Genomic DNA, 72,089 nt, shown 5'->3' on the forward strand with positions numbered 1-72,089 from the left:
GATAAATTAATCAAGAAGATTAAGAAGAAGTTTGGCAAGGAAATTGAGGCTGAGGCAAAAGAAGAAGAAGATGACAGTGAGGATGAAGATGAGCAAGAACAAGGGCCAATGGAACTAACTCAAGGTCTTGGAGAAGACAAGGAGGAAGGTGCAAAGGAAGAAGGAGCCAAGGAAGCACCAACTGAAGCTGAGCCAAAGAAGAGAAAGGCAATAGAACAGCCCTCAGCCAAGCCCAGATCAAAGAAAGCTGTCACTCCATCACCTCAAAAGCCAACAACACGAGCATCAACAAGAGCCTCTACTTAAAAGGCTAAAGAGGAAGTTACCAAGAAGAAACAAGTCAAGGAATCACAGGAAGAGCTGAGGAAAAGAAGAAGGTATGTGGCTCAACCTGACACTGATGAAGAAGAGCAAACTAAAAAGGTAAGCAATTCATCAGTCGATATCTTATGTAAAAAGATTGGAAATGGTGACTTGAATAATTTAAATAAAGTTGATTTTAGTAAATTTAATAAAGAAGAACAAAATAAAATAGAAGAAATAGTGTATGGAATGATGGCACAGTTCAAGTACACTCCACTTGAACTAGATGGTCAATTGCCAAAACAATTGTCAAAAATTGTAGAAGACAGATGGCATTTTTGTTTGAAAATGGAGAAGGAGATGATGGAATCAACCCTAGCCAGTGTATTGCCAGATTTAACTAGAGAAAAAGTTAGCAAAGCAGTCAAAAGGCATAATAACAGGTTTACACCCAAATACAGGGCATTCTTCATATCCAAAACAAAATGGAAGAGATTGTTCAAAGAATAATGAAATCATGGAAGAATTTGTACAAAAGGATTGAAGATTTTCTTGAGGAAGAATACAAGGAAGAAGCTATTGTACCAACAGAGGAGAGGAGAAAAAGGAAAGAAGAAGAAGAAAAGAGAAGAGAAGAAGAGAGGAAAGAAGAAGAAGAAAAGAGAAGAGAACAAGAGAGGAAAGAAGAAGAAGAAGAAGAAAAGAGAAGAGAACAAGAGAGGAAAGAAGAAGAAGAAAAGAAAAGAGAAAAAGATGGAGAGGAGGAAGAGACACAAAAACAGGACAAAATGGCAATAGCTGAGCAAGAGCAACAACCAGAACAGAGTGTGCAAGATACACAATTGCCACCTCCTAGCCCTCCACAAGCATCCATCTCACCTGCAGAAATTGTGATGATTACTGATGTTCTTGATACTTCTGGTCAGAATATCAATCCATTAAGTGCAGAAAATCTTAAAAGAATTCTTGACCAATCAACACAACAAGCAATATTGTGTACAGATCCAGTATTGGTCAGTATAGATGAATTGCAAAAACTAGTAGAAAATACAGTCAAAGATAAGGTAAATCCACAAGAACCACCTTCTATCACAACTACTAGTAATCAATTCCAAATACCAACAAGCATAATCGATGCTGCAAGATAGAAGCAAAGTGCAGATGTAGAAAAAGGTACAGAACAAACAGGACGGACTATTACATCTGATCCTACAGCACAAACACAAGATGCACTTCCACAAATTACAATAATTGATCATGATAGACAGAAGGAAGAGAAAACAGTGAAAACCCCTAAAGAACAGGAGGCAATACAAACATTAATAAATTTGCCTACCTTGGGAACTCTTTCACACCAGCCATTGCAAATTTCTATACCATCATCCAGTACTACTAGAGTTTCAAGGGTACTTCACTATGGAGACCCTGAATTAGATGAGGAGATAGTGATACCGAGCTATGACTCAAAATTAATAACCATTGATCAAATCAATGAGGTGCAGGATGCACTGAATAGAAGGAAAAGACAGGAAATACTTAGGAAGGAGTATAAACATAACCAAACACTTTATGAGATAAAGGACATCTTTATGGATGCCTTCAGTTTGCAATCACCGGATGAGTCAAAGCATATCAGCGAGCAATTAACATATATTGTTGACTAGGTGACAAATGAAGACCTAGAAACCAATGCAAAACTTATGGAATGGTCAAAAAGAAAATTTCAAGGGAAAGTGAATGAGAAAATATCAAGACAAATCACACTTTCACAAGTTGAATTGACAAAGCTTATTGATAAAGTGAAGAAGGTACTTGAGAATATATTCTCACTATGCAAAAAGTTGTGTGATTTTTCATACTTCACACAAGAAACAAGCCAAAAGATACTGAGCTTGGAAAGAAATTTAAACATTTCAAGCATGCAACTACCAAGTGATCTAGCTCAAAGTGAGAAGCATTTTACTCAATCGCTTCACACTCACAAAGAAATAGCTGTCTTAACAGCAGATGAGGCTAATATCAAGGCCAAATTAATACAGCTCTAGTCCTCCATTACCCCACATTTAGAGATACTCCGTAAAGAGGAAGTATATGCTGAAAATGTTCTCAAGAAAGACTCAAATCTTTCTACATTAGATGGACTTATTCATCTTGCTGCCGAGACTGCTATCCAGCATAAGTCACTGGAAATTGCCTTGAACAATTGGGATGCAGCTCTCAGAATGATTATGGAGGTAAATAGCACATTTTTGGCTAAATATGGTCTTAACCCTTAAACACTCTTTGACATAAGTGTCAAAAAGGGGGAGATATAGAAGAAGGAGATACAGATTAATAGGGGGAGATATAGATATTATGAAATGAATTAAAAGGGGAGAACAGATACAAAGGAGGAGCTTGATATACAGATAAGGCACAATCAACTCAGGGGGAGTTACAAATTTTTTTGAGGTATATATTGTAAGATTGTAAGTTACAAACTTTGATCAAGTTTTCTTTATAATCTGTACATATCAATCAGATTAGTAAATGTACTTATAAGGTCAGTTAAGTGTTTTTGTCACTCATGTCAAAGGGGGAGATTGTTAACCTCATAATGGTTTTTGAAACTTGAGTGCCAACACAATTAAACATATTCCACATTGGATGCCGAGTACATCATGCATGCCGAGTACATCATGCATGCCGAGTGATCTTCATGTGCCGAGTAGTTATCAGATACCGAGTGAAGATCAGATACCGAGTGAAGATTAGATACTGAGTAAAGATCAGATACCAAGAGAAGATCAGATACCGAGTGAAGATCAGATACCGAGTAGTTATCAGATACCAAGTGAAGATCAGATACTGAGAGAAGATCAGATATCGAGTGAAGATCAGATACCGACTAGTTATCGGATACCGAGTGAAGATCAGATACTGAGTGAAGTATAAGTGTCGAGCAACATAAGGTGCCGAGCTACTTAAGGTGCCGAGCTATCTAGGAAACAACATGTGCCGAGTATTAGCAATACTTCAGGAGCCGAGTAACTTAGTAGATCAGCATAAAAGTTTGAAATTGCACAAACTATGATGCAAACAGTTTTTACAGCTGACATAAGGTAAATCTCGAAGGATTTAATGATGAGATCAAATCTTTTATTTTTCCTATGCAATTTGCATGCAACCAATAAGAAAAATGATGAAGGCATGCAACCAATCAGCAAAAGATAAGTATTGAGCGGAAAATGAAGATTGAATATGGATTGTAGATCCATAACTAACCCTAAACTCTCAAATGTCTTTATAAGGAAGACAAAATTTCATTCTAAAAGAGATGAAAAGGTGTGAGAAGACATACAAGGGTTCACAAGGACTTTTATTTTCAGAAGCGAGGATTATCATATCACAAAAAGAATCCAGATCAAAAAAAGTAGAACAAGTGCCTGCAATCAGCAATCAAGGATTGTAATCAGTCAGGTTTATTGTACCTAATACTTTCTAGTAATTGTATTAGAATGAAAATCCTACGGTGATAGGTTAGCTTAACAACTATTTCGATAAATCCTTTTACTAGGTGATTAAATCCTTTAACAGGGTAACACTTCATGTTAAGTGTTTGAAATCCTCTAACCAGGTCACTATTAACACAGTATAAAGCCTTTAACAGGGTAGACCATCAGAAGTGGTTGAACAATATTGTTGCAGTAATTTTTGTGGGTATCATCCCCACCCCAGTTTTACCTTCTTATTCCTGGAGGGTTTCTGGGTTACCAAAATTCCAGTGTTATGAGTTATTGATGCATGTGTTTAGTTTCAAGTTTATTTGATGTATTTATATGCATGCAGTTTACTTTCAGTTAAAAGTTTTATTGGCTAAAGTATGATACTTATGATTCACCCCCCCCCTCTCATAAGTACTCTTTCCATATTTGAATATTCCAACATCAACAACATGAAATCCTTGTATCAAGGTTGATTTAACAGTCATAGAGAAATCCTTTAATAGGGTGACATTCCAAGTGAGTGTTCTAAAGTCCTTTAGCTAGGCACACTTCTAACAGAGTGTTAAGATCCTTTAACAGGGTAGGATCTAACAATCCTTTGTAAGCCTTTAATATGGTAGGCCTTTCAGAGTTATAGTATGTGCCGAGCATCAGTATTAACAAGTGTCGAGTAACACATAATTGGCCTAGTTGTTTGTGATGGCACAAACAACTATGTAAACCATTTTTGAGCCGACATATGGATAGATCTCAAAGATTCGAAGATAAGATCGAATCCATTTGGATTCCCTATGTGATCAACATGAAACCAATTAGAAAAATGGAGGGAATTGAGCAGGAAAGTTGAATGAATCTCAAAAGTATATTCATACCTAACCCTAAGCCACCAAAGTCTTTTTAAGAGAGACGAAGCCCCATAATTTGTATGAGAGAGAGCATTAGAGAATGCATGTGAGAAGTGGTGATAGTAGTGAAAGGAGTGAATTGATTAGCATATAATCAAGGTGACTTAGAAGAAGGACAAAATTATAGAATTAGTTAACAGAACAAAGGATCAAGGTTACAAAAATTTCATATTAGATCAGAGAGGATCAAGATAAATTGAATTGGGATCTAAAATCAGCAATATCAGATTATAAGTGTATCAGATCAAACATTCTACTATACTTTCTAACAATTGTATCAGTAGGATGAAATCCTTGTATCAAGGTTGATTTAATAGTCATAGAGAAATCCTTTAATAGGGTGACATTCCAAGTGAGTGTTCTAAAGTCCTTTAGCTAGGCACACTTTTAATAGAGTGTTAAGATCATTTAACAGGGTAGGGTCTAACAATCCTTTGTAAGCCTTTAACAGGGCCTTTCACAGGATAGATCATGAGAATGGTCAAAACATGTAACCTTAGGTGAACTTTATTGTTGCAGTAGTGAAGAATTGTAGGTGTCATCCCCACCCCAGTTTTACCTTCTCATTGGAGGGTTTTTGGGTAATCATATCTGGTGTTAAGTGTTTATGTGAATGCATTTACTTTACATGTTATTTCAATATCTTTATACATGCATTGTTTTAAAGTTAAACGTTTTATTGGTTGAAGATTACTACTTCTGATTCACACCCCCCCCTCAGAAGTTACATTTCCCATTTGTATTTCCAACAGTAATTTCTACACTCACATCATCAATATCAATCTCATATCCAAATAGTTTAAGCATGGCTACCCTCAGCTTAACTACTTGAACATATGTGTAATCAGTGTCAACTAGAAAATACACATCATTATAGTATTTTTCAACTAAGGATGTGGGAATCCTTGTTCTTCTCCTCATTTTCTATTTAAATTCATCAAAATGGCCATCTAATACATTCTCAAAATTGTTTCCCAAATTTGTAATATACTCACTTATTTGCCTTGTAGTAGGTTTTCCTTGTTCCCACACAACATTTCCAATAGTAGGAAAATAAATTTGAATATAAAATAAAATATGCATTACCAGTGGTCCAAACTTACACATTGAATTCTTAGCCTTTCTAATTGATTAGAGGTTCTTAACCAGTTGCAACCATTGGAGCTCGAAAAGATCATATTCATGGTCTTTTATCATAGTCTTCCAAACTTGATCTACTGCCATACATGACATACTATTCAGTCAACTTGACTGGTTGAATTTATGTGCAATCACTCTCAGTGTAAATTAAATCAATGGATCATTAATGTTTGAAATTGACTTGTCACGTCCATTCCATTCGGCCTTGGTGTTGGTCTCAATTACATCTTTTCTCTAGCATCACATAGTATTCTTTTTATCAAATGTTGGATATCCTATGATAGAATGAATAATTTTCTACGTGATTATGACTAGCCCATTCTCCAACCACAACTCCATGTCATAAGTTTAGCTCAACACAACCTTGATCCATTTTATTGTGAAATTCCTTAGAAAATATAGTGTACACGTTAACCCTTTCCTCTCTATAATCTTGAACTTATCATTCAATACTCCTTCATCGCACAACTTCTGGTATGCCAAACGAATTTTATAGTCTCTTACTTCACTAATTTTATACATGTAACAATGTTGTACATCATGAAACAAAATAAACCTAGGTGGTATGAATGATAATGTACCCATTAAATCTCCTTTCATAAAAATTTCAAAAATAACATGATATTTAGGTGGAGGACAAGTGTCACTCTTCACCAATTGAACATTGCTTACCTCTTCTCCTTGATTCTTTGCCATTAATGATGATCTAGATACTATTTTTATGTTAAGGTTTTGAAATTTTCTTCATGAACAACTTGGTACAACTGATTATCAACACTCAATCACTCTTCAATAGTAATTTCGCTTTCAATTTCCTTAGAAATCACTTGACAATTTTCTCAAATCACTTGGTCTCTCGAAATCTCAATGCAAGGTGTATAAAATGTCTTCAATTTTTCACTATATACCTTCATTCCTTCAAATTAGGGCTCTCATTAATGTTGTGTATTGTGTTAGGGGGAATCCAACTATCTTGGTTGATATTTCCCCTTTTAACTCGATCTCTATTATATGACTCGATCAATACCTTCTAACTCGACCAACACATAAGCTCAATCAATGTAAGTATTTGGTCCTTATAGTAATGCTTAGTAAATACAAATAGTATTCCTAATGTTCGACACTAATAATGTAAACGATTCCATTACTTGATTATTTTCATAAATATATTCTAATACATCTTATTTTATGCAAATATGAACTTTTGGTGTAATCTATGGTAGGAAATGATGTATGATATGTCGTTTGTGTATTTAGTTCCTTACATACCTTTCTTATTAGTTTGAGGTAGTGTGATCACCTTCTCCATTGAATTGGGTGATCGCAGCTTCACTTTTTCCACTACTTCTAGCTTCTACCTTCTTCTTCCATATTTGATTCATCTCCTTCTTTGTTTGTTCTACATCTACTTTTCCTTTTTCCTTGATGTGTTCATTATTTGGTGTTGGTGCTCGGGTCTTGTAGTTCTTGCTCACATGTCCAGTCTTGTGACAACTAAAACAAACTATGCTTCCATTCAACCATTTCTTGTAATTGCCTCTGAAATGTGTTCTTATGCAATTTTCTGTAATAAGACCATATTCTCCACAATAATGATAACTATAACATGTATTGTAATCCCAATTGTAAGAGTTACCTTTCTTAGGTAAATTTTCTTACATTTTGGTTATCTATTCAGATTTTGTCTATGATCTTTATTCATGTGCTCCATGTCCATATTTTTGATAATTGCAGCAATATCCCTCAAATCTAGATGTAGTAGGTGTATTTCTAACTTTTGATTTGTATTCATGTGCTTGATGACCTTGGTTCTTGCAATTAAAATAATTACCAATAAACTTAGGTTTAGAGTTTTGCTTACCAATCTTGCTTCTACAAATGTTTTTTGTGTGTCCCATTTTGCCACAATGATAGCATGTAGGTTTTCCTTTTGATTTTGTATTTCTTTGCTCTCCATTCCTGGATGGTTCTCCTTCTTTAGTAGATGAATGGTGCTTGATATGTCCTAATCCAGAGGTATCATTGGATGACCTTGGTGATCTCATTAGTTCTTCAAAATATCTTATAGCTTCATTAGGTTTGTTCATCATTTCCAAGAGTTCCTTCTTAGATCTTAACACATTCCTTAGTTGGTCGCTTTGTGGTCTCGTATTTTCTATCTCTATGACTTTTCTATTTATCCTTGATTTGCAAGTAGTAGTTGATTCATCACGTCTGCCTGAGTGGTTGTAAGCTTTTGTACATCAAATGACCTTTCTTAAAGTCTAATATTCATTTGTCTTTTGTCTTCATCTATCATAACTTTATCTTCTTCAGATGTCTTCTTTTATTCAACCACCTCACATAGCCATAATGATAATGTATTTCAATCATTGTTTTGTCACTGATGTCAAGTCTACTACTTGTTGCCAAGACAATTGCTTAGATGATTTGAGTACTATCATTTGTTTGATTGATGAAGAGGATTTGATGAAATGAGATAACAATAGCATCTCGAGGAAAGGGTGAGTTATGATATGGAAAAGGAGTACAAGCAGGGTAAACTTTAAGAAAGTTGCCTCCAAAAAAGGATATAAAATATTGGCGAATCTTTCAATATTTTGAAAAAAAAAATAAATTTCTATTGGCGAATTTCTCAAATTTTTATTCTAAATATGATTAATATTGGTGATTATTTTTTAATCATTTTTTTTTGGTTTAAAATATTGACGAATCTCAATAATAATAGGAAGTTCATTAATCACAATGGAATATTACATATCAAAATCGAACATTTTTTTGCCTTGTGGAATATTACGAGGATTGTTACATATACTTTAAATCAATAGCAAAAACTAAATATTAGTGATATATCCCTAAAGTAACTAATAATTATGATAATTATTGGTCAGTTCAATTTAATTTCTCCAATAATATATTATATTTAGGTGACTCAAATCTAATCATGTAATCAATATTGTGGCAAATATTTGAATTTAAATTTTTCAATAAAATAAATTATTGAGCAATTTTAAATATTCTAGAACTAAATTTTATAAAACTATGGCGATTTAGGTTGTATCAAATCTTAAGTTATTAGCCAAATTACTAGCCAAAAAATTCTAAAATTAGCCAATTTGTGAATATTAGCCACTAAAATATACCTTGAGTACAAGGATAAGTTAAGACAGTGATATTATAGTGTATGATAATCTACTTAAGGATACAAAGAATGGATACACTAATTAAGTTTAGAAGAACAAGTTAAACAAATTATGTCTGCCAAGCTTAACAATCTGCACAATAGGTGTCGAGTAAAGTTAGTATAAGATGAGTGGAAAATTAGTTGGAGTTGAGCAAAGTCAATTTTAGTGTAAGCCAAGTGATACAAAGTAAGCTGACTAAAGTTTAGTTGATGTTGAGCACCATTAAACTTTAGTTTATGCCGAGTGTTTTAATAGTGGATGCTAAGCAATGTAGTATGTGCTAAGCATTAGAAGTAATTTAATGTCGAGTGTTAGCATTATGAGAAGATCGTGAATTCAATGATTTTGAGTTGACAAGTTTGATTTCTTGGATTGTGTGAACCGTGTGGAAGATAATCTTGATGAGCTGGTAGCACAGAATTCATGGCGAGCAATTTTGAGGCGAATTCAAATAAGATTGAAGGATAAGTTTCTAGAAGGGAATAAAATGAAATGATGGGTAGATTCATTGAATCATATCTAATGTAACCTAACCCTTAAATGGGAAAAGGAGGATGAATGACAAAAGATCTTAATTTTTTATTTATAGAGATGGATGGTCAAAAGCAATGGTTGTCATGTGCAAGAACCTAAAGAAGATAAGGAGTTTAGGGTATTGCTTCATTTAGTGACCCAAGGGAAGAGGCTACATTGGCAAGAAAAGCAAGAAGGCTTAAGCATATGGATGCTTGAAGGGTAGACAATCTGTCAGAGGTGAAGTGTGTGAAAGCCAAGCAAAATGGAGGATTGATACAAAGATCTATAATTTGCAAATGAAGTTGTAATTTGCTATCAAATCAAGCCTTACTATTACTTTCTAATCATTGTACTAGTCTAGGGTAAATACTTTAGATTAAGGTTGACCTAACAGTTATTTATAAATCTTTTAATTGAATAACATTCCATGTGAATGATCTAAAATCCTCTAACAAGGCTCATTCCTAATAGGGTGATTGAAATCCTTTAACCAAGTCACATTTAACAGTGTGCATTGTAACCTTTAACAAGGTTGGCCTTTCACAGGGCATCACTTTAGAAGAGTGAGAATGAGTAGCATGCTACTGGTGGTTTTTCTCAAATTGGGTTTCCACATTAAATCATTGTGTCAAATGTGTCATTGAATCTATTATGTTTCATGTTTACATTTATGCAAAATTTATTTGATAGTAACCTACAAGTTTAAGTGATTGTATGACCTAATGGATGCGTGCATGATGAAAATGTTTTATGGATATGATTTCACTAAATTGTGAAAAGTTTTATTTGTACATCTGGACCTTAGATAACTGATTCACCCCCCCCCGTCAATTATTCTAAAGAATTCCAACAGCCTTACTAATTAGATTTTATGTTCTTTCTTCAGTCCTCTAACTCTTCATTTAGAGTGCTATTCTTTTCCAATAAATCTGCAATAGCTACATTAGTTTCACTAGAATTTTCATTGTTAAACAGTCCTTTGGTATCAACTTCTTGATAAAGTGTGTCATTCTACTGAATTGTTGAAAAAAAATTGATACAAGTATGATAAATATGTTCCAATTATTGTTTTGTCACTAATGTCAAACCTGCTACTTGCTAATAAGACAATTGCTTATATGATTTGAGTACTATGATTTATTTGATTGATGAAGAGGATTTGATCAAACAAGGTAACAATTGCACCTAGAGGAAAGGTTAAGTTATGGTATGAAAAGGAGTACAAGGATCAGTTAAGGAAGTGATACTATAGTGCATTGATAATCTACTTAAGCTTGCAAAGGTTGGTTACACTAATCAAGTTTAAAAGAACAAGTTAAACGAAGCTTGTCTGCCAAGCTTAAATATTTTACACAGTAGGTGTCGAGAAGAGTTAGTGCAAGCTAAGCAGAAAATTAATTGGAGTCGAGCAAAATCAATTTCAATGTAAGCCGAGTGATATAGTATAAGTCGAGTAAAGTTTAGTTGATGCCGAGAACCAGTAAACTTTAGTTCATGCCGAGTCATTTGATAAAGGCTACCAAGCAACGCAGTATGTGCTGAGCAATATAAGCTAGTTAATGTCGAGTGTCAGCATTATGAGAAGGATCAAGAATATGATGAATCTGATTTGACAAGTTTGATTTCTTGAATTGTGTGAAACGTGTGGAAGATAAGATTGATGAGCTAGTGGCACAAAATTCAAGATGAACCATTTTGAGGTGAATTAAAAAAGGATTGAAGAAAAAGTTTCTAGAAGGAAATGAAATGAAATAATGGGTAGATTCATTGAATCCTACCTAATCTAACCTAATTCTAAAATGGATGATAGATGATGAACGACAAAAGATCTTAATTCTCTATTTGTAGAGATGGCTTGTCAGAAGCAAAGGTTGTCATGTGCAAGAACCTAAGGAAGACAAGGAGTCTAGGGTATTGCTTCATTTACTGACCTAAAAGAAGAGGTTGCATTGGAAAGTAAAGCAAGAAGGCTTAAGAGTATGGATGCTTGAAGGGTGAACAAGTTATTAGAGCTGAAGTATGTGAAAGCCAATCAGAATGGAGGATTGAAATAGAGATCTATAATCTACAGGTGTCTCGTAAGTTGTTATCAGATCAAGCCTTACTGGTTACTTTCTAATTATTATATTACTCTAGGGTAAAAATCAAGATCACTAAAAATTTTAACCTTCAAAATAACTTGACTACATTTACCACATAATCTATCTCATAGCTAGATTATGCATAACATAACTTAAAACTTCAGGTTCTGAAATAGTTCTAACTATGTATCACATCCATCAACATGAATATGTAAACACATAAAACAAGAGATTTTGGTTACCCATAAACCCTCCAAGGTGAATGTAAAACTAGGGTGGGGATGAAACCCATAAATCTTCACTACTGTAGTAACAAAGTTTTCCTATTAGGGCTACAAATTTGATCACTTATGTTGATCTACCCTATGAGGGGTCTACCCTATTAATTGTTTTAAAATATTGTTAGGTCTACCTTGATCACAGGTTTTGAAACTTACAATGAAGTAAGTACTCTGTTAAGAGATTTACCCTGATTCACTTTCTAAAAATGATTTAGTAACTAATCCTTCAATCTACACTATCAATGTTGATTCCAAATCTTCTCTTTTATTTCTCTAATTTGATCTTCTATCTGATATATCTTTACTCTTCTCTTCACTGCTTCACTCGATCACTATACTCTATCACTTTACAATTTCACTTGTAACTTCCAAAACCTAACTCCTTTGCATAAACATTTACAACTTTATATCCTAACAAAAATAGGGTTTGAATCTACCCTTATAAAGACATTTGTAGAGTCTTCTACATCAATGATCTGGCTGTTTCATTTTTAGCCACTTCATATGATTGGTTGTCCCTCCTTCATAGGAATCAATGATCCATGTCAAGATGCGTAACAACCTTTTCAACAAACTCTATGATCATTAAATGTTATTTACATGTTAGCTCAAAATGTTTTACCTCAAAGTTTATGCCATTTTAGACATTCTTGTTCACACTGTGTTACTCAACACATACTATCTTTGATTCTCGATCATAATTCTTCTTCTTGGTGATACTTAGGCTCAACTAACTTGGCACCTTCTATATGAATCAACATCCATTTTCTCTATTCTATTGGAATTTACTAAACTTGACTTGCATAGGAATACTTGATGACCAAAGACTTGTTCGGCTCCTATAAAGCTCAACATATACAATATTATTTACAAGTCTTTACAAATGCATGACTCGACTTGTATAGAGTAACTCGATCGTAGTGACGATCAACCAACTTTGCCTTATATATGACTAAGTGTTTGACACTAATAGACAACAAAACTAGAGATATCAATAGTTAGGAGTCTATTACACCTGTATAGTGTATATGTCCTTGTTAGAGGACCAGGCCTTGTTAGAATCCTCAAATCTATTAGGATTTTGTATTATAATACAAAAGTATGAAAGAAGAGCTCATTGCTCAAACAAGGAATAATATATTTACAATGTTATAAAAAAGATAGATACAAATATATTTTGCACAGTGTTGATATCTCCAATATCTGATCCATCCTTGTAGGTATGTCTTAAAAAATGATCATGTAATTGTACTTCTCTGTACTAGAGTTAAATTCATAACAATACTGTTCATAGATAGTGCACATTCAAACATTATAACATTACATTACAATGCCACACTTTGCTAAATAAAAAGTTATTTCTTTATACCAAAATATTTCATCCTATTGGCTTTGTTGCTTGATACTTTTCTAACTCTTTTGAATTAACTTTTTCCACGTGTGGCTTAACATCTAGGATGTCATTTCAAAATTGTTAAGTCATTGTTTTGGTAAACCAAAATAATACCTTAACCAAAACGGCTTTAATTTGCTCTTACTATGTTATGTTTTTTTAGTCATGTAATTGTTTCTAAGTCTTAGCTCGCAAAACTTCATAATATATTTTTCCCTCTTCATACAAGGTATATTTTTCCATAAATAAAAAGCCTAACACATCTCCTTATCCAAATTTTTAACAATAGCCCAATTTGGCATTGATGGAAATATGTGGAAAAATTGGCTAATTTACAAAATTGCAAAACTTCAAAGTTGTAAAATAATTCTCATGGCCAACAAAAAGATTCAAAAGTGTGGATTATCTTTATTCATTACCATATTCTACATATATTACTCCGCCTTAATTTATATTCTAACTTATATCTCCCTTTACATCAATACATTAACATTTTCCATACAAGTACTCTCTCTCCCCCTTTGACATCAATGACAAAGGGGAGTAAACAGAAAGATACACACACACACACACACATATGTATCTATGTATGTATATGTGTATATGTGTATATATATGTGTGTGTATATGTATGCATATCTATATGTATATATGTATATGTATATATACATATACATACACACACATATCAAAATTATTCTTCTATCTTGATGTCTTCAAGATGAGTCATTGGGATAAAAGAGTGATGCAATCTACACAATATTTCCTCAGGCTAGTGAATTCCTTGTCCCATGCATATTTTAGTACATCATTTACGTTTAGCAAGGCACACAATCCATAAGGTGCTACCTCTGCTACTTTAAGATCTCAAAAAGAAATTTTTGTATATCATTCTTTTGCTTTTAGATAGATATCCAACTGTTCCTTCAGAATATCAATCTTCAATGTGAAATGTTCCCTTAGTAATGAAAATCCTTTTAGAATTATTTCTTTCTCCAGCTCAAAAATGATCATTTCATCATTTACCTTACTGTTCTTTTATTAAACATCTAGGATATTTGCCTTAGGGTCTCTGAGCTCATTAACAACTTTCTCCAACTCATTAGATGTTTCTTTATTTCTCTCAGAGATCTCTTTGGGTACTTGTGTACAAGAGAACACATTGCATACAGGTCCTTTCCTTCTAATTGTGCACTTCTTAATTCTTTGATCTGTATGTCTAATGTAGTAAGATCATTTCTGATATTACCACAAACTATGATAAACAAGTTGCATCATGCTTTGTATTTGATTTTAGATTTTCTACCTCTTCAAGTATAGAGAAGTGATTATGAAATGCCTCTATGACCTTCTCGATCCTCTTCTCAATGTTTTTCTCATTTATTTGTATTGATCAAGGCAAAGTTCTCTACAATTTCTCAATGGAAAGCTCTAATAGTTTTTGTGCATTCTTGCTTAACTTTCCTGATTCTTTAGCAATCTTTCCAATTGAGAATGTTGATAACTTGATATACTTTTATATGTATGTGCTTCCCCCAAAAATATTCACTATGTCCTATGGATAATATTAGAAAAGTTCTTCAAAAGGAGATTTTGAAGTACTTATGGGTGCAACTCTGTTGTCCTAGGAGGGGTTTGCAATACTATTATCTTTTTTCCTTATTGGCTTCATTTTCCTATTGAGGTCTCTATTCAATTGATGTTTGAGATGGATGTATATCCATCTGATTCTATCTCTTTTGCTCATCTTCTTTCTTCTTTACTTCCATTTTTTTCTGGGGTGTTGAACTAGTGTGCACACTTCCAACAGTTGGTGCTAGTACTGGCAAACTTACTTGTGCAATTCTCATATCCATGTCTTCCTCATTGTCAGAGTAAATTACAACATAGTCACTTATTAAATTTCCAATATCAAATTCTTGTTTATTTGCAAATGAGTTATCAAAGTACTAGCAAAGAGTTCCTCACTGGTGTCAAAAGTTACTATTTCTCCCCCTATGATCATGTTGTGGTACATCATTAACTTTAGCACCCATAACTGGGATATTTTGTGGTTGATCCATTGATGTAGCAAGTTCATTCATTACTTCCACAATTGCTTCCTCTATTTCTTTTGTTACCTCCTCATATAGGCCTCCCATAATTTGTATAGCTCTTGTATGCTTTCTCAATAGGGGCTCTAATATTTTCTTAGTTAAAATGTCCCTTCCTCTGACTTTATATGATATTTCAAGCCTCTAATCAGATTTTTAAAATCAAACAACCAATATTTCAAAGATCCCACAATTTCTCAATAAACCCCAAATTGGGTATGCCCGAAATAGTGCCAAAAACTTCACAGCTTCACATATTATTAATAGATCCGAAAACTCACAAATTTGCACTGTTCAGCACAAGGGCAAACTCTACATGAGCTTGCACATGGAATGGCTTCAAAATCCCATCCTTAGCCTTCCTGGAAACCTGAAAACTCCCGTCCTTGGGTCTCCTTCTCCACAGGTTTGGCAGCCTTTGAAGAACAACAAAGCAATAAGCGAAAATCAAGTTCTGGAATCAGCCCAAAATGCCTCCAAATCCCTTAAAAGAAGGCATAACCCTAACTCATGTCCAAGAGGGGTTAATAAAACATATTTTAATAATAATTTTTATTTATTAGTCCATTGGTTTCCAAAGATTAGCCCCTTTTGCCGAAACTTCACCTTTTTTAGCCTGCCTGCCTTAGCAAAGATTATTATTTTTAATTATTTGAAAAGGGGACATGACAAGTCCTCCCCTCCCAAATATTGCTTGTCCTCAAGAAATGAAGGTTGGAATTCTCAAGAATGTGTGCTACTTCCCAAGTTGCATCCTCCAATGGTAATCCTTTCCATTTGACCAAATGCTCTATGATGCTCCTATTTCTCAATCTTTTCTCTCTTGTATCCAAAATCTCTTCTGGTATCAAAACTAATTTTCCTTCATCATCAAGAGGTGGTAATTCTATAGATACTATGGTTTGCTGGCCTAGAACCTTCTTCAGGCAAGATGCATGGAAAATATTATGTATTTTGTTGTTTGGTGGGAGCTCCAATTCATAAGCTACCTCTCCTACCTTCTTGATGATTTTATAAGGCCCATAGAACCTTGGCTTGAGTTTCTCTGCCCCACTCCTCTTCAAGGTGCTTTGCTTATATGGCTGCAACCTAACAAATACCAAATCTCCCATGTCAAAAGATCTTTCAGTCCTTTTCCTATGAGCATACAACTTCTGTTGGTTCTGTGCATGTTGTAGATTATCCTTGAGGGACCTTATTATGTCTCGGCTTTGCTTGATGAAATCACTTGCTGCAGGTACTCTGCTATCTGAAAGTACTAGATCAACAAAGGAAAGGGCATCATAACCATAAAGAGCATGAAAAGGAGGCATACCAATAGACATGTGATGAGATGTATTGTAACAATACTCCCCCAAGTGCAACCATTTCACCCCTGCATGTTGTTGATTTGAAACATAGTTCCTCAAATATCCCTCTATCCATTTATTAACTATCTCTGTTTGTCCATCTATTTAAGGGTGATACCTAGTACTGGGAGTGAGTTTAGTTCTTGCCAAATGAAAGAGCTCCTTCCAAAAAGAGCTGAGGAATCTACTGTCCCAGTCACTGACAATGTTTCTAGGCAAGCCATGTAATCTAAAAATTTCCTTGAAGAACAATTCGGCTACTTGTGATGCCTTGAAATCAGATGTGATAGGAAAGAAATGTGCATACTTAGTTAGTCTATCTACCACCACATATATGCAATACTTAACTTGAACCTTGGGCAACCCAGTGATGAAGTCCATGGAAATACTTTCCCATTTTTGTTCAGGAATAGGAAGTGGCTGCAACAACCCTACAGGAAAATTTTGCTCACTCTTGCTTTGTTGGCATACCATACATTCCTTAATGTGTTTAAGGACATCCTCCTTCATACCCTTCCATGAAAACAACTCTTGAATTTTCCTGTATGACTTGAAGTATCCCTGATGACCAGCCAAAGGTGTGTCATGAAAGGCCCTCAATATCCTCTCCTTAGTTTTTGATCCTGACACTAAGAAGATCCTGTTCTTGTAATAAATCAATTCATCAAAAACCTTGTACCTGTTATCATCCACTAACTTATCCAAAATCTTGGTGGCAAAGGAATCTTTAGCATACTCTAAAATTATGGAGACTTTCCAATCATCAGAGATAGATGTTAAGGAACACAAAGTGGGCTTTCTTGAGAGAGCATCAACAACCACATTATTCTTTCCTTTCATGTATTCAATATCAAAATCATAATCTTTCAATTTTCTTACCCATTTTTGTTGACGATCATTCAAATCCCTTTGGTTCAAGAAGAACCTGAGGCTATTATGGTCTGTCTTTACAATGAATCTCCCACATACCAAATATTGTCTAAACTTATGAAGTGCATGCATGATTGCCAACATTTCCTTATCATAGATGGAGTAACCTTTCTCTAATTGATTTAATTTTCTACTCTCAAATGCTATTGGATGTCCCATTTGAGCTAGGACATCCCCTATACCTTCTCCAGAAGCATCACATTCAACAACAAAAGGTGAAGAGAAATCTGGAATTGCAAGCACAGGGCATGAACTCATTACCTCCTTAAGCTTATCAAATGTTTTTTGTGCCTCTTCTGTCCAAACAAAAGCTCCTTTCTTTGTCAAATCAGTCAAGGGGGCAGCAAGTTGAGAAAATCCCTTGGCAAATCTCCTATAGTAGCTACACAACCCAAAGAAACCTCTCAATTGTGTAAGATTAGTGGGTGGAGGCCAATCCAAAATTGCCTGAATTTTTTGTTGATCAACCTGTAATCCTTTAGAACTTATAATATGTCCCAAATATGGGATCTCTGTCAAACCAAACTCACATTTAGATAGCTTAGCATAGAAGGATTTCTGCTCCAAGATTCCCAAAACAGTGTCTATGTGCTTTAGATGCTCTTCCCATGTTTTACTGTAAATTAAGATATCATCAAAAAATACCAAAACAAATTTTCGAAGATGCTGGCTGAATACCTTATTCATACAAGATTGGAATGTTGCAGGTGCATTAGTGAGGCCAAATGGCATAACAAGAAATTCAAAGTGCCCATGGTGACATCTGAAAGTAGTCTTTTCCACATCTTCACTCCTCATTTGGATTTGATGGTACCCTGATCTTAAGTCAATTTTTGAGAAGTATACAACACCGTGTAACTCATCAATGAGTTCATCTATGCGTGGTATGGGATACCTATTTTTTATGGTCTTCTTGTTTAGAACCCTGTAGTCTATACATATTCTCATTGTACCATCCTTTTTCTTGACAAGTACCACAGATGATGCAAATGGACTAGAGCTAGGCCTTATGAATCCCATGTCCAGGAGTTCTTTAATAGTTTTTTCAATTTCTTCCTCTTATAACCTCTTGGATGGCGGTATGGGGTTGTTATAACTGGTTTGGCACCCTGTTCTAACTCTATAACATGCTCAAAACCTCTATCTGGTGGTAATCCTGGAGGCAAGTCATTGAAAACTATACTATGCTTATCAAGAATATTTTGAATTTCAAAATGGAAATTACCTTGATTCGTTGGAGAGCTTGTTGGATGGATTATGACTCCTGTTGCCCATGCTACTTGTCCTCTTCGAAAAGTCCTCTCCATCCTCTTTGCAGAGATTGCCTTAGGTGCTCCATTCGGTAAGCCTCTCAATAAGACTTCTTTCCCATTGGAATGAAATTTAAACTCCATAGTTTGATAGTTCATGTAATAGCCTCCAATAGAGTGCAACCATTGAACACCCAATACACGATCTGTCTCCCCAATGCCAACCACATAGAAGTCATCACATAACTCATAATCTCCTAAGGTCATCTTGAGTTGTTTCACCACCCGTGTGCAAGGCATAGTGAATCCATCAGCTACAGTAACATTGAATCCCTCAAAATCTTCTGCTTTAAGCCCTCTTTTCATGACAAATCCCTCATCAATAAAATTGTGAGTTGCCCCACTATCAAAAAGAACTGTCAACCTTTTTCCTGCTAGTACCCCTCAAATTCGAAAGGGATGGTATCTTGGGACTCCTGATAATGTTGCTAAAGTGCCATCCTTGCTGATTTCTTTTTCTTTCTCTTCTTCTTCCTTCTCCTTAGTGTCATGAAATTCCTCATGCTCATCTGAATTAGATTCTAAAGCAACTTCAATATAGTGCACTTGACCTTTCCCCAAACATTTGTGTCTTGGAACCCATGGTTCTCTACAAGTGAAACAAAGCTTTTTCCTTCGTAGTTCACTCCTAGTCTCTTCATCTACCTTCTTTTTTGTGAAAATTCCCCTTATGTTGCCCAAGATTTGGGGGTTTTTGATTAGTGACTGGTTTCATAGGCACACAAGTTTCAAGTTGCAAGCTTCTTTTGATAGCTTCCTGTAAGGTTGAGGGTGAGAAAGCCTTAACCAAACCCTTAACAGAATCTTCCAAACCATCAAGAAAAAGATAAAAAATCCTCTTTTCACTCATATCAGGTACCATAATAGCCACTTTTTGAAACTCTTCTATGTACTCATTAACTGATTTGGTTTGCTTCAACTTTGACAATTCTTTAAAGTACTCTTCATCATCCTTGAGGTCAAATCTATCTATCACTCTTTGACTGAAATCATCAAATGTAGTTACCTGATCATGACCTTGAGTAGTCATTCCATGATACCACCAATCATAGGCTGCATCTTCCAAGTGTAGACTTGCAAATTGAACAGCATCACTCTCCTTCATGGGGTTAAGTGTGAAGAAGGTCTATAATTTTTGTAGCTATGCTCTAGCTGAAATTTTATTTGTTCCATCAAAAGTAGGTGCTGTAAACTTGCTTATTTTATTTTTGAGCTCTCTTCCACTTATGTCATGCTCCCTCCTGTACTCTTTGTTTGGCATTAAAGTGTTCATCATATCCACATATTCTCTAAAAGGAACTAAACTACGAAAGTCATCATCTAAGCCATTGTAAGTAGCTCTTAATGCAATCAAGTTACCTGTAACCTCTTCCACAGGATTAAGGGCTGGATTTGGTCCCGATGGCTCATCTAAAGGAAGGAAAATAGTTTTTGTTGATTTAGAGGGTGTGGGTTTCAGATTTCTTGGCTCCTCTGAAGTGCTCCCTTTCTCATTAATAGATGCAACTCCTTGCAATTTTTCTGTCAATATCCGCAAAGCCTCTCTAGTTTTTGCCAAACTATCCACTGTTTGCTTTTGAGTATTTTGGATGTCTTGGAAAAATTTCTTTGCCATCTCATCTTGATCAACCATACTTTTTCCTTCCTTGGATTTTGTACTTTTACTTTTAACTGGAGGTTTGATCAAATTTTTTTAATTCTTTTCTCACTGCAAATATCTCTTTTCTCTTTCACTTGGTTGCATGCAAACTTCTACAAACCCTCAGGCTGGCAAGATCATAGCTCTAATACCACTAAAATGTCCCTTCCTCTAATTTTATATGATATTTCAAGCCTCTAATCAGATTTTTAAAATCAAACAACCAATATTTCAAAGATCCCCCAATTTCTCAATAAACCCCAAATTGGGTATGCCCGAAATAGTGCCAACAACTTCACAGCTTCACATATTATTAATATATCCGAAAATCCACAAATTTGCATTGTTCAGCACAAGGAAAAACTTTGCATGAGCTTGCACATGGAATGGATTCAAACTCCCATCCTTAGCCTTCCTGGAAACCTGCAAACTCTCGTCCTTGGGTCTCCTCCACAGGTTTAGCAGCCTCTGAAGAACAACAAAGCAATAAGCGAAAATCAAGTTCTAGAATCAGCCCAAAATGCCTCCAAATCCCTTAAAAGAGGGCATAACCCTAACTCACATCCAAGAGGGGTTAATAAAACATATTTTAATAATAATTTTTATTTATTAGTCCATTGGTTTCCAAAGATTAGCCCCTTTTGCCGAAACTTCACCTTTTTGAGCCTGCTTGCCTTAGCAAAGATTATTATTTTTAATTATTTGAAAAGGGGACATGACATTAGTATCTTTGAGTTGAATTGTATTTTCAAAAATACAAAGTTTTTTATAGACATTCACTCTTATCTTCTCTTCCTCTTCATTTTCTATCTTTTTCTTGACCTTGAACTCTCATACAATTCATTTAGCATGTTTACATGAACATGCATGAAATGTTGCTTAAAATCTATAATTTATCTAATCATTACACTTTCTTCTTATCTTTTCTATAAATGATCATACAAATCATAATATTTATTTAATTATGTTAAATTTTCATCCTTGATAATCATTTGATTCATCTTTCCTATCTTTGGCTTCCAGCTCTTCTTCTTTTGAATTTGTTGTGGCTTTTCCTATGTTATATTATATGGTTTATCTTATGGAGGTGAGACCTCACTTCTCATCTTCTTTGTAGGTACCTCTTCCTTTTCCTATTCTTATATCTTCTTTCCAACATAAGTCATTAATACTCTAGGTATCTTCTTAGGTTCAGGCCCGCTTGCAATTTCCTTGATCCTCTTTGACCTTTTAGAAGTTTGTTCCTCCTCTTTGTCTTGCTTTACAAGTGCTAATGTGACTGATGGAGTTGTCCTTGTTGACCTCCTTATGGCTAGTACAAGTTTTCATTGTTCACTAACTAATGTAACTTCTCCTTCTTCTTCTTCAACTACAAGTTGGTCTTTAGTAGCTAAATGTGTTGCAAGTGTGGCTAGTAATGGTGGAATAACTATAGATAGTAGTAAACTTGTAGAAGGTGATACTGGAAATGGCTGAACTAATGAAATGTTTCTTTTCCCACTTACTCTCGTCTTTTTTTGTTGTTTGTTTAACTTCAACATACTCTTCCTTAGTCATGTGAGTGTCCTTAAGCATTTTCTTTACTATACTCTCAACTTTCTTCTTTGTTGCTTTATACATTTGTAGCTGTTGTGTTTCTTCCTATCTCTCTTTTGATGTTACCCATCTATCACTATTGTCATCAATATCATAGTCCAAAATCTCTTTTGCATATCCTTCTATCATGACTTATGTTACTTCATATCCTAGTGGCTCTACAAACATAACTCTTGGTTCAACAACTTCCATGCATGTTTTGTCTGTCTCCATCATGAAGCATGTCTTCCTTATTTTTTTCTACAAATGATTTAAGTATCCTCATTCTCCTCTTCATCTCAGACTGAAAGTATTTCGTAATTCTTTTTATGTTGCTAGTCATGTACTCTTCTAATGTTTTTTATGTACTAACTCCATGGTACAGTTGTCATATTTCCATTATGATTAAGGCATGTTGGTAAATATTTTCAAAACATGAAAGATAGATAGGTGATTAGTGACTCAAATTTGAAAGTAGTATACTTGTTCATCTTTATCCTTTCCAAGTTGTCAACTAGTTGTTGTCTCAAAATCTCACAAAGGTTTACTTCTTTTCTCTCCACGCACATCTTGTAAGCTGCATTAATTAATCCAACTGATACTTCATCGTCTCTAGAACTAGAATTAATTTTATATGCCAATTTTTTTTTTATAAACCTCACATCATCTTGTCTAATCTTGGTCATCAACATTCCTCTTCCATTCCAATATTTTTGTATGTTTTTCTGTACAATCTTTTTCACATTCTTTTCATTGACTAGTATTATGTATTTGTTGCTCAAACTTGTCATTTTATGAATTAGGTTAGTCATAATTTTGATAGGTTCACTTCCAATCTAGAAATTATTGTTATGTATATGGCTTAGGATAATCCTTTTCCACTCTTCATTATCAAATTCATGGTGAAATATAAACTATGCAACATTGAGTTGCCCTAGGCGCTCAAAACCTTCATTAAGAGACATATCTTGTTTATAAACTTTATCAAATTCACTCATTATGTCAGAGTCTCCTATGGTTTTTAACTTGCAGTGAATGTAAGATCTAACATCTTCCATAATTAACACTCTGTCTGAAATTTGAAAAAATGCCCTAATAGGGTCATCTTCCAAATTTTCTATATGGTTTGTTTTGAATATATACCTTGTTTTCTCCATAATGAAATGAAATTATAAACAATCCATTCTTTAACTTAAATTAATTTTGGAAATCAACCTCAATGATGGATTAAATACATTGAAATTGTGAAATTAGGGCTTGATAGATATTTGCTTGAATTCACTTCCAAGTTGCTCCAAATCATCTTTAAATCGCTCTCACAAGTTTCTCCTAGCTCCAAATGATCAAATGGTGCGTAAATTGATTGATCTTAACACTTAAATCCTAGAAAAATTTTATCCTCATTAATTGTTCATGTACACATAACTCAAAATGTCGATACTACATCTAGTAGGATAAATTTCTTTCTCATGCTCACATATAACCTAAGTTCTTTATGTGCTCTTAACTATAGCTTTTAAATACTATCTAATGGTATCTCTAGCTATTGTTGTCTATTAATGTCAAACATTTAGTCATTTACTAGGCAGAGTTAGATAGTCATAATTGTGACCAAGCTACTCTATATAGATCAAGTCATGTATATAAACTTGTACATATCGAGCTCTATAGGAGCCATCAAATATTTTCTATATAGGCCGAATTCAACACCTACCGAGCAGTTCAAGCATATAAGTGCTTATTTACATAGTAAGTGCTAAGCACAATATATACTGAGCATCAACAAAATACCAAGTATCAAAGGCAGTAAGTGCTAAGAAATGCAGAGTTTACATACAAGTTAGAAATGATACAAACTTTGAGTTAAAACATTTTCAAGTCAACATTGAAGGAAGTTTAATATTTGTAGAGGTTTTTATACAAACTTTTATGCATTTATGATGTGGATCATAGATCCCTACAATGTGTGATCAACGACTTAGATGAAGAGGCAAAATATGGAAGCATCTGGAAACCTCTTTATGGAACTCTTTAAATAGAGAAGATTTTAACCTAGATAAGGTGGTGATGAGAAGAAAGATGCAAATAGTGTAATAGACAATGAGTAATATGTGAATGGTGAAGTGAAGGATCAAGATAAGATCAGAAGTCAAGTAGAAGTGTTATGTTATCTCTAGCAGAACAAGTGACCTAATCAATGTGGTGAAAAGGAAAGAAAAGCTTTATCAGATCAAAAGAGAGGATTAGTTTGCAAAGAGAAGACTTGAAATTAGCTTACAAAGCAAACTGAGAGTAAGGTATTGAGTTAGTTCTAGTCAACTTTAATCAAGGTAAATCTCTTAACAAAGTGGTCTTAGTAGATCTTTGTAAATCTCCTAATAGAGTTCTTACTTTATTATAAGTGTTAAATCCTCTAACAAGGTGAGATCTAATAGATTCAAAAGCTTCTAATAGTTTAGACCTTTCACAGGTTAGATCATATATTATAGTCAAACATTATAACCCTAATAGGTTAACTTTATTACTGCAGTAGTGAAGATTTGTGGGTGTCATCCCCACACCAGTTTTACCTTCAGCTTGGAGGATTTTTGGGTAACAAATATTGTGTTATGTTTTTATTTTCATGCATGTGATAGATTAGATCTACATGTTATATCAAGTTTATTTTTACAAGTTTTACATGCATAAGATAATTGGTGAATGTGTGGATGGCTTGTAGAAAAGTTTAAGTGTTTAAGATTTTGATTCACAACCCCCCCCCCCCCCCAACCTTCCTTTGAGTATCTTCTTGTCCTATTTATACTTCCATCTATCAATAATCAGTATCAGAGCATTGATTCTCTTGGAGAAGCTTAATCACTTGGAGATTAGATCTTGGAGATGGAGGCTTATAAATTGGACAAGTTTATTGACAATTGGGTCATTGACATCCAACTCATACTTCAAAAAATTGAGAAAGCAAGACAATATCTAAAGAAATCCCTAAAAAGGAGAAAGGAATTGGCTATCCAAGATAAACAATTTTCCAATGAAGAAGTTGAGACTAAAGGACTGTTTGAACCAATAAACCCAAACGACAAAGCATCTACAGATCTATTTAAAAAGATCAAACTCCTAAATGAAGAAACAAGAGGACTGAAAAGGGAACATGAAATCCAATTAGTAAGACTATGTGAAGTGACTGAGCAAAAGAAGAAAGTTGAAGAAGACAAGGTTATGGCTGAGGAAGACAAAAGGGTAATGGCTATTAGACTTGAAGAAAGGATATCATATGTGTAAAAGCTCACAAATACTTAACTGGACATGATGAATTAACTGATGCTTGCAAATTAGGAATTAAATCAAAAGAATGTGGAAATAAGAATTCTCATATCACAGAAGGACATAATGAAGAATGAACCGAAAAATGAGAAAGAATTTATGAAAAGATTTAATAAACCAAAGGAAGCAATGAAATACTTTGAAGAACTTATGAAGTCATCTGGCAATACTGATGGCTCAGGACATTCATGCATTGAGCAAGGAGAATCATCTAGGAATTGATAATTAAGGAATGCAGAGTCAAAGGGAAAACCAACATGCTATCATTGTGGAAAACTTGGTCATACTACAAACATCTACTGAAGTAAACATGGTATGCAAAATCCTAAACCCAAATTCAATGGTTATTATTTTTGCTAAAATAAACAAGGACATCAAATACATGAGTGTAGGTCAAGAATGAGGAAGGCACCTACCACAACTAGATTTGAAGGATATTGTTATAACTGTTAGAAGTATAGGCATAGATCATATGAATGCATATCATAGGCAAAACCCTACTAGATGAATCAAAGGTAGAATTATGCACCTAACAATGCATGTTCCAAGTGTCACAAGTTTGACATTTAAGCAAGAATTGCAAGACTCAAGTACCATCAACAAATTACATCAAAGACTGATGCAAGAGCAATCTAGGGTAATTGGCTATCCTACATGATTAAAGGATTTTTGTCGAGTTGAGAGGACCTATTTGGGTCTTGGGTAATTATTTTTGATGTGTTTAATAAGAATTGTAAGCTTTCAAAGGCATTTGGTATTTAATTTTTGTTGGAGGTCGACTTGTGGCTCTTCAAGTAATTAATGTAAGGGATACACTAGTACATTTGGTTTCATTTTTTGACCTTTATTGGTCGAATTTTTGACCCAAATTTCGACCAAATTTCAACCAAATTTGACCAACCCATTGGTCGATATTTTTCCTGTTGAAATTTTGACCAACTCACTGGTTGGTCAAAATTTTGACCAATCTATTGGTCGAAAACCTTCCAAAGCCATTGTTTAAGTTCAATCAGAAATTGGTCAAAATTTTGACCAATGAAGGTCAAAATTTCGATCAACAAAGGTAGAAAAAAATTTGGGCGTTGATGGAAATTTCGACCAATGAAGGTGGAAATTTTGACCAACAAAGGTAGAAAAAATTTAGGCGTTGGTGGAAATTTTGACCAATGAAGGTGGAAATTTTGACCAACAAAGGTAGAAAAAAAATTTAAGCGTTGGTGGAAATTTCCACCAACAAAGGTAGAAAAAAACCTAGGCGTTGGTGGAAATTTTGACCAATGAAGGTGGAAATTTCCACCAACAGCTAGGTGTAAATTTTTTTCAGGCATTCTATAAAACAGTTCACATGCCTTGCCTAGGATATGACATTTTGCATGCATCCTACACTCTCTCATCTGGCTGATGGTGGATTACGCAGAGTGATCTAAAACCATGATTCTAAAAAACACACACAATCAAATACAAAATGAACTTGCACTACAAATGGATTGTGGAAATCTGATATTGTTAATTTTGCATGCATGTCTACCAGGACAAATATATGTTTAAGTTGTGATTGTCCTGGTAGACATGCATGCAATTTTACCAATATCAGATTTCCACAATCCATTTGTAGTGCAAGTTCATTTTGGATTTGATTGTGTGTTTTTTAGCATCATGGTTTCAGATCACTCTGCGTAATCCACCATCAACCGGATGAGAGAGAGTGCAGGATGCATGCAAAATGTCATATCATATGTAAGGCATATAAACTATTTTATAGAATGCCTGAAAAACACTGACAGTAACTAACATGAAGAATATATAATTAGTTATATGATTGAGACAAATCATGTACATTGTATGAAGGCAGTCCATGGCTGACAAGGCCCACCAAAAGATTAAAAATATGATAAAAGGAATTATTTTCATATTTTGAACATATGGGGTACACATAACATGACTTATTATTGCACAATTCAACTAAGTTCAGTTAATTTCCACAGGGATTGTCCCCATTTAATGGTGAACGTTTTGCCACATTTCAAGCCTTTTGATTATATAAAGAAATGGATAGCATGAAAAGTTTAAGTAATGTCAAGCCATTTATTTACTTGATATATAATGTGAATAGAACTATTATGTTTCTCAACAACAACCACCAAATAAAATTATCATCATGTACCCAAAAAGGGATGGATGGAATGTTGAAACCGACCTCCAACTAACTACTATCACCATCCCTCTATATTATAAGTTATAATGGTGCTCTAGCTTTGCTCTATTCCATCATGCACTTACATATCATACACTTTACCATAGTCCATATCAACAAGGTCAGAGAGATCAGTTTCATTTGACTGGTATGTGGAAGACCTTGATTTTGAGAAGTTGTGTGATTCACGTGGAGTGGAAGGTGTTTTGGCCCCTTGGAAGGAAGTTTCATTTCTTTTACTGGCTTCTTTATTTTTACTTGGAGAAGCATATTGCTTTGAATTGTCCCCATGGCTCCTTGCAGATGATGCCAAGAGTGTCCTTGATGTTTTCTTCTACCATAACATAATGTTCACAAAGTGTTAGAATTGTCTCTAGATGAAAAGAAACTATAGAGGCTTAATTGATATGTGATCTTAGTTAATGTAGAAGATAGATTATGAAACATCATCTGAAATGTTGATACAAAAGTCTTCCTAAAACAAAAATGTAAACCATATCAATCCTAAAAATGATTTATATCATTAATCAATGTAAAAGAGAGTAGAAAGAAATCATAACTGATACCTGAAATGTGAACATTGTAGGCATTTGATCCTTTGAAATGAACATGTTCTCCTGATGAAGGCTTAAACAAGTCTGGATCCCTGCAAAAACACATGACATGTAATTGAATGGATAAAAATTTATGGTACAAGCATTTGAAATACTTAGACTGGATACTACAACTCAAGTTCTAATAGGTAGACATGCATGCAAAATGTGGAATCCTAGACAAATAGTTCAACTGAATCCTCCTCCTGGAGGAAGGCTTCAACAAATACATAGTTCAATTGAATGGTCTATAGATACCATCAGGATCAACATTTTGAACAATCCATCAGGATCCTATAATGTATTGCCCACTATTCCTAGATGATTTGTAGTCATATGTGTCATGTTTGTTATCATTTGAGGACAATGAACAATAGAGGTGGAAAACATCTATTAGCAATTGGAGAATAGAAGTTGGATGAGGATATTAAGATCTGTCGAACCTATTTTTAGTTAAACACATACGAAAAACTAAATGTCTTATAATTCAAAGAAAGCCAATAATAAATGAACGTAATGTGTTTAAGGAATACAAATCAACACTTATAGACTGGCTGATAATTAATGCCCACTACGTGCACTAGTTCAAATGGCCATAACGCTTGTTTCACAGGGACACTAACGTCCAAAACAAAAACCTGAAAATTTATAAGTAATAAAATCACTGTATAGTAAAAGCAAACATGAAGGCAGGGGAGATGACAGTGTGCTCCTCAAATATTCACATGTAAATCAAACACTAATCATAATCATGCATATACCTTTCCTGAGTCGGGAAGTAGCTCATAGGCAGTGTGTGATGATAAGAAGTCTATGATTCGGTGCCTTGAAACTTCTACCTCTCCTTGTGAAATCCTTTGGACTTGCTCCTGTAGAGCATCATCTGACAATGTGACCTATTTGGGATCGCAATAATGAATCATGCACTACAAAATCAATACCAATTTCATACGCACAGTTACCAATCTCACCAACTGATTAGATTTTGGCAGTTATCAGGGTTAATATTGAAGGACATCAGCTTAGTATTGAGGAAGTGGGCAGATGAAAATGAAAAATAAATTTATAAATTTCTTCCTCCGTTTAACTTAGATTCTGATCATGATGAATAGATTTCCTATGGCTCTAGCAACGTAAACTCATTAATTCAGGGTGTCTAAGACACTTTTTTGACACAATACCACATGGAATAAGCTGAACAATTGAAAATGTACATAAATTTTACTTCCAACAATACATTCACCGGTATAAAAAAAAAAATAGTAGGAACTTGAAGCTTGTGTAGGTATTCTACCCACAATATGTTACAACCATTATCTAACTTCATTGTCTGGGCATAACCTTCAAAACAATCAAATTTGGTGTTCATTTCAAAACTCAACTGCAAGCCCTCAACAAAGAAAATGCATTACGTATCTTTTTCAACTTACATGTCGAAAGGCACGATCTACTTCCATTTGGGATTCCATTCCTGGTGATTCTAGAGTTACTACCACTGTTGGAAGCTCTGGAGCTATAACGTATAAGAAATTATTGACAGTCCCAAAAGTGGGAGTCATTACAGGGTGTTGATTATCATCCCTGTAGTCCCAGTCAACAATAAACTTGTACTCCAAAATAGGAGTAAACATAATACTATAAGCAGGATGGTTCAAATAAGACACCTATGGAAAGCTATTTTAAATATGCCGCATGAGTCCAAAATATATTTAAATTAAAAACAAGAAGAAAACACTGGTGTGCTTCAAATCATGTTTGTATAGCCTACACAAATATACAAGTATCAGAACTCATAATTGGACGCATCAAATCAAAATTATTCCTCTCCAGGTCAGTCTCATGAACTCTTCTCATGGGCTTCCAAACACTCCATCAGCAATAAGAAGGAATTCCCCAAACATATTTTACGCATTGACTTGAATGCAACTTAACAAAATATGAATTTAATAATTTATGTTAATTTTGATTACAGCTCATTAACAACACACAATCTTATGTGAATTTTCCAAAATGTTATAGTTTTAAATTTATCATGATTATTTCTCAAGCTTTAATATTTGAAGTGCATTTGCTGGCTCGCGCTTATGAATATTTGTTCTCTGCCCATATATTTTTTGATTGAATAAAATTATTTATATTCATCTGGAAAAAGGATAGCCTGATACCATTTTACTTCACCTGGTCTCTTCCAGTTTTCCTGATAACTAACATGAATTCTGTTGAAACCATAGTTGGACATTCGCCAATCACACAATATTTCTGATTTTGTTTCAGTTTTTTGTTTTCACATCAGCATGTTGTTTATCAAGCTTAATTAATATGTAATCAGTGTGTAACATTGATACAATACTGATTAACAGTAAACTTTATCACTCGCAGAACTCATAGAGTGTAAGGTGGTCTACAAGTGTCATTTTAAAACATTCGATGTTCATTCCATTTTCATGAATGCATGTTTGCCCATATATATCCATCTCTTTTGAGGCATTTTGTTAAACATTATATGCATATATTTACAAGTACATATATAAATACACATATGCATACACAGATCAAGAAGTACATATGTACATACATACGTATATATGCATGCATACATATACATATATGCTTACATACATGCATTATACGTGTGTGTACATACTACATACATATAGTAACTCCAAAAAAAATGTCACTGAAAACATGGCAAGTGGTACACAAACTCTGTCATGCTATCAACAAAGCGAGAAAATAATGGCTAGACTTTGGACTCACATAAGTTTATAACCCTACGAAAGCATAATTATTTTTAAAATGAGGTGAACCAAAGCCTATCTCTCTAGAGCTGCTGCTCAAATCTATTTCCAATAAATGAGAAGTAGATCTAAAAATATTGGGGTTCTAGAGCTACTAGATTCTTGAGCTCGAGAGACAATTTTTGCAGCCTCTGAATGAAAATATGGATGTCAGTTAAAATTTGTTTTCAGGCCAGAGGTTAAGATTGTTACACACTGACAGAAAGTTGTTTACCCCAGTATGAGAAATATAATAAGGTGTTAGTTACTGTTAAAAGATTGTTAAAAAAGGTGATGCCATTTTTGGTTTCTTGTCATGCTGGATGGTATTAAGAAACGTGATAGTAGTAGCAGTAATATTAAATATTGTGCAATATATATTCCAATATTATGAAAGCTAATCATATTATGAAGCTAATCATATGAAATCTTGAGATGAATTTATTAGGATGCAGGCGCAGGTTGATGTACTATTGTTAGTTTTACTTGTTCTGGTTGGCAATAATTATATTTTATGTATTTCCATGTGAATTGCTCTACATTTACAGTCTTTCGAGCTACTTCTATGTACACAGTATAATTATAAAAGCACATTCTAAATTCATTTGCCACAGTTTTACTCAGGCACATGCAATATTTGGACTTGGATAGAAAAATGGACTATTATGGTATTGATTTTTTCGTCATCATTCAGAGGCAACACGTGTTGTGGCATATATTATCTTGTAGTCTATTTTCATATCATATTTCTCGCCTTTTTGGTGTTTTGTTGAATTAGAGTTGCCATGTTTCTTAGATGCGTCTATGTTTTAATACTACATATGTTCTGTGCTGATGACATTTATTGTTTCAAAATTTAAACAGATTAGCTTTTGCATGGAATAACAACTACAGACTACCATGGCTAGTTAAGTGCAGGATGTGGGGAAAGCAAAAGTTGACCGTATCAATATGGACTAAGATGCAATTGTGGATAAGACCAGTAAAATCTTCTTTAACTACCAAAATCCAACCTGTTAGCAGTTGATTCTTACTAAACCTATTAGACATAGGTAAGTGAGTAATATGAATATCATCTATTATTACCTTACATATTGATGTTGTTTTCTCTCAAAATCGTTCAAAGTTAAGTTTTTATTGTTCTACATTACAATACTATTTGATGTTTGTTAACATTGACACCGTCTACAAATTACTTTAGAGAACATCTTGAACTTTGCTAAATATAACTTTCTGTTGTTCCAGAAACCTGTCTTGAGGTCTTCATTTTTCAGGATCAATATCATGTCTCCCTGTTGTATTTTTCTCCATTCCCATCTGTAGTTATGCTTGATAACTTGATTTCTTACTGTTTTGTAAATAAACTGTGATTGCTTATTCTCGAGTAAATTCAAATAAATTGTGCTTTTCGTCTTCTTTCTTCCTTGTTATCTGTTATAATTATCTCCTATCTTCAGTTTCTTTTGGCTTGCGTGGTAACATGAGCAGGGTATTCCATAGTTCAATGACTAGTTAATTGGACATTATTGATTGGTGGCTTGATTGATGTTTAGGTGATGCCCTTACAACAGGCAGGTATTTTTTGAATTTTGACATTCTAGTTGGTTCTTTCACCTAATTTTTCTAATTAATTTTGAAATTGCACATTAAGTAGTTTTCTTTTGACACAACAATTCATGTATTTCTTCATGTTTTTGAGTTCTTGTTGAATTGTGTTTGCGGGATGATAACAAGATTTTCATTCACAAAGTTGTCAAACATTAAGAAAATAAATAACTGTTACTTTTCAAGTACATAAGTAGCTCAAAACAGGTTCTTGTGTGGTCTGCTTTGAAAATCAGATTATCTAAATACATTCATAATACCTTCTAGGTATGGGACTTTATATATGATGGTTAAATTATAATCCAGCCTTCCCACTTAATGACATATTTCCTAGAATAAATTTTTACGCTAAGTGGCAATAGTTGCTAGGAAATCTGTTCTCTCATTGGCCTACCTATAGCAATGGTTCACTGAAAAGAAATGAGCGAATCCATATAAGGCCAAACTTGTCTTGAAATTTTTTCTATCTTACAGCTCTTAGAGTTCTGATTTTTAATTTCATTAAGCATAGCATGGATCTCCTTTGAGGTGAAAGTTAATTCCATTTTTGATAACAAGCTTGATAGCCAATTATAAAGTCTGTGTTTAAGGCTTCATTGCTTCTGCCCTAAAAAAGTTTCTTAGAAGCAGAAAACACAAGGTATCCACACAATCATTAATAATACATTTGGCTCCAGAGTTGAACTAAATTGCTTCCAAAATCAAGTTTTAAAATATTATGGAGGAATCCATTTGGAAATTGCTCTTTTTAACATGTTGAATCAACACCCATGTCCCCATATGCAGGTGGAAGGTTCAGTAGAGACCAGGTCTCGTTCATATATTGATCCAATGAGGAGATTTTTTTTTGGAAACTGGTTTCTAATACTAGCCATTTACCGTTATAGAAACAGCAAAGCCTAGATGGTTAATAGACTTTATCAACATATGACATTAAACAAATCTTAATAAAAAATTCTTTATCACGTTTTATTCCTGGCAATCACAAACTTGAAGCTAACTCTTATTCAGATTAGTGAAGATTGTTTGTTAGAGTAATAGGCCAGTTAAGCTTTGCACAGAGCCAGTTGTAACACTTAAGTGCAAAGGTAAATCTTGACAACAAAGCAATTGGTAACTTTTTCATCAGCTTGGCCAAGGCTGCATCTCGACAGGTTAGCTATACCTACCTTCTTTAGTGGATATTTAGCTAAGATTTTTCTATGTTGTGCTTTCCAAGCAAAAGCTACAACCTCAAAAGGAAAGCTTTGTGTCTCCATGACATGGTGGGGGTATCCTGATTGTTCTGAGGTTTATCAGATTGCCCAATTTGGTTGAGCAAGCCCCAGATTTTTACCTGTCTCATCTGTTATTGTTCCATACTCCAACGACCACTAGTTTTTCTACCTCGAGATTGTTAAGGAAAACTCGAGCTATTCCAAACTACTATTTTTGATGGCAAGCAGGGATTTTTGAAGGGCTTTGATCCCTTGTACAAAGAGAGAAGGGAAAAGCATTAAACTCAGCACATTCAATCAACAGCTAACAAAAGGTACATAACAGCCAACAAGACAACAAGAAACAAGGCAAACAAACCCAAAGTCAGGGTGGTTTGATTAAATTGTTACAAGGAGCTTTGATTCAGTCGCTCATTGGGCTGCTTTGCTAAGTATTTAAGAGAACCACAAAGCATAATACACATTCCAAATAAAATAAGATTTTATAGATCTCATGACATCAATACTACTGCTGGTATTCCATTTATAATGAAAAGCAAGGGAAGCTGATATACCTTGGCAAAAGGGATTATAGATTTATTTTTTAAAAGTGCAAAAATTGTAACATATATATTCAACAATAAAAGCAACAACATAATATTCCAAAATGTTACATGAGTATACTTAGTTATTGTTATGAATAGGGGACTACTAGATGTACCAATCTATCATAGGAAATCTAGAAACACAAGAAATATTTGCATAGCACATATCTACAGTTGTAATAGATCAAAAATACATCTCTAGAATTTGGAATTGGATTACACCTACAAAAAACATGCCTATACAAGTCAACATAATGCCTACAGTAGAGATCCAATCCAAGGCATATGAAAGGAAAAACACATACAAGAGGTAAATAATTGGATAGAAGATAACTAATGTGAAATTTAGATTTTACGACTAAATTATAAAAATAGGAAGAGAATTATTGAATTGAAAAAAGTTGAAGCAAGTAACAAGCCAAACTTTATATTTGTGACTTAGTTCACTGAAAAATTGTATCTAAATCCATCCCTTGAAATCAATTCATGTAAAGGTTTGCTTACGTGTTGAACTGTGATTGACTGTGTATACAAAGCTTCATAGAAATCTTGTTCTCTTGCATCAAATGCATGCCTGTAGTGAAAAGAATGTGACACAGCAAATAATGAGAATCTACCTTGTCTAACCCCTCTAAAGAAAACAAAAATAACAAATATGACTACTATAATAAAGCAATCTAAAGCCATAGGTGAAGAAATACTGATTGTTCTAGCTGGAAGGGCAAGATCTGCTGCCCGTTCAATTTGTGTACGCCTTAGAACTATGTTATTCAATACTTTGTACTTGAGCAAAATCAGTGCTTTGTGCCCGTCATGAGTGTATCCCCATTTCTTTATTGGATTTGCAACAAACTGTAACATGAAATATAACATAAAATAAAATGTTCAAACAGGAGGAATTTGTAGGAATATCCCAGTCCAGGCAAGGAAAAATATAAACCCGAATCCTTGTTTTCCCCTACATAAGGAAAAAGGGCAACCAATGATATTATACCTTGTTCCACTAGCAAAAGTGTTGTGGGGCTAAATGACCACAATCATCGCACTTCTGCCCATCCTTCCCAAACCTGTAAAAAATTAAAAATTTAATTCACCAGTAGAGTTAATCATCACTTTAAGTGTTCAATATCACAGCATTTAGCTTTACATCTATCTAGATTCTACAGTAATAGTTCCAACATTTCTAATTGTTAACATTTGTTTCCTTATCCCAAGCATCAAAATAGCATGATTCGAAACTATTTTCATTGCAAGACTCAAAAGAACAACCATTCATCAAAAAAGTAGAGAAAATATCTGAAGAATAACATAAAGTACACCAAAAGGCTATACAAGGTTTCACATACGCTGAAAAGAACTAAATATGACATAATTTCTCTTAAACAAGTAACTTGTATAGTAAATTGAAAGAAGCTTTGAGAAAACACCTAACCAAACCATTCAAATTATTTCCCAATGCAGTTTCTCTGGCAAACATTAAACATTGTTTCATGAGATCAATAAAAAAATGTCAAATGCATTTGAGGTACAAAACATGATCAACAAACCAAAGGATTGATGAGGATATGTTGATGTGATAATTTACACTAAGCTCTTTTCTTTATGCTTATCCAAATAATTTTTATAATAGGCAGCTAAAATACATATGTGCTTCCTTAATTGAAAGCATCAGGTATCACCTCAGCTACTTCAAGTGCACCACTCACCTTTGTTGTCAAGTTAGCGCTTTCCCTACATTGTTACACCTCTTATTTTCATTAACTCATCTCCTCTTGGGCACCAATCACAATGAAAATTTTGTGCAAGAGGCTATATAATTGTGCTTTCTTAATACTTATTGACAATTAGCAATGAGAGAACCGATTTCTCAGTTTGTATATATAAATAGAAAATTAATAAATAGCTTGATTACCAAAACTCTAGGTAAAGCAAGCATTTTTCATGTCACTTGTTTTCTCATTCACTTTAATTTTCAATTTCATGACATCTCCACAGGAGAGATTACCCACCAAGCCTGCGCCTACATCTGGATTGTTTTTTGTTGAAAGAGATCATGTTTCATGGACTGTTATAAAGATTGACCACTCTCTTGTGGTATGCTTGAACACCAATAGCCAAAGGTCCTTCACTCAATGCCCCTTCACCATTACTTCCACGGAGAACCCTCCCCACATTTCCAAAAATACTGCTCAACATGATTAAATAATGTGCAATATTGAGTCCATACAATCACAAGCATATAAATAACTTTTTAGTTCAATTACACCCAGCAAAGATATAATGACTAATGAGCAGTCCCATCTTAACTTAAAAGTATTTAAAAAACAATAATTTCAAAATATAAGTTAGAAAATCCACAGACCAACCTGACAAGAAAAAAGGTTATCTTCTCTATAGAGGGAACTCCTTCAATGGCTCCCTCAGATATGGGTGCATCCTAGTCTGGAGCAGTTGATGTAGCAACTATACCAAACTGGTGATTTTCCATGTAAAGAAAGAATTCTTTGCAGATAAATTCACTGCTAGAAGTAAGAGGAATGGAATATAGATGAGAAAAGCAACTCTCAAAATTCTTTGCCTTTTGGGGGAGATCATTACATTCACAATCCTCACCCTTGTAACAATAACTTAGCCAACGATGTCTCTATACTATCAATTCCTGATAACTCATGCTAAAAATAATAAAACAAAAAAATAATTTTGGGCTGTCTACTATCGAATCCCAGATTTTGCAGCAGAATGTAATGTTTTAATATCCTTGTTTAACTACACTTCAAAACTTTCAAAGTGACTGATGAAAATCCATGCTTAAACCTTTAAATAGAGTATTTACTAATTATAATGAGAAAAAGAAAGAGATTAGGATTACTGTGGTCCCTGATGAGCTGAGGAAGAACCAAATTCATCACACCCTAGTGGCTGGCGAAATCCCATCTTCGCTAGTGGTAGTGTTCTTGCATTCTCCATCTCCAACTCTAACCACAATAATTTCAGTCAAAAATTCATTCTCCACGAAACTCATAAGCTTCTCGAGGAACCTCAAACTCCTTTGGATGATAGATTTCTTGATATCCATAACCTCACGATTCCATACTGTCAAGATGGGAATCGATCATAAATGCTCTGCACAAAAATCAACACTTTGAAATCTAAAATCCACATATCCATCTGCAAGTGTGAGAAAAAGAACTCATTTCCATTCACTGTCATTTGAACATTAATGGCCTTCATTCACATGCTAAGAGCCCCAAAATCTAGTCAATCACATTCACCAATTCTTGTGCTTGTGTAGCTCTCGAACAGGTGTTAATTCCTAGGGCAATGCTCCTTGCACTACTATTTCTCATTCCTCGTAATTGTTCATCATTGTAGTGAAGATCATAGATGATCCCAACAGTCTTGCCACTTAAAAATAGTCCATTTAGAACCATTCAACTTTATTCCTAAAACCATTATTGTTCATTGCTTGGATGTTAAATTGTTTGTTTATGGTTTTAGCACTGCAACTGCTGATTGAGGAAGCCAAGTAGAAGCTTATTCACTTCTTGAGGGAATTGTTCTTGAAAAAAGTGGCTTCCCTCCAACAAGAATTTGATCTCCAGATTTGGGACGTCGGACTTGAACATCTCACTAATAATGCAATACTCCATTCCTGGAAATTTTAGGATATAGTCTTTGGTACCCATTACCACAAAACTGGGACATTTAATAGTATAATCAGTAATCTCCTCTAGTTTGCCCCAGTTCCTGCATATAAAACTTACCCATATAATTTCCATGATAGATGATAGAGGATCCTTACTAGGTGATCCAAAATGCTGGAATATTTTAATTAAAAGCTACTTTCTAGGCATACCTGGAAATTCCACCATATGTAAGCTACAGAGGGAGAGAAAATCCTAATTTCTCATAAAGGCTTGTGTATGTTTTAAGGTCATCTTCAGTAAACCAAGATAGCAAAGGATTTACAGGATCATATAGGTCCATTATCTCTTTACCCTTTTCTGCCACTGGCAGTTCACTTCCAGAGAAAAGGGTATATATATTCCTTACCACTGCTTTTATATCAAAATGCCCAAAATTTTCCAAACCTCTTCCAGGCTCCTAGATGAGAATAAAAGGCCCATTACAAAGCAATATGCCAACATTCATTTCATTTAATATTGAGTAACACGGAAAGAAAAATAGAGAGAAACCTGCCAATGTCTCATATAAAAGTCTTGAGGAAAAGAATCCAAGTGAATGGCTTTTGTGCCAGGCCTAATATAAGGTACACCCAATGTTATAATGCCTCTCACTAGATCAGGGTAAAGAAGGTCAAAGTAATATGCAACCCCTGCTCCAAAATCCTTACCCACAACAAATACCTGCAAATTCATGGAATAGATATTGTGAAGATGAGATGAAGATTCAATTAGCTCAAGAGGGTATATTGTAAATCAAATGAAAATAGAGTTTTGGCTACATACTTTTTGAATTCCTAAAACATTCATTAGGTTTGCCAGGTCTTCCACCAGATCCACAAAATTGGTATTCTCTATTTGGGAAGGCTGATCAAAAAGTCCATTGCCTCTGAAATCAAGAGAAATTGCATGAAACCCTGCATCTGCTAAGGAAATCATCTGATGATGCCATGAATACCAGATTTCAGGAAATCCATGAAGCAACAACACATCTGGACCTGTATTCAAACATTATCAATGTCTCTCTGACTGAGGCAGAGTTCATGAAACCCTAAACAATTGAAACCCCAAATGTGGAAGAACTCTTAAATGGAAAATGAAAAATACCTGATCCAATCTCTGCAACATGTAATTTGAGCTCTCCAATAGTAACAAACTTGTGTTGTATTTTCTCCATGGAAGCCAAAATCCACAAATTTTCTACCTTCTAATAAGAAATGTAACTTGATACTTGGCAGATGATCAACATGAGATCTCCAAAACCCATGTTGATTAGCATATTTGAGATGGTTTTAATATAGAATTTTGAACTACGGAGAAGATGTCAGGCTAGTGTTGGAAAATTGTCGTGTAGAGAAATGAGCTCATCAGCAAGACACTCAACAATTGTTTTAATATTTTAGAATGCACTTTCTCGGGCACCAGTCGTAAGAAGATAGATTGCCTGATTAACACATCTCAGGGGAGATATATCAACTGCTTGTTGTCTTACAACATCGGCAGAACCAATCTGAGTTGCATCTTCTCTTGGACCATTGTTGATGATTACATCAACAATGACCTGAATTGGGTTCTGTTCAGTAAGCAGATGAATGATTTCCATGGCATGCTTTACTATCCGCATAGCCATCAACTTCTTTCCATTATTGTGCCCATGCATCATCAGTGAATTTCTCAACCGCTCAACAATGGGGCATTATTCCTTTCAAAATCTTTTAACTGAATATCGTCCAGTAGTGTGTGGAACAAATGTTGCATGCTTTCGTGCTGAAACAACTATATAATCTTGTAGAGAAAAGTCACTAACCTCCACATCTTTGAAAGTCCAACGATTGAATAGCTTAACATCAGGCTGTGCTAAGGTCGCCTCCATAGCTGTGGCTCCACCTCTCTCTCCCTCTACTCATCTCTCTCTCCGTGTAGATGAAAAAAAAGTAGTTGACTATGCTCCGTGTTAAACATAACAAGCCAAAACCCTTTTTCATGTTAATCTTGTGTTGGTCAAAATTTTGACCAACACGGGCATGGATTATTTAAAAAAAATATTTTTCTTTTCATATTCCGACCAATTTAAAACATTTTAATAGATGGTCAAAAATTTTGGTCTAAAAATGGGGTCAAATGTACTAGTGATATTTAATTTGTAGCTTACTGGGCCAACTTGGGGCTTAGTTGGGTATAAATATGGGGTCTTGTGGAGTCTTTAATCATTATTCATTCATTTAGAAGAGGAGTGAGTGTGGAGAGTAGCTAGAGAGTGAGTTTTTCCTAAGTATGTGGATAGAGCGTTGAATGTAAGGTAGTTTACAAAAGGATTATGATTATTCATCCATTTTGGAGAAGAGGTGGTGGTAGAGGAGAATTTTTTTGAGAAGGGCTAGTAGTTGAGGCTTGGGAAACAAGGAGATTGCTTGGTGGGCTTATGAGTACCAGTTGGGATTTCCTTGGAGGTTTCTACTAGACTGTGGATCTAGACTAGCTAGGATTTGGATTGGATCTTGAGGGATCTTGTAGAACTATTACTTGCTTTGTATTTGGCTGTAACCGAGAAGGCCTTACGGCCTAGCACATTGCATGTAATCAGTTATATCTATGAATAAATTATTGTGAGTTGGCTTCAAATCTTGCATTTTTGTTTATCTTCCATCGTGTGGTTATTTGCTGGGGGCTAGGAAACCTCCTTTGGGGATTCTCCTACCTTGCACTACATCAAATGGTATCGGAGTAAAGGTTGTTCCTGAGCATGTAGATAGATCACCAAAGTTGAGTTAGTTTGCACTAGGACCTTGGGAGGACATGCAAATGGATCTATGGTTGCGAAAATGGAAGGTTGATCTTTTTCAGGAAGATTGATCTATTGGTGATTTTTTTCAAAGGGTTTGTGAAGATCTTCAAAGATGGCTCCAAGAGGATTGGACCCTAGAGTGATTTCAAATCTCCATGATATAGTGGAGAGGAAGATTAATGAAACAATAGCTAAGGTGGATGGTGTTATGGATGTTGCTTTTTCTAAAAGAGTTGAGAAATAAAAGAAGGAAGTTGTATGCTACTAGAGTTGGAGTCTATCAAATTGAAAGAGAGTTGTCTGGCCAACTAGAAGACTTGTTTGAGAGAGAAGATGGCATCGCAAGGTCAAGGTGGAAGTCTTTGGTTTTGTTGATTAGTTTGTGGAGCTTGATATAGAACTTGTAGAGCAATTGGAGGCTATTGTTGAGGATATTCCTAATCTTGTTGATACTAAGATGGAGATTGGTTTTCATGATAAATTGGTTGAGTCTGACATGGAGATTGCAGAGCAGTTGGTTGTGGATGACCTAGTTGCTATTGGTGGTGACTTGTATGTTGCAAAGAATCTTGTTGTGAGCAATGAGGTCATTGGTGTTGAGAGTTTGGCATATGTTGTTGAGGGGTTACATATTGCTACTAATATGGAGGTTGTTGTTGTTGGTGTGGATTCACTAGTTGTTGATGTGGATGGGGATCTGTTGATGAAGCATTATGTTCAGTTTGTTCCTAGAAGTGCACATGTTGATTGGATGGTTGAGATTCTAGTGTTTGAAAAAGTGATGTAGATGTGGATGATTTGCATGTTAGTTTTCTTGTCCCTATTGGAGTAGAAGCCTTTTGTGAAGATTAAGATGATTGTGGATTTTTCATCAAGCATCAAAGTGTGGGACACACTTTTCTTTTCCCACCTAGAGAGTGTGATGTAGGAGTATCTTGGGGTAGTTGGGTATCCTGCATGATTAAGGGATTTTAGTGGACCTATTTGGGTCTTAGGTAATTAATATTGATGTATTTAATAAGTATCGTAAGTCATTAAAGGCATTTGGTATTTAATTTCTATTGGAGGTTGACTTGTGGCTCTTTGAGTAACTAATATAAGGGATATTTAATTTGTAGCTTACTGGGCCAACTCATGACTTAGTTGGGTATAAATAAGGGGTCTTGTTGAGTCTTTAGTCATTATTCATTCATTTATAAGAGGAGTGAGTGTGGAGAGTAGCTGGAGAGAAAGTTTTTCCTAAGTCTATGGATAGAGCACTGAATGTGAGGTAGTTTACAATAGGATTGTGATTATTCATCCATCTTGGAGAAGAGGTGGTGGTAGAGGAGCAAATTTTTGAGAAGGGATAGTAGCTAAGGCTTGGAAAACAAGGAGATTGCTTGGTGGGCTTGTGAGTACTAGTTTGGATTTCCTTGCAGGTTTCTACTAGAGTGTGGATTTGGACTAGCTAGGGTTTGGATTGGATCTTGAGGGATCTTGCAGAACTATTGTTGACTTTGTGTTTGGCCATAACCAATAAGGCCTTACAGCTCGACATATTGCATGTAATTAGTTATATCTATGAATAAATTATTGTGACTTGACTTCAAATCTTGCATTGTTGTTTATCTTCCATTGTGTGTTTATTTGCTGGGGGCTAGGACATCTCCTTTAGGGATTATCCTACCTTGCACTGCATCAAAGACAAAGGTAAAGGTAAAGTGGACATTGAACAAGTAAAGAAGGAGATGAATCAAACATGGAAAAAGAAAGAAAAAGATGGAAATAGTGGAGCAAATAGAGTTGAGGTCACCCAATACAATGGAGAAGGTGATCATGTCATCTCAAACTAAGCAAGAAAGTATGTATGGAACTATATACTTATTTGATATATCATATATTAGTTCCTTACATGAAATGTGCCAAAGTTCATATTTGCGTATATAAAGATGCATAAGAATATATTTGTGAAAGGATTAGTACAACAAAACCTTTTATACAGTTAGTGTTGAACATCAATAAAATTGTCTATGACTGAGGATTGCAACATGGATCGAGTACTTTAGAAGTAAACTGGTGTATGGGTTGAGTTAGATGGAATAGACCGAATTGTATAGTAAAGACCTAGTTCAAAGGCACCAATGGAACTCGAGATAGCTGGCTTCCACCTACCAAAGAAAGCAACATTAAAGGATACCCTAAATCAACCAAAAGAAGGTATATATCAAAATTTGAAGAAATTATTTCACACCTTGCATATATATTTCAAGAGCATAGAGAAATTTGGTGATTTGAGTGACTAAGCAAAATATTTTAAGGCAATTTGGAGCAAATCTAAGACGAGAAAGAAATTGAGTGAAGATCTAAGTTGTTCCAAGTAATTCAGAGGAAAGGAAAGTTTTTGAACCCTAGCAAAGAGGAAATGACATCTTCATCCACCATTGGAATGAGCCAAGAGGTTAGTAAAATTCAATTGGTGAAGAGTGATACTTGTTCTCCACCAAAGTTTCATGTTATTCTAGAAATTGCAATGAAAGGAGATTCAATGGGTGCATTATCCTTAATACAACCCAAGGTTATTATGATTCAAGATGTCAGGAGCTATTATATGTCTAAGATTGGAAAAGTAGGAGATTATGAAATTCGGGAAGCATATGAAAAAATATGCAATGAGGGAATCTTGAAGGATGAATTCAAAGTTGTTGAAAGGAAATGTTGTGATGTGGAGCCTAATCAAAATAAGAGGTTTATTTGGCAATTTTCTCCTCATATTATTTCTATGAGAGTACAAGACGGGGTCTTGGGGGAGCACACTAATACAGGGTGGGGTCAAGGGGCAACGCTTTCGTGGGGGTGTTTAGGGTAGTACCCCCAAAGCCAAAAATGCCCTTATATTGTAAAAGGCATCGATTTCTATTTTTCCTATTGGATGACTTATTCTAGCCCTAATTTTGTAAGCCAAATAGCTTGTATAAAAAAGGCTTGGGGTTAGGGATTTCATAATATAATGGTGATATTGTAGCTTCTTGTGGTGGTATTGAGCTGTAAGGGATTACGAATTGTAATCACTGGATAATAATAATTTTGGACTTGTTGTTGGTGGACATAGCTTAGGGATTAGGTAAACCTTATTAAATCTTGGTGTTTTGTGTTCTCTTATGTGCAATCTATTATTTTTTGATATTGGTTATATTTGCATGTAATTATTATTTCTGTCTAAAGTTAATCCTAACAAGTGGTATCAGAGCTAGACGGTCATCATTTTTTTAGCTCAGTCTATCATTTTTATTTTTTTTAGCCAAACCGTTGTCATTTTTTTTAGTGATCCTTTACAAGCAGGTCTCATGGTTGAGTGGGAGTAATGACAGATGAGGTAAGCTAAAGGTGGAGAAGTTTAATGGGTAGAACTTTCAGTTATGGAAGATGCAAATGGAGGACTATCTTTATCAGAAGGACTTGTGGAAGTTGTTGGAAGGAAAATCCAACAAACAGGGAACTTGTTTGAAACAATAGTCCACCAAGATAACTAGAGGGGGGTTGAATTAGTTATCCAACAATTAAAACATTTATCTTTTAAAAAAAAATTTAACCATTCAACCAAAGTAAACAACAACCATAATAAGATACACATAAACAATTACACCAGATATGTTGACTAGGGAAACCCTTGATCAGAGGGAAAACTCCGGTGGGAATGATGCCCATAAGATGATATATTGATATATAAGTTCCTTATTAGAGGATGGACCCTGTTAGGATTTTGTTATAACATTCAGTACATATGAGTCCCTATTAGGAGACTTTGAATCCCTGTTAGGAGATTCCAACCCTATTAGGAGTTGTGCCAACCTTGTTAGGAGTTGTAGTGCAATGTATTTAAGAAGAGCCCATTGACCAAACATGTAATTTAAACTACAAGAAGAGCTCACTACTCAAACATGTAATTTACTATTATGTTCTTTTTTCTTTTGTTCTATCAACCAAACCAAACACTGTCAAACCTTGTAAACTAGGTCACAAACCTCAGATCTAAATATCAAACATCGAATCACTCAACAAAACCTCGACAATGAATTTAAGAAAAGAATGAAGATGAGAATGAAAATATCTAAAAAATTGGTAACTATGTATTCTAATGATATATGTTTTCTTGTAGATACAAATAATACATTTGTACAAGCAGTAAAGCTGAGGAAGGCTTGGTTACAAGGTTTTGATTATGAAATTGATAGTGACTTAGTGAATGCAAACATTGTTGCATTATTAAAAGAAGAAATAAACACATAGGCTAAATCTTTTGGAAGATATGAGGAAGCTAAGGCCATCATAAGTGTCAATATTAAGATAGCTTCTAGGGAGAAGAAAAGGACCTAGAAGAAAAACTAGGTACCCTATGCAAAGACAAGGAACCACTACAAATCACACAAGGTCTTGAAGATAAAGAATAGGGTAGTGGTGATAAGGAAGAAGAAGCAGGAGACAAGGGTAAATCCCTATTTGTTTCCACACCACCTAGCCAAAAGGCTAGAAGAACTTAAAAGAAGCTAGTGGTGACACCCCTCTCTCCACCACCAAATAAGCCAAGGACTAGGGCAATTGCTTGTATTGAGCAGATTGAAAAAAGAAGTAGCAGAGACTATTAAGCTAGTGTATCTAAACCAAAGAGAAGGAGATTGGTAAAAGAACCACCCACAAGGAAAACTAAATCTATTGATGAGATATGTGTAGATCTCAGAAGATCTTGAGGATTATTCAATTTTAGATTTGTAAAATATGAAACATTGGATAATACTGATATAACTAAATTTGAGGAGGCTATGATAGATATGATTGCTAATCATAAGCTATCTCAAAATGAAGTTGAGAAGAAGATACCCATAGATTTGTATGATAGACTTGAAACAGTAGGTAGAAGTTAAAGAGAAAAAGATAAGATCTGACATTCTAGTAAAGGTTATGCCTAATCTATTACAAGATCACAAGGAAACATTTTTGAGAACTACATGAATAGATTTGTTCCTAAATATAGAATGTTATTGATATTACAAAATAAATTTGAAGTTATATCAAACAAGATGATTTTTTTTGGAAAAGCATTTTGGGTTGTCTACCAAGGGAGCATATACGTATAAATAAATTGAGACTATGACCATCGAAGATGATTACAGTAGTGGAGAAAGTTTAGATGTGTTGAGTCCACAAGGCAACATGTCACTAGTACATGCCAACACCCCTGATACTCTAGAGGCTGAGAAATCAAGGCTCACAATTAAAGAGGTAGAGACAGAGGTAAAGGATGGAAGTGTAGATATTCAACCAGTATCAACACCTCATATTGAGGTAAATAAAGAGGTGAGTAGAGCTTGACTGAGTGCAACCATTATTTTCTCAAGCACTGATGCACCAACATGACTGAGTGGTGACACCCCCTCACCAACTCCCAGATCAGTGCTGAGAAACAACACTCCTTCACCATGTAAAGGTAAGTCAATAAAAGACACCTCACCAGATATTGGAGTTAGTCTAGATAAAGTAATTGAAATACCACAATTAGATTTGGCAAACCTTACATTGGAGAAGACAATTTTGTTACAAGAAATTTTGCCAAAAAAGAAGAATAAAAAAGAGCTAAGAAGGGAGCACAAAAAAAAGAAGGTGTTATATGGTTTAAAAAACATTTTTTTTGAAGCTTTTGATATTTAAAATTTTTATGGCGAAGCCCCAATAATTACCCAGCTTGTAAATATTATTGAATAAGAAAATTCTGGTGATATAGAATCCAATGAGAAGCTCATGAATTGGTCAACAAGAAGATTTGAGAATAAGATTCAGATTCACACCCCCCCCCCCCCACTCTCTCAGTATCTTGTTGTCCTATTTATACTTCCATCAATCAACACTATCTCCATGCTTTCCTAAGTGAACAAAACTTTATGTTACCATTCAAGGGTTTGGTGAAATTTCAAGCACATTATCCCTTGTTTCTCTAATGAGTTGTTTTCCTCAATTGGTAGAGGTTTCTCTACTATAGCCACTAATTTCAAATTATTCTCTAATGTTTCTTTAGTCTTCTCTACCCATACTTGAGTACTCGTAGGTGTTCTTTCTCTAACAAATACTTTATCAAGACTTTCAGCTTGTTTTTCTTTTACATTCTCATTCCTTCTTACATTGTTGTTCACATTCCTTACAAATTTCATATTTTGTGATCTCATATTAGGTGTTCTCATGCTATTCATTATACAAAACCTTGTTGTATGTCCAAAATGGTTTCAAATTTGACATGCTTTAACATTTTTTTCCATATCTAGGTCCAAATTGATTAGTCTATACTCTACAATCCCTAGCACTATGACCAAAATTGTTGTGCTTATAACACATAATTCTATTTCTTATGACATTTTTTGTTCCCAAAGGTCTATTAGCTATAGAGTTAATACTTCCATTCATTCCATTATTATTATATATAGGTTTCCTACATTAATTAGATTTATGTCCATAAGCAAAGCAATTATAATAATAACAAGAAAAGGGTTTAGTCTACTTACTTTTAGAATCCTTCTTCATGTATCTAAGTTGATTACATGAAAAGCATCTTCCATTTAATTGTTTCTTTACTTCTTTAGATTATTCATGTTGATTAGGTACTTCTTTGTTTAGATCTTATTGTTAGTTCACTAGATCTTGTTCCTCAATAACTTTAGATCCTTTAGATGATTCTCCTTCAACATATCCAATCTATTTTTATTTTTATTTGTCTCTAACAGGTCTTTGTTCCATAATCCTCTCATCAAGCTTCTTAGTGCTTTAATATAAATTCTCAAGATGTTGATTTGTTTGTGTAAGTTCTCATTTTACAATAGTGTTGTACTTCTCAAGTTTTGGATACTATAACTTTGTAGTCTCAAGTTTATATGTTACCTTGGTAAGTTTGGATTTCAATTCTGCATTCTTGTATCTCAAATTTGATTGAATTTTGTTTTCATCTTCCATCATGATCATCTTTAAATTTGTGATCTCAAGTTTATGATTAAGAATTTCATAATCCTTCTCAAGCTTAGAAATTGCTTCATTATCCTTGATATGATTATGTGATTCTTTCTTCTTGGATTTAGATGATTAACTTCACTCCTTTAGTTTCTTGTTGAATTATCATGTATCTCTAAGTTTGATCTTTAGTTTATTTCTATCCCTTGTAAATGTAGATCAAGTTCCTCAAGATTCTTTTTCAACTGATCTATATCCATAGAGATCTTACTCAAGCTATTAGGCCTACTCTTAGTAACTGCGCTCTGATACTGATTGTTAGAAATAGTGAATACTAAGAAGGGGGGGATTAGTGTTCCACAAAATTTTGCCCAAATATGTGTTAGGATTAAACCACATACAAAAATAACAATTACAAACAAATATAAACAATATCAAAAAATATTGAATCGTATAGAAGAGAACACAAAACACCAAGATTTAAAATGGTTCACCCAAACCTTGGGCTACGTCCACCAAACAACAAGTTCAATATTATTATGATCTATTAATTACAACTTGATTACAATCCCTAATCCCTTATAGTTCAATATCGCCGCAAGAAGAAATTTTTGCATCAAACCTTATGAAAATCCCTAACCCTAAGCTCTTTTATACAAGTATTTTTATAAATTTAGGGTTATAATTAATCACAACATGTCGGCCCAAAGATGTCAAACCCCAAAGAATTATGAAGTATGTATAATACTTCCCTGATCAGTCACCACAAACTAATAATCTCCCATTTAAGGATTGATCAGGCTCCACACTAAACAACAATCTCCCACTTGAAGATTGATCCTGTAGCTATGTCGCTACTCCATCAGGTGCCCACTCGATCAATCCACCCTAGACTCTATTGTTCTTTTATTATGTTTAGTCTAGAAGACCGATAGAAGCTAAAGAGGAGTTTAGTTTCTCCCTTGTCACTACCTTTGTAAACACATCCACTAGATTGTCATCTATTTGTATCTTGTCTAGCTTTAACTTTCTATCATCCAAAACTAATCAAATGAAATGGTACCACAACAGTATGTGTTTTGTCTTTGAATGTAGAGCATAATTCTTTGCAAGATGAATGACACTATGATTATCTGTAAACAAATAATCATCCCTCTATGGATGTCCCAATTCTTCCATGAAGAACTAAAGCCATATCATCTCCTTGGCTACCTTTGTAGTAGCAACATACTCTACCTCTATAGTGGATAAAGCATTAACCTTCTACAATCAAGAAACCCAGCTCATTGCTGCCCCATCAACAATAAACACATAACCTATAGTATTCTGCCTAGTATCAATATCCCCTACCAAATTTGATTCAACATACCCTTGTAAATCAGTAGTAGAGCCCCAAAAATGTAGACACTTACTGGACGTTCCTCTCAAATATATCAGAATCCATTTAACTACATTCCAATGCTCAAGCCCTGGATGACTTATATACCTACTAATGACTCCCATTGCATGTGCAATATCTAGCCATGTACAAACCATAACATACATCAAGCTTCCTATAGTTGAAGCATAAGGTACCTTGGACATCTTATCCTCCTCTTCTTGTGTCTTAGGACACATCTCCTTAGTCAACTTCAAATGACCAAGTAAAGGTGTGCTGACAACTTTAGCATTCTCCATAGAGAAACATTGCAACACCTTCACAATATAATCATCCTAAGATAATGTTAGTTTCATGTTCTTCCTATCTTTGAAAATCTTCATACCAAGGATTTATTTTGCTGCCACTCAATCCTTCATAGCAAATGCATGTGCTAACTGACTTTTCAACCCCTTAATGTGATCCATGTTAGACCCAACTACAAGCATATCATCAACATATAAATATAAAACAGTGTAGTTGTCATCATCCAACCACTTAAAATAAACACAATGATCTAAATGACACCTACTATATCCATGCTTATGCATAAAACTATCAACTTTTAGATATCATTTTTGAAGTGCTTGCTTCAAGCCATATAAACTTTTCTTCAATCTGCACACTAAGTTTTCCTTTTTTTGACCTCAAATCATTGTGTCTGTGCTTATATATCTCTTCATCCAAATAACCATGAAGGAAGGTTGTTTTAAAATTAAGTTGCTCCAAATGCAAATCTTTAGTAGCCACAATACTTAAAATAGTATGGATATAAGTCATTTTTACAATAGGAGAGAATATCTCATCAAAATCAATGCCCTTTTTCTGTGCAAATCCTTTTACGACTAACCTAACTTTAAATTTTTCTTACCTCCATCCTCTTCTTTCAACTTGTAAAGCCATTTATTATGTAAAGCTTCTTTACCTATAGGAAACTTGCATAAGTCCCATTAATGATTTTTTAGCAAGGAGTCCATTTCCTCTTTCATTGCAAACTCCCATTGAATCTTTATATCCACCTACACAGCTTTATCATAACATTTTGGTTCACTAGAATCTGTTAGTAAAATATAGTGCGAAGAGGGAGAAAATCTTTTTCAAGGTCTACTTAGCCTTGTTGATCGTCTGGCATTCACTAGGGTGTGGTGTTTTTTGTTGTAGTTGTTGTAGTTGTTGTGGAGCATGAGGAGTTGCTAGGACATTTTCTTTTCAAGTATCATCCAACACTACATAATCATTTTCTTTCTTCTCATGTTTCTACAATAGATATTTGTACAACACTTTCTCATTGTATATGACATCCCTACTTCTTACAATTTTATAAATTTCAGTATGAATAATACATTCAGCAACCATGATATGATTTACACAAGGAAACAAGGATTAATCATTAACAACAATAAAAATAAGGAAAATCCAAGAAAATTCAAGAAGATCAAGAAACTTAGTATTTAATTGCAGAAGTAGAGTAATCAGAGAATATAGAGAAACAACAAGCTGAGCAACTACTAGACACTAGGGGCAACAACATAGAAGAAAAAGAAAACTTCCTTTTATTTGAAAGGGAAGGAGCAAGAAATGGGGAGGTCAAGAATATTGAAGAGGATTTTGGATCACCACAACACTAGAATATAGATAATGGGAAACAAATTAGAAATATAGACAAAAAGTCAATCAAAAAGTTTTCTAAATTTTGGCAGATGCCATCACCTGAATTTGAATCCCCTCTTCCCTTTGGCAGTAATCATAAGGATAAGAGCAGGGAATAGAGCATAGTAGAAAGGCCGCTGACACAAGATTTTTAGGAATTTCTACATAGGGAACTAATAGGGGATGAAGGATTGGAAAGACTAAACCTTACCAAGTCTAAAGCATGCAATCTAGACTCTCTAACTGAGGAATTATTCCAAGTTTTCAGCTTTGAGAATATAGATAGGAGTAGTGATGCTCAGAAAGAGAATCTGATCTAGAGAGTCTTAAAATTAGGAGGAGATAACTATACCTATGAAGACTTAAAAAGAGTTTTATTAAAAATAGAAATTGATGATAAAAGCAGGGAAGCAACACAGATATCCAAAGACATACCTATGATAGTGAAAGGTGAGGATTTTGAGGGGAATGATATAAGGAAGCTACCATCCTTAGAGGATAAATCTTCTAAAAATCAGTTAAACATAGTAGAACAATTATTACAAGAATTTGAAAGTGAAGATATGCAAGGGAAAGTAGGTAGCCAGTTTGATATCACTCCAAATGCACAAAAGAATATTGAACAATTGGGTATCTAGATGAATTAGGAAGGAATAAACTCTCCTAAGTATGGCAAGGTAAAATCTAAAAGAGGAAGAAAATCCTTCAAAGAACTCAGAGAAGCAGATAGATAGGCCAAAGAGTAGCAAAAGATCAGTCAGTTATTTAACGTTGGGAAGGGGAAGGTCCTTCCCAAGGAAGCATGAAGATCACTACTTGGAACGCTAGGGGTTTGAATGCTCCTAGCAAAAAAAATTACTAAAAAAAAATTTAAATCTATTTGAATCCAAAATCATTCTATTACAAGAAACAAAGCTAAATAAGGTAGAAGGAACCAAGCTAGAAAATAAACTAGGTAGTTGGAACATGATTCTGCAAGAATCTAAAGGAGCATTCAGGGGTTTAGGCTTCATATGGAACCCTAGGAAAGTATCCCTAGATATTTTAAACTCAAATGATAATTGGATCAACAGTAAAGTCAAAAGCTGTAAAACCAATATTTAGTTTATCTTAGTAAATATATATGGGCCAATATATAATTCAGATAAAAAATTGACTTGGGAAAAAATTAGTATACTTATCAATAATCATAAAAATAATCTCATCCTATTAGGTGGAGACTTTGATACTATATTAAACTTAAATGAAAAATTTGGAGGCATCCAACATATCTCTCAATCAACTAAATATTTTAAAATCTAGTGTGATCTTAATAATCAGATCGACGTCTTGTTTAATAATGGGAATTACACATGGAATAATAAAAGGAAGGATTTTGCCTTTATAGCTGAGAAACTAGATAGGTTTTTCCTTAAAGGAGTCTTGGGTGAAATTGATACTAATATTCAATCTTCTATTCTCCCAATTGTTGGGTCTAATCACTTCCCAGTCAGAGTTGAATTCTCTAAACCATGTAAACTAGTAAGGAATCCTTTGAAGTGCAAAAAATGTGGTTTTTAGACTCAATTTTTTTAGAATGTATTAAAGAGTGGTGGTCTCAAGGTAATTTTAAAGGGTCTAGAATGTTTATTTTTGTTTCAAAAATGAAAATGCTTAAAGAAAAAATCCTCAAATGGAATAAGAAACACTTCAATAATATATTCAAAGAAAAAATGGAAATAGAGGAAAGATTAGAGGAACAAAATCTAGAAGTAATTAAGACGGGTATGAATAATGATAGCTATCTTTTAGAAAAAGAACAATTGGCTAAACAAGAGAATACACTATCTAAAGAAGAAGTCTTTTGGAGGCAAAAGTCAAGAGAGAAATGGCTAGATGAGGGAGACTAGAATATGTTTTTTTTTCACAACTCCACCCTCCAAAATAAAGCCAAAAGCAAAATAACTAAAATTAAAGACCATTTGGGTAATACCACTAAAAAATTGGATAAAATATCTAAGATTTTTTAGTCATTTTCAAAATACATTAAATAGCTACAATGTTTCAAATAGGGTAGCTCAATCTAATATGCGTGAATTGATTCCCAAAATAGTCTCAGTAGAAGGTAATAAAATTCTAAATAAACCTATCACCTTGGAAGAAGTTAGATTGGTGTTATTCAGTATGAACCCTGACAAGTCTCTAGATCTAGATGGATTCTAGACCTTTTTTACCAGAAGTGTTGGGACATTATAGGTATTGACCTATAGAAAGCGATTAAAGCATCAAGAAATGGTGGTTCATTGTTATCCGAAATCAACTATACCTTTCTCTCTCTGATTCCTAAAAAGGAGGACCCATAAAATCCAGGGGATTTTAGACCCATAGAGTTGTGTAACACTATTTATAAAATCTTATCTAAAATTTTAGCAAATAGACTTAAGCCAATTCTCCCTAAGATTATATCTAAAGAACAAACAAGTTTTTTTTTCACGTAGATCAATTATTGATGGAATACTTATTATTTAAGAAACTATACATTCTACCTACAAGAATAAGAAGGCAAGTATGTTCATGAAATTAGATATCCAAAAGGCATATGACATGGTTGATTGGAGGCTCCTATGCAAAACCTTAGAAGCTTTTGGTTTTTCCCATCAATGGATCAACCTCATATTTCAGTGCTTCTCTACAATGAAAATTTCAGTTCTCATTAATAGGTCCCTCGAAGGCTTTTTCAAAACATCTAGAGGTATTAGATAGGGAGACCCCTTATCCCCGTTTCTTTATATCATAATGGTTAAAGCTTTTGGGAGCGCTCTCACTGAGGCTCAAAATAATAAGAAAATTAAATGTATAATTTTAACAAACAACATCCCTAATATTACTCACCAATAATACACAAATGCTACTATTATGCTTAGTGAAAGTACAGCTAAAGAGGTGCTAAACTTTAGGGCTATCATCCAACAATATATGGCAACATCGGGTCAAAAAGTGAATGCATCCAAATCTAAGATCTTTTTTGTCAATACTAAATCGGAGATGGAAAAGCAAATCTGCCATATCATGGGGTACAAGAAAGGGATATTTCCTTGCAAATACCTTGGTATTGAGATAGAGAAAGGTACTAAGTCTAGCAAGGCATGACAGAATATTTTGGATAGATTGGAGGCTTGGATTGGTAGTTGGAAAGATAAATGGCTCACAAAAGTTGGCAAAATCACTAAGATAAGTTTAGTGTTGTTTGCTATTCCAACTTATCCACTGTCCTATCTTCCCCTTCCCAAGTATATTAGTCAAAAGCTCGAGGAAAAACTCAGAAAATTCCTCTAGAATGATTGTGAGGATTCAAAAAAATTGGCTCTCATAAGATGGGACAACATTTGCAAACCTAAGGACTCTGGAGGATTAGGAATTAAAAACTTATTTTGGCAAAATGAAGCTTTAGGGGCCAAATTAATTTGGTGTCTCTTTGTTGAAAGAGAGAGAAAATGGGCTAAAATTATGTATAACAAGTATCTTAATGCAGAGGATCCTCTCTCAATTTTTAGAATGAAGACCCTCCCCAAAGGATCAAAGAGTTGGAATTTTATGGTTGGATGTTGTTCTCTCGTCAGCAAATATCTAACTTGGGATATTGGCAAGGGTAATGAAGCCTTATTTTGGGAAGATTCATGGGATGGGCTCCCCCCAATAGATAGCATGGAGATTCTATGGGATCTCAAAGAGAAATTAGTCAAACTATGGGGCAACAAGGTTAACAACTACAAAACCAAGATATTTATGAATGGAAGTACCAGATGGGTTTGGAAACCTTTTGAATGACATAGAAGTGGAACCAACAAAAAAAAAAGGCTTACGAAAAGATTATTTAGAATAGGAAAATTAAGCAGCTTGAAAGGAACGACAAGCATATTTGGGTTGCATCTAACGATGGCAAGTATAGTGTGAAAAATAGATATAAAGCTCTTATTCATTCTCAAAGATGGGACGAAGTGGAAATTTCACTTAAGCCATGCTCGGAGCCCTCCTATCTGCCTAAGGCAAGTTTCTTTCTATGGTTGGGATTTCAAAATAGGATTCAGACAATCGTCAGATTTTGTAAATTAGGGTTTGAAGGCCCTTCTAGATGTGTGTTATGCAAACAAAATAGTGAGGACACTAATCACATCTTATATAGATGTCCCTATTCTCAATTTTGTTGGGATTGGCTCATAAATATGTTAGGCTGGCACTCCCCCATGCCTAAATCTCTAACTAATCTCCTCAAAGGCTGGTCCACATATCTCTACAAAGGTATCTATTGCAAACTTTGGAACATTTGTCCATCTATCCTCATGTGGGAAGTTTGGAAAGAATGGAATAGGCAAATATTTTGTGACCAAGATTTGAAACTAAAAGAGCTTGTTAAAAAAATAGAAGCAAGTATAGTCAAGACTTTAAACTCTCACCTTAGGAACTCTAAGAAAGAAGAAGGATCATTCTCTAGTTGGCATGGATACATTAAGAAGAAATGGACTAACCATGGACCCCCCCCCTCGCCAAAGGGATGGGCTAAGCTAAACTTTGACGAAGTAGCTAGAGGCAACCCAGGTGTAGCAGGTATCGATTGCATTATTACTGATGAATCAAGTAATTAGATTGCTAAAAAAGCCAAATCCATCAATCCAACAACTAATAAATTGGTGGAGCTTGAAGCATTGAAGAAGGTCTTCAGCTTTGCCTAAATTTAGGTTTACCTAACATCATCATTGAAGGTGACTCTCAAATTATATTAAATGCAATACAAAAAAGAGCAATGCCTAACTAGGTTCTAAACTCAAAGCTAGAAGAAGTCCTCAATTTTCTAGACTAGTTTGTAGATACCCAGATCTGTCATATCTTTTAGGAAGGTAATTGGAAGGCAGATCAGTTGGTAAATGAGGGGGCTGATGGTGGAAATGTTTTGGTTCTTAATGATCATTCATCATATATAGAGCTCTGGACCTTTCAACTCATATCATTTATTTATTAGCTTCTAAAATCAATTCTATAAAGTTTTGTATATCACCTAGTTCTGTGTTATCCACAACCTTAGGAAGTATAGGTGTTTTAGTCTCTATTTTAAGTAATTCTGCACTATGATAGAATGCACTTCTAGATCAGTATGTTACATATCCTATAAAATTTATTCCATTATTGTTGGATGTCATATAGTATATCTTTAGCGTAAAATAATCGATTATGATTCTATTGGAATGCATATCAGTAATTCGAAAGTGGAATATACATAAGATTATATTGGAAAGCTTTATAAGTGAGTGGTCTTTTATCTCCTACATAATCATTAGTGGTTCTATTCCCACTACACTAAGTTGGTTCATCCTTTCTTTCCAATAATGGAGTCTCTTTTTCTAGCATCATGAAAGTTTCAAGGTGATGTTGAGGTGATGATTTAGATGATGTAGGCATTTGTTTTGGTCCTTCTAGAGCCTTCACAAGTTATGTCTTTCCCTTTTATATTCGTTTTAGGACCCGTCTCTATCATTTTGTGCCTTTCCTTTTAGCTATGGAAACTTTTATCTGCATTTTTCATGCTTCGAAGACTTGTACCATGGCTTTTTGAGGCAATGTGAAGCCAGAAAGGTGGAATCATGTGCTTAGACCAATAGATGAGATGACAAGAATTGTAGTTAATAGAGCCATAGGTGAGGGTTATTTCAAATATGATTTCACTTGGAGGACTAATAATGATATTATAGGATCTTTTATTGGGTGCATGGCTAGAGCTAGAATAGACAAATGGGACATGGTGAGACTCTGCCTGAATTTATTCAATTCTATTTAGTGCGAAGGCCTAGAAGAAGCTATCATGAGCCTAGACAAGAAGCTCAGAGTACCCCTCCCTAAAATGTATATGGATCGTCCCCTAGGGAGCTTTGATCTAGCTATTGTACCAAGGCGACCTGCATTAGTTATTTGTGATCTTGTAGCCTTTAACCAAGTGTGGCCAAAGATGAAATCAACAATATAGTTCCTCCTTAGATGGAGAGGGATAGTGGTGGACAATAGGAAGGAATGGCTTAGCAGATATCTTGGTTTTTTCAACTCCTACATTCATTTGGGGGTGAAACTGGGAAATTTGGATGCTCTGGAGTTTTGTACCCCTAACATTGAAAGGTCAAGTAAGGAAAAGAATTCTCTTGAATTCCCTCCTCACTTCCAGTTGGAAAATCCCAATGATATTGTTGAGGTCGTCATGGTTTTTTGGAAATAGCAAGGTGTGTTAGGTTCTTAGCTCGTGCCCTCTAGTAGTACGATGGGGGTTTTCCCCTATTTTGCCCTTGGTCTAGTGCCCTAGCTCATGTTTTTTTCTACCTCTCTGTATCCTAGGCAAGCTATGAGGGAAAGTGTCATGTGAATGACCATCTACAGTATTAGTATGGAACTCAAATTATAGATCTTAAAGGGGAGTTTTGTATAATGTGCAGATGGTAGCAATCCTCTTATGTCAGTTAACTCATAGGTTGGTTAGCAAAGTAGTTTTTCTATATTTCATCTCTGAGTCCTCCTTTTGTATATATGTAATCTTATGACATCATTTAATATAAAAAAGGTTTATATTAGTATAAAGTATGATTTGTTCTCAACTTTCTTTTTATGGTTGTTTTGGTTCTTTCAATCTTCTTAAAGACACATTTGCACAAGATACTATCTGGGTTTGTGATTGGTAGCGACCACATAATTGAATGGTGTTTGTTTAGAGATTGATTCTAATCGAAATAAGTAGACAGGGTAATTTTTCAGATCCTTACAAGGGTAGACCAACTTGGTTAAAATGAAATTATGATACTATTCCATTATTAATAATTACTCTAAGGCTAAAGGCATAAAAATAATTTCCTTAATCATATTAATTATCAATGATAAGCTTGTAGCTCTACACTTATTCTTAAGTTATTTAATCGTATATCTTGAGTGTGGATACAAATTAAGCCTCCAGATTACCATAGAAAGTAATTAGGTTACTATAACAGAGCAATCGTAAGTAGTTCAAATCTTCTACCTATGGTGTAATTTGGCTCTAGTTAACCTTTTGCATAAGCATAGATTTAATATGATGATGTTGTTCAATATACTTTTAATGAAATTTGGTAAGCTCCATCCTATTGTAAAGCCCATTGTTTACCTCTGATCTAGGCTTAGATAATATAATTAATCTTATCTTTTATGGTGTTTTCCAGCATTATATCCTTCGAGGATAGCTTAAGCATTTGCAAATCTGTCTCTTAGGATGTCTATTTTGTGTTTGGTTTATGAATCTCCATAATTTTGCTAGAACTTGTTTATCTTAGCAACAGACTTTAAAGAGCAACCATTCTCAAAAAGGACTAGCAAAGGATCATTCTTAGAGTGTCAAATCTTTGGACTATCTATCCATGTCTGATAATTTAAATGCAAGTTATAATTGTAATTTAAAGCTAGAATTCAGAAGAAGTGATGTTTCTCGCCTTTGTATTGAGCAAGAAAGTTGTGTAATTGATAACTGGGGAATACCCCTTTTAAAGATGTAATAAAATAGGACTAAGGTCTCGAGCTAGAGTAGAGGTTTTCTTCTCCATTCTTTCCTACCAGTGCTCGTTTGAATGAAGTAACTTTGTTGTAATTTTTTATTTAATATAATATAATCAAGGCTTCAACCATTTACCGATCAAAAAATAAATAAATTGTGTATATATATATATATATACATATATTAATACATAATGCTATCAATACTCTAATAGAGGAATTACGACGAACTAAACAAATTTTCCATTAAAAATTTTCATTCCCTTTCAAAACCCTTCCAGGCTTAATTTTCAATTTTAAAAACTACTGAAAGAGGACTCTACTGATCTCTTAATCTTCCTGTATATAGATGAAATCAACATACATACTAGTAATTTCAAAATGAAAGATAAAAGATTCGTCACAATGAAGATTTGAATAAACAATACATAGTCATGAAGAAGACATGATTAATTAAATAACGTAGTTGATTGAGTGATCAAAACACAAGAATCTACATGCTTCTGATGCTAAATTCGCAACCACCCAAAAGATTGTGAGAGAAAACCTTTTTCTCAAAACCTTCTCTCTAAAAATTCCTTCTCCAAAATTACCGATCCCTCAAAAATGAACCCTCAAATGCTGATAAGGAGTTCTCTCCTAAATTCGGGGCACTCATTGTGGGATCACCCTAGAGGACTCCTTGCTCACAACTCTTAACTCTTTATTAACTTTTCTTTTATGTTTTTATGCATGCTTTATGCAATTAAAATATCTTTATTAAATTTACTTGACTTCTCTTTTTAATTAATTTATTAAATTATAATCTCATGCACTTTATCCAATCTTAAAACTCTTTAATAAATTAATATCTTTTCCATTCTTTAATTTATTTTTGAAGCATTAATAGATAAAATATTTATTAACTTAAGTAATAATAATATTTAGCATTTATTTAAAAATGATCTCCTAAATATATTATTATTAAATTAAATAAATATTATTATGCTTTAAAATTAAACTTATAATTTTATCTTTAAATTTAATTCTTTTTATTTAATTAATTTCCCAATTAATTAAATATAATTAAATATCATAATAAGTTTCCATTAAATTAAATTATTAATTTAATCTTTTAATTTGAGCTAATTAATAGAAAAAATTACCAAAGACCTATTGGATGAAATACAAAAACCTATCATAGAAAACCACATACAAGATCAAACTAAAGGGTAATCACGAATTTATGTCATATGACATATTCAGAAGGTAATCAACTCAGATACTTGTCCTAATTTTCTAGGACAAATGGGTTTAAAGGTTAGGATTTGGACTTAAGAATTTATCTCCCCTCTCTTACCATTGAGATAATGTAATAGGTTATGCTCGTCCTGGCAATTCAGGGAAGTCGATACCCGATACCTACAATCTACATAAAATCCATGCATGTACAAACACATATATACTAAGCTAAAAAGGCAATGGCAGGAAGTGGTGCATCGTGTAGATCCTGACTAGTAGGTGACTACGACTCCCATCCTTAACCACATCGAAAATGTCATACATAAAGAAAATATACATGCACACCATACACATGCAGTATGGGGTAAGTATCCATAAGAAAAGACATATGATAATCCATCTAACTAATCATCATCAATAACTGAAATCACTGTAATAATTATCATGCATACATGAAGTATATAATACAGAGTAGTCTCATCATAAAATCAATTGAATATGAAACAATATATGATAATATAAAAAATAATGCTACTAATCATCAAGCATAAAACTGGCCTAAAAGAGTTTAGCAATAATAATTAAATGCAAACTAGGGGCAGGCACTACACAAGTTTTCAATCTCATTCTTCATTTTGCTCTTTATGCTCTTCGGTTAGTCCAATGTAGGGTACCCAGTTACCTTGCAAATGATTGCCTTGTTAATCTTGATTGGCTCACCTTCTAACCATATTTTCATATCATAAACTTGGTTAAGCGTGACCTTGATCCATTCAATCTTGAAAACTTTTGAAAATCCTAGGGCACAGGTAAGCCCTTTCTCTGCAATGATCTTATATTCGTCCTTTAGGTCTCCATCAATGCATAGCTTCTCATAAGCTACTTTCATCTCAAAATCTCTGATTTCTCCAATTTTGCATTGATAACATGATCTTAAATCTTGCATAGTCAAAACTTTGGGTGGAATTTATGATAACACTCCAATATCATCAATAATATTATCAATGTTAATTGAATTTTTGAAATTTGGTGGAGGACTTTGATCATTCCTAATGAGTTGAGCACTGCTATCCTTCACCATTTCACTTCCAGATGCCATTTCATACTAGGGTTTTAAACAAACTTTCAAAATAATCTTAGCTATATATCTTAACTCGGCACTGAGATTGGTACTTACTTTGCTTTCACAAAATTGATAATAAATTGTTGAGATGCTTTGCTTTGTTCGCTAAAATTGCTTCAATTGCCTGAAAATATTCTAGTGAGCTCTTTGATCACTTGGTGAGTGCAAATGAATCACCAAATTTGATAAATACCTTCAATCTTTCATTTTAGGTTTGCAATTAATGTCTTCGTATGTAGTTGGTGTACGATAGCTAGCTCGATCATCACTTTGACTCAGTTAAGGTTATTCACTCGGTTAGTATGTTAACTTTCCTTGATAACTTGATCTATACTACAAAGTTTGGTCAATATAGATTATACCACTGATGCTTGATACTTGATGATTTCCTTTCTCCAATAGTTCTTAATGCATCTTTATGTATGTAGATATGAACTTTCATCACTTCTATGGTAGGAACTGATGTAAAATATAACATTGTGTATTCAATTCCTACATGCCTTCTTTCTTCAGGGAGATGTGGTGTGATCACCTGATCCATCAGATTGGGTGATCATAGTTTCATCTATTCTGTTGCTTCCAACTCTTACTATTTCTATCCATGTTTTCTTTCTTTTAGGTTTTTCACTTCCACTACTTGGTGTTGGTGCTGGTGTTTTGTTTTGTAGTTTCTACTGATGTATCCAACTTTGAGACAACTAAAACATACTATCTCTCCATTTAACGATTTCTTGTAATTTCCTCTGAAATGTGCTTTGACGCAATTCTTTGGAATCTGTCCATATTCTCCACAATAGTGGTAGTTGGACCATGTGTTATAATCCCAATTGTAGGTGTTACCTTTCTTTGTTGTCTGAGTTTATTTTTCAAGTAACCAGTTTGAATTTTTCTTGAGTCTACACTCATGAGTTCTATATCTTTTCACAATCATAGCAATGAACTTGGAATTTAGATGTTTTCCCGGTTGAGTCATTGTTGTTTGATCTACATTCATGTGCTTGATGTACTACTTTCTTGCAATTAAAATAATTACCACTTGGTTTAGGTTCTGGAATATACTTACCATTTCTACTTCTGCAAATGTTGGTTGTATGACCAATTTTCCCATAGTAATGACATGTAGGTTTTCCTTTTGATTTTGCATTCTTTTTTCTCCACTTTTGGACAATTCTCCTTTTACAATGGATGAAAATTATTTGTTGTATCCAAGTCCAAAGGTATCTTTTGTTTTAGGTGACTTCATTATTTCTTCAAAGTGTTTAATTGCTTCATTTGGTTTGTTTAATCTCTCCATGAGTTCCTTTTCATGCCTTAACTCACCTTTTAATTGCTCATTTTGCAGCCTCAGATTTGTGATCTCCACATCTTTTATGTTTGCTTCCTGATTTGCAATTACTAACTAATTTATCATGTCCAGTTGGCTATTTGTAAGCTTTTGTACCTCAAATGATCTTTCTTCAAATCTACTAGCCATTTGTCTTTTGTCTTCTCCAGCCATGAGTTTGTCTTCCATTGCTTCCTTCTTTTGTTCAATTACTTCACAAAGTGTAATTGATTGAATTTCTTGTTATGTCTTGAGATCTTTTACTTCTTTCACTAGGGCACTATTCTTCTCTGGCAATTTTGTCATTGCTTCATCATTATTACTAATCTTTCCATTGTCCAACAATCCTTCAGTGTCAACTTCTGTGTATTGAGTGCCATTTATCTAAATAGCTACATCTCTTCTTCTCTTCAAGGTTTTCCTTAATTCCTCTTTTGTTGCTTCTAATTATTACAACATTATCTGAATATCAATCATTTGATTCTCAATGATTTTCTCCATCTTATATACTTCCATCTCCATGATCCTATCCTCTCAAGATGCAAGGATTTTTGATAAGAAAATTGAGTTCTGATACCAATTGTTGGAATAAGTATATGGGAAAAAAGATACTGAGAGGGGGGGGGGGGGGGGGGGGGGATGAACTAGGATCTTAAACTTTTAGCTTCAAAACCAATTTCATTCATACCTAATTCATCTCACAGATCTATCATTAAAACTAAAATATTATAGCATAAATCAAATACATCACATCCACAAATAGTTGAACACATAACACAATGATTTGGTTACCCATAAACACTTCAAGATGAAGGTAAAACTGGGGTGGGGATGAAATCCACAAATCCTCACTATTACAACAATAAAGTTAACCTATTAGGGTTACAATGTTTGATCATAAAATATGATCTACCCTATGAGGGGTCTCCCCTATTAAAAACTTAAGAGACTCACCTTGTTAAAGGATTTTACACTCACAATGGAGTAAGGAATCTGTTAGGATGTTTACGTAGGTCTGTTAGGACCACTCTATTAAGAGATTTACCCTATCTCAATTAACAATAATTGATTCAATACCTGACCCTTGGTTTTCTCTACAAGCTGATCTTGGGTCTCCTCCTTGCTATATCTTTGATTTGATCTTCTGATTTGATGACTCTATTTAGTCCTTCACTACTCTGATTGCTCCCTATCTGCTTTGTCTTTGAACTTCGTCTTTACTCCTTCGAATGGGCATACATTCTTACACATCTCTTCAACCTCTTTAATTATAGGGTTAGAATCCTCCTTAAATAGATGTTTAACTGTAAAGGTTCTAGATCTTGATCGACAACTTACACTTCATCAACTTTTGTCATTTCTATCCCTTAATCTGGTTCAATCGCATGCCTTGGGATTATTACCTTCTACAATGACATGTGATCAACATCTTAGCTAGCTCTTCAAATATTAAATGTCAGCCAAAATGGTTGACATATGAGTTTGTGCCATTACAAACTTATATGCCAAAACTAAACTACTCAACACTTGAGTGTTCTGATGATTGGTCATGTAAACATCTTCATGTTGTTACTTGGCTTCTATATAACTATTTTCTTGACTCTTGATAACTTGTCAACATGCTCAGTCTCTACTATTTTACTTAGCTCATTCATCTTCTCGGTTGCTACTAAATACTCAACAACCATTGTTTTGCTCAATATAAGTGTTGTATGATAGACCTTTACTAGATAACTCGGTCACAATGATGACCTTGTAATCTTTCCTAATAAATGACTAAGTGGTTGGACACTAATCAACAACATAGGCTTAGAGATCAACAATTCATTGTATTTATAGATTTGAAATTCAAGTTGGAAGTTACATCAACGAGAATTGGCTAAGTTGTACTTGAGAGCAAATAACTTGTAGTAATATTTAAAAAAGACACACAAGCATATGATCAAGAATAGGAAAATGAAAACTAGAAATATTTTTGTCTGGCTACAAAATATCCAAATATCTCCAATATAAATGACAATGCAAATCCAACCAACAAAATGGAACACACATGTATTTACTCACTTAATTGCAACAACCAATTTTTTTCTTTTTACTTGATATTAGAAAAGTTTGCAATTACATTAGAAATTGATTAAAATGAGTTAGGCCATATCCAAAGAAGTCTAACATGGTGCATGTGGAATCTAGTTTCCTTCCACACCCTCGAATGTAGAAAAGTGCTCCCCTACATTATTTAGAATGCTCGTCCCTCTTCTTGAATGAGAATCACACCCCCTAAGAAACAAAAGGCAAGTAAATGATTAGAAAGGAGGATTTTCTATCATGGCACATGTTCTTACCTATTGGAATGAAGGAAGAAGGGATCAACAATAGTTATCAATCCCTCTAGCTACAAGCCCAAAGAGGAATGCTAGCAACAATACCCAAAGTTTGGATTATGTGTCCACACACCATAAAATGAAACCACACAAAGGGGAAAACACATATAGGACTTCATTATTTTTACATAATTGAAAGGGAATGAAATATAAGGTCACACTGAGAGGGTTCAACAAAAGTCTTATAGCAATTGTGAAAAGAGGTATAAATTAGCAAAGTGAGACATAAATTTAAAACTCTAATGCCATCATATTTTTGTACTAAATGAAATGCAAGTAGTGGATAAGCCCTAACTAATAGAGTTAGACAAAAATACCAAAAAAAAAAGATTAAACAAAATTATCATTGAAGCTAAAGCAAGATTGAAATCAATAATAGAATGTTAAAGACAAAAACCAAGAAGCATCCACTTTAAGGACCCATTCATTTGGAGTAAGATGAATTAAAAAGAAATAAAAGACAAGTTTTAATACACCATCAATGGAAGTCCTATAGATGACATGTCTCTTGCTCTTTGTGAAGCATTGTGCTTTCATTGCTCTACATCTATTTCTTGTAATTTTTGAAGAATAAAATTGTAAGGATCACATCACACAATGGATAATACAATTACAAAAAAATTATTTAATGCTCAAATTAGTTTAGAGGGAGTATTTCACCACAAGCACTACTTTTAACATATTAATTGCAAATAAGGGGTGAAACTTCATAAAAAGCTTAAAACTCTCTTTCATTGCTATTTTGGGCCATCATTGGTTATCCAAGTTTTCAAGTTTTTTAAAAACTAATAGAATTTCATATGGCACTAAGGCCTTGACTATGACATATTGGTGATTAAGTGCTTTTGGATTATCTCTAACTATCTCAACCCACACTTTGTTATGCTGCCCTCTTTAACCTTACAACTAAAAAAGACAACTAGTTTAACCAACAAATCAATAAGAGTTTTCTTGGTTTTCCAGTCCCTAAGCTCGACATTTCTATATCTATTTTATAGCAAGGATGATTTGCATTTCTTGTATCATTTTCACTCTACAAGTCTCCCAATTGAGCCTATAATGGAACTCAATCCCCAAGTATTTGTATTCTTCCACAATTTCTAATGGACTGACTTTGAAAAGAATGTCATTATGTTTCTCCTTCATGAATGAGAGCTCCATCCCCCTAAAGAAACAAAAGGCAATTAAATGATTAGAAAGGAGGATTTGGTATTATGGCACATGTTCTTACCCACTAGACTCAAGGAAGGAGGGGTAAACAATAGTTATCAATCCCTATAGCTACAAGCCCAAAGAGGAATAATAGCAACAAAACATTGAATAAATAAAGTTTGCATTATAAATAAAGTTTGCATTATGTGTCCATGCATTTGAAACGAAACCACACAAAAGGGAAAACATGTATAAGACATCAATGTTTTTGCAAAATTGAAAGGGAAACAAATAGAAGACCACACAAAGAGAGTTGAACAAAATACTTGCGACAATAGCAGGACACATATTAACAAAGTGAGACATAATTTAAAACTGTAATGCCATTAGAATTGAGATGCAAAATAGAATGTTGAAGATGAATTGGACAAGAATAAGGTAGGGGTCCTATGGGAAGGGCTTGGGCTCTATTTTTGTGGAGTAGGTGACCTTATGATAATTTTCAAGGGGGGCTTAAGGTTTATTTGGAATCTTTTCCTATAAAATAGGAGGTCCTACCTTTTAGCCCTCTCAATTTATGGTGAAAATGGGGTGGTGCTGAAAATAGCTCCATTAGCTTAGGGAAAAATTTTGCCATTTGTCAACAACTTATTCTTCATTTTTTCACCAAAATGAAATAACCTCAACAAACAAATCTATGAAGAAATATTTTTAAAATTCATCAGACAACCAACCTCCTTGAATTTATGAGCTAATTTTTAAAACCAGATTCACATATAAATCTATAGAACCGCTTCCCTTTTTAAATATTCTTAAAAATATCTCAATGACACCCGCTTTATTTTTTTAAGGAAGCAAGTGCCCATGGGACCCTAGCCTGAGAGACCCTAGCCTAAAGACATGTTTTAATACACCACCAAGAAAATAGACCAAACCCACATGCAAATTGACCACTATTCGTCTTATAGATGACATGCCTCTTGCCCTTTGCCACTGCGCTTTCATCATTGTAGATCTATTTCCTTTTATAAGGTGAGCACCTTACACAACAAAAGATAAAATTACCAAAATTTCATTTAATGGTCATATTTGTTTAGAGGGAGCATTTTACCACAAGCACTACTTGAATTGAGTAGAGATTGGTTTGAGTATTTTAATGCCTTTCATTTTAAGTTTTAACAAAGATATTGATTGTCAAATGTCTATTGAATAGAAATAATTAGAAATATAAATATCTTATTAGTACCTATATTAATATAAATATATTTATTAGAATTAGTAAAACAAGTTTTTAAATTTAGAAAAAATAACATAAATATATATATTATAAAATAATATAATTTATGACATGTATTATTATTATTATTATTTTTTGATTGATAAGAGCCCGAAGACAAGATTAATTATTATGTATTATTATTAGTTATTATTTTATTAAGCACGCGTAGATTTAAACCCAAGACCTCTTTAATAAGAGGCTCATAATTTACCATTGTGTTGTAGGCTCTTGCATATAATAAATGACATGTATTATTATTATTAAATAAAGTACTAAATTGTATATAACAAAATTGATAAGTAGGAGATATTTATTAATAAATTTGGATATTTATTAGTCCCTGCCTATACATAGGCAAGGTACTAATGTTTTTGTTTACCACCCTGCCCCCCCGCTAATTTGTGCAACCCAAAAAAAAATACTAAGTTCTAAAGTTCAACAAACTTTATATTTTTAAATTAATTTATATTGATTTATTACCTTTTTCTAATTGGTCCGTTGCATTTTTGGTGGGGTTTATTTTATTTTCCCACTTCAAAAAATACAATATTTTCTAACATGCATTAATGAATTCATTAATTACAACTCTATCTTTTCCATATTTGTGACACGTTCATTATTAATTACAACTTTATCTTTTGCATATTTGTCACAAGTTCATTAGATTTCTAAAAAAGTCATGTTTTTATCTTCCGCAACAAAAATAATGTCTTATCAATACTAATATCACAATTTTTAGCTTTCAAAATAGTTTTTAAAAATGTTAATATATTTTAAAAATTAGTTTTTATATAAATCAATAATTATTAAATTAATTTTTTTATTAAAATATATTATTGCTATTAAGAGTTGTATTGTTTTATATATATAGACTTTAGTATATATTAATTAAAAAATTAAAAATAATTAATTTCTAAATTTAACTTATCCAATAAAATTTTAAATTTTTTAAATTTATTGATTAAAAATCTATTAATTCAAATCTGTGATAATGCAATTAATTAAGTTGTATATTTTTAAATAATAGCTAGTCGCCACTTTATTCTAATAAACTAAAATTCAAAATATTAATTAAAAATTTAAAATAAATTTGTTAAAATTTATAACTTCTCTTTTCAAAACCATAATTTTAAATATTGCGTCCAATTTGTTTCCCAAAAACTCCAGCGTTCAAAGAGCTCTGGTTAATAAATTTAAATGTGATATTTTACCGTTTTATAAGTTTTGAGCCCATCATATACTATTCAGAAGTGCGAAAAAAGGGCCAATAGGGCATCAAATTCCAGGCCTGCTTATGTTTTAGGTCTTCACTCAGGAGTTCCACGAGACCTTATTTCTGGTATTGGAGGGTAGCCAATGAGGTAAGGAGGGACAATGAAGTTGCTGGTGCAGAGGCTGCTATGTGCAGCTGTCATTTTGGCTGCTCCTCTCCTCCTCCTGCTTTTGTCCTCCCTACACAATCAAATTTTCTCATGTATTGATACTGGTAATGGAGATCAACATTTTCACCAGTTTCAACACGAGGAGTCCTGTCACGTAAGTGAAGAGCCTTTGACGAAAGAAAATCAGCGAAAAAAGTTGTGGGCAAGTAAGAATTGGAAGGAAAAAGTAGATTCCATGTTGGCATTGTTCAGGGGTTTGGATGAGAGGGTTGTGCTTAGTCACAATACCAAGGCAATTTGCATTTCCGCTGGAATTGGGCAAGAAGTAATGGCATTGAGACAGATGGGTGTGGAGGGTGCTGTTGGAATTGAGGTGGTTGAATCCCCACCGTTAGTTATTAGAGGAGATGCACATAAACATCCTTTTGCTAATGCTACTTTTGATCTGGAATTTAGTTCACATCTATCTGATGCCCTTTTTCCTGCTAGATTTGTTTCTGAGATGGAAAGGACTCTCAAAACAGGAGGTCATGCTCTCATCCTGGTTCCCTTCTCTTATCCGATTGATCAGATCAATGCCCTATTTCATTCATCTCAGTTGGTTTGTACAAAAGATGTTACTCTCTCTGGACTGCGCTCCATTCAATTGCTTTTCAGAAAGGGTATTTAGGTCTGATTTTCATACGATTTCTGTAATTGAAGAGCCGGTTGAAAATGTTATTTGATACGCACTCTGCTAAACTTCTTTTTCTCTTTATTTGGGGGTTTTGTGAAAATGGTAATTCTGGTCTAGCTTATGGTGCGGGTCTAAGATCTTGATAATCACTTATTTCGTGTCGAAATAATAGAATCGTTTCACAAAAAAAAAATGATACCCCCGTTCTGAGGAGCGGAGCGTACAACTTTGCACTCATTACTGTCTATGGCAAAGTATTCGGGTGCCTTAATAGTTATTTATTTTCATAGACTTGTCATAATTTATAGATATGTACACTTGGATGCTGGTTCTTGGCTAAAATTGCGAGCTTAGTAGAAAAGTTCATCTACCTATATGATACAAGACGAATTGCCAACTGTGATGAATGATGTAGCTAGGAAGTCTGGACATATAACTAAACCAGATAAACGTAAAGGATTGGTTCTTGGGTTTACTGGTGAGCTCCATCAAGATTTATGATGTCTCCTAGCGTGCCTTTCACCCGTATCTTCTTTACAGAAATGGTATTTAAAGGGATGAGGCGAGGGTTAAGTACTTAAAGTTGTTGGCACAATAGTTACGACTTAGAAGGCTGAAGGATATCTTTGTTACAGCAGAACCTTAGGGTATATTTTTTGAAATAAAGAATGAAAGAAGATTTTTAAAGACTTTTAGGAGACCATCAGTCTAAGGGACCATGAATCACAGTCTTATACAAACTCCATATTCCTTTCCATATCTAATCTCCTGTTATGAATCTTGACAATCAAACTCGCAGCCTGCTCAATCTTATCCTCCTCAAATAAACTGTGCATACTGCCTGCTTTCTTTGATGTTGTGCTCAGATGTCTTCACATACCATGCACTTTATGAGAAAGTGCCATTCAATCTCAATTGCATCTTTTTTTATCAGAACCTGCAAATTCTCTCCTCCTACTGTGGGCCTTTTCTGTCTAGCTATCTTGCATTTGAAATGAGTTGAACCCGTTCTCAGCTGAGCCACTAACCATATCTTTAATATTTGATCCTAGATAATCTTTATCACCTTGTTCTTCTCATGGGTTGAACACTTCGATATAATGTGTCTTTTTCCGACCCATGTTATTAGACCAGATGGCAGTCTGAAATTTTCTCACGACATTCTTTATTTCCACATTGGTATGAGTACAATCTTGTAGCTTGATGCTCCATGTGCTCACCACTTTATGCTTTGTCTCCTTTCTGTGAGCCAAACTCTCTTTCATTGCTATTTTGGGCTATTGTTGGTTATTCATGTTTTCAAGTTTCTTTAAAAAGCTTATTAACTGAGTAATCGTTGCCACCTTCACCAGGAAACTACTCGCTTCCGCTAATAGAATTTCATATGGCACCGAGGCCTTGACTTTCACATTGCTAGTGAAAGTGCTTTTGAATCCTCTCTAACTGTCTCTACCCACACTTTGTTATGCTGCCCTCTTTAACATTGCAGCCGAAAAGGACAACTGGTGTGACCAGCAAACCAATAAGAATTTTCTTGGTTTTCCAGTCCCCGAGCTTGACATTTCTGCATTTATTTTATAGCAAAGATGCTTTGCATCCTCCTTGTATCCTTTTCGCTCTACAAGTCTCCCAGCTAAGTCTATAATGGAAGTCAATCCCCAAATATTTGTATTCTTCACAATTTCTAATGGACTGTGTTCGAAAAGAAAGAAAGTATGTTTCTCCTTTCTTTTGAAAGAAAAAATCATGACTTCGTCTTGGTAATGTTCATCTGCATTCCCACTTCTTGGCAAAAGCATTCCAAAAGCATTCCAAAGCCTTTAAATAATCTTTTAATCCCTCAGTTGCTATCAATATTAAAATAAGATTGCTGGCGTATAAAAGAAGCTTTACCACAAACCTAACCAATACCTAACCAATTGGAAGAAACCAATGTAATGGGGTCTTAAATTTACAATGTGATGAAAAGTAGATGATACCAATGTAATGCGGTCTTAAATTTACAATGTGATGAAAAGTAGATGATATTCTTCAGGGAAAGTACCTTTCCGGCTTTACTATTTTCTTTGAGTCCTTCCCTTGCAAATATCTGAAGTCTTCTATCCATGGTAGGTACAGAACTTTTTCTCTAGCTAGAATAATCAAGATTGAAAAGCTTATAACATGTAGCACAAAATCATTTCTCATCACAAGTGGATCAAGTCTTTCATTTGAAAGGAGGAGTTTTACATGCAATCAAAGAAGGGACAATTCATGGTACTCTTGAAAGTTGAATTTCATTTATCAAGCTCTAGCAGGAGTAATATGCTTAAAGAATAAGATCTATAGCTGTGTGTATGGCCAAATCTGTGTGAAAACAAAATTTTATATTGACAGATAAACTTCGGAAGGCATGCCTCAAGCCAGAAAGTGACAGTTTTGTGTTAAATCTGGATCTGAAATTCTGGGACGGTAATATTTTTTGATTGGTAAAAGGCAAATGCCTTGTTTTTATATTTCAAAAATTTAATTTTACAAATTGTTTTTTCCTGTTTAAAATGAAGATGCTGGGGGAAAATGACGGGGAAGAAAATCCCTAATATAGCTCAAGACCGAAGTCCTGATCTAGGTAATACATATGCCCCTCAAATTTCATGGGGAATTTAAAAGGTATACCTTCTTTTTTACAAAATAAGTTTTATACATTTAATAATCTCCCTATTTTTGGGATAAAAATATCTCTGTTACATAAACGTCTTTGAATGGTTTTGATTACATTTAATTGAGTTGAGCTTCTTCCTGTCCCATTGCTTCAGAGGTCAATCCCTGTTTATATTATCTCCCTTTAGGTTTGGATTAAAGTCTATCCCTATTTATATTATCTCCCTTCAGGCTTGGATTAAGGTTTCATGAACCCTTATGAATTAAAAGCCTCTGTCATTTCAACTAAAACTTCAGACTCAAGGTTTTAGATTAAGGCAAAAACAGGGTTTGAAGGGATCCGAAATCCTTTAACAAAAGCTAAAGATCAGTTTTAAGCACTATCTGATTTTACAAGG

The 72,089-nt window shown here is 34.1% G+C and overlaps 1 protein-coding gene and 2 pseudogenes across 1 annotated transcript; 1 reads left to right on the forward strand and 2 right to left on the reverse strand.

Annotated features, from left to right (window-relative positions):
* Nucleotides 1-1,408: 1,408 nt before the first annotated feature.
* On the reverse strand, nucleotides 1,409-39,339 carry LOC149553933 (uncharacterized; annotated as a pseudogene).
* A 144-nt stretch (nucleotides 39,340-39,483) lies between these two features.
* On the reverse strand, nucleotides 39,484-40,032 carry LOC149553934 (small ribosomal subunit protein uS7 pseudogene; annotated as a pseudogene).
* Nucleotides 40,033-68,189: 28,157 nt separating this feature from the next.
* On the forward strand, nucleotides 68,190-69,132 carry LOC149553935 (uncharacterized). Its single transcript, XM_089789269.1, has one exon. It carries the CDS (start codon nucleotides 68,368-68,370, stop codon nucleotides 69,043-69,045), a length of 678 nt encoding a protein of 225 aa, XP_089645395.1. The 5' UTR covers nucleotides 68,190-68,367; the 3' UTR covers nucleotides 69,046-69,132.
* Nucleotides 69,133-72,089: the final 2,957 nt, after the last annotated feature.

Source organism: Cupressus sempervirens, chromosome 6 (assembly GCF_028749045.1).
Source record: "Cupressus sempervirens isolate cs-2001-9-10 chromosome 6, ASM2874904v1, whole genome shotgun sequence".
Lineage (NCBI taxonomy): Eukaryota > Viridiplantae > Streptophyta > Pinopsida > Cupressales > Cupressaceae > Cupressus > Cupressus sempervirens.

Coding starts and splice junctions, on each gene's coding strand:
- LOC149553935 (XM_089789269.1), top strand. CDS start 68,368: ATGAAGTTGCTGGTGCAGAGGCTGCTATGTGCAGCTGTCATTTTGGCT.